The sequence below is a fragment of the Rhincodon typus genome, chromosome 1 (assembly GCF_021869965.1).
Source record: "Rhincodon typus isolate 14 chromosome 1, sRhiTyp1.1, whole genome shotgun sequence".
In the NCBI taxonomy this organism is placed as follows: domain Eukaryota; kingdom Metazoa; phylum Chordata; class Chondrichthyes; order Orectolobiformes; family Rhincodontidae; genus Rhincodon; species Rhincodon typus.
In genome coordinates this window covers 19855093-19919168 of record NC_063332.1, presented here as the reverse complement: position 1 = coordinate 19919168, position 64076 = coordinate 19855093, and the positions used below count along the sequence as shown (strand labels likewise).

General features: G+C 43.1%; 2 protein-coding genes across 4 annotated transcripts; both read left to right on the top strand.

Annotated features, from left to right (window-relative positions):
* Positions 1–11936: 11936 nt before the first annotated feature.
* Positions 11937–24771, top strand: LOC109914172 (FAST kinase domain-containing protein 5, mitochondrial). Its single transcript, XM_048599840.1, has 2 exons — positions 11937–12052; positions 21945–24771. The coding sequence occupies exon 2, from the start codon at positions 21982–21984 to the stop codon at positions 24493–24495; it is 2514 nt and encodes an 837-aa protein (XP_048455797.1). The 5' UTR covers positions 11937–12052; positions 21945–21981; the 3' UTR covers positions 24496–24771.
* Positions 11943–44284, top strand: ubox5 (U-box domain containing 5). Of its 3 annotated transcripts, XM_048599855.1 has the most exons (6): positions 11967–12052; positions 20581–20672; positions 31591–31687; positions 36974–38141; positions 40452–40685; positions 43112–44284. In XM_048599855.1, the coding sequence occupies exons 3-6, from the start codon at positions 31634–31636 to the stop codon at positions 43318–43320; spliced, it is 1665 nt and encodes a 554-aa protein (XP_048455812.1). In that variant the 5' UTR covers positions 11967–12052; positions 20581–20672; positions 31591–31633; the 3' UTR covers positions 43321–44284. The 3 variants fall into 3 exon arrangements, with proteins under 3 accessions (XP_020369330.1, XP_048455806.1, XP_048455812.1); XM_020513741.2 differs by lacking the exon at positions 20581–20672 and having other exon boundaries at positions 11943–12052; positions 40452–40595; XM_048599849.1 differs by lacking the exon at positions 20581–20672 and having other exon boundaries at positions 11943–12052.
* Positions 44285–64076: the final 19792 nt, after the last annotated feature.

Here is a 64076-nt window from a genome sequence, read left to right as displayed (position 1 = left end):
TAATGTTCCTGTTGCTGTCAGTGTTAATGTTTCTGTTGCTGCCAGTGTTAATGTTCCTGTTGCTGCCAATATTAATGTTCCTGCTGCTGCCAGTGCCAGTATTCCTCTTTCTGCCAGTGTTAATGTTCTTGTTGCTGCCAGTGTTAATGTTCCTGCTGCTGCCAGTGTTAATGTTCCTGTTGCTGCCAGTGCTAATGTTCCTGTTGCTGCCAGTGTTAATGTTCCTGTTGCTGCCAGTGTTAATGTTCCTGTTGCTACCAGTGCTAATGTTCCTGTTGCTGCCAGTGTTAATGTTCCTGTTGCTGCCAGTGCTAATGTTCCTGTTGCTGCCAGTGCTAATGTTCCTGTAACTTCGTTGATGGTCATGTTAGTGAGAGGTGTCAATACTCAATACGTGTTACTGCTTTAAGCGCTGAGCTTTCGTATGAGGATGACATAAGATTGTTAAGAAGTTGGAGAAGTTGGAAAGAAATCAATTTATTTGAAGGTTCAATAACAAGGGGGCACAATTTTAAAGTGAAAGCCAGGAGTTTAGAGGCGATTTGGTGGAAGACCTCAACGTCTAAAAAATTATTTGGATGAGCACTTGAAACGTCATAAGATTCAAGGGTCTAGTGCTCGAAAATGGTATTTGTTTAGTTTTTGTTGGTGCAGACTTGGTGGGCCAAAGGGTTTCTTCTGTACTATGATTCTATGACGCAATGTAGCGATGAAGAGTCCAAGCAGCAATGAATTAGACTAAGTTTGTGTACATCTGCATTCAAGAATTCCTTGAACATCTCTCTTAGAAAGACACATTGATGCCAATGTTGCACTCCTTCTGAGGAGGCAGTGACAATAATGAGCGTTCAACACCTTACAGCATACTGCGAGCCCAGATTATTTCACTTTTTCTTTTTTCTGTATAGGCAGCCTAGTGTTTAGTGCATTATCAGTTGAAATCAGTTCAGGAAATATTGAAGCATTTGCTAAATCTTGGTGCAAGAGAAATTTGATTGAAGGGTGGCTCAATCCGGAGGAGAGATCAATTCTCTAATAAAGTGTACCAGTAGCAGACCTCATCCTGGGCTGTGTAATGTTCCCAAGGGAGGAAACATACATATGGCATCAAAATACATTGCCTTGCAATCCACAGTATCTTTATTGATCCTGTCAGTAATCTTACTGCATCATGGTTAAAAGAAAAGATAATGAACTTTGCTGATCATTTTCGATGATGTGCTACTTGACTTCAAAGCCACGAATAAAGTGATCATTCAAGAACATAGGCAGTATCACCCCATTATGGACTTGCATTTATACAGTGCTTGTTATGACTCAGGAAATCCCTGAATGATTTATAGACAATTAAGTATTGTCGCTTTTTAAATGTGAAGTACTTTTGGATATCTCGTCACTTTATAATGTAGGGAAGTGCATCGATAATTTGCACAGAACAAGTTCCCACAAATAGCAAAGAGGATTAATGACCACTTTTTCTGCATATTTTTAATTGATAATAAGCTGGATGTTATACCTGCTCCCTTTCCCCCATTCCATCATCACAGTTAATGGTGAGAAGGCTCATTAAATAAAACTGGTGACCTTTCTATTGCCTTCAGTTCAGCCCCTGACCTTTTTCCCATATTATGATAGTGGAAAAGGATTCAGACAGACTAACTACCCTTTGTCCCATTAAGGCTGTAATGCAGATAACAAGGTGTAGAGCTGGATGAACATTTTCTGAAGAAGGGTCTAGGCCTGAAACGTCAGCTTTCCTGCTCCTCTGATGCTGCTTGGCCTGCTGTGTTCATCCAGCTCTACAACTTGTTATCTCAGATTCTCCAGCATCTGCAGTTCCTACTAAGGCTGGAATGCAATTACTTTATAGCCATTTAAGGGCCACATTCTGCGTCACTTTCACTGTGTGGGCACCATGTTGGCAGACAGGTAGGTGGGGGTAACTATCTTTTGGGAGAGTGGATCCCCTGTATCCATTAGACACACCAAGAATGTACACCCCTCATTAAGATTCCTCTTGGAGCCCCTAAATCACAGCCCTCATACCTTCACTCCCCTTGCTGAGTTTTCCCAATCAGGCCCAACTAAAATCTCAGGCCTACTTGAACTCTGGGCTCTTTCCTAGGATTGCCCACACTTACAGCACAGAGGGAGGAGATACCAGCACTTTTGGAAAGCATAAAATTGGATGTCCCCAGACCCAGATGAGATGTATCCCAGGCTGCGGTGGGAGTTAAGGGATAAATACCAGGGCCTCTGACATTAACTTTCAATTCCTCTCTCGACACAAGAAAGGTGCCAGAGGACTGGACGATTGCTAATGTGGTACCATTATTCAAGAAGGAAGCAAGTGATAAACCAGAAAACTACAGGTCAGTGAGTGTGGCATCAATGATACAGAAACTATCGGACAAAAAAATCTGAGGGACAGAATTAACATCCATTTGATGAGACAAGGATTAATTAATCAGAATAGCTTTATCGGTGGGTGAAAACGTTTGGCAAAATTGATTGAGTTGTTCAAGGAGGTGACTAGATGTCTGGATGAGGACAGTGCAGTTGATGTTGTCTAAATGGACTGAGACAAACTCTGTGAATCCCTTACATCCTCCTCAAAGGGCAGATGGCTCCTCAGTTTAATATGATAGAAATACAGGAACCTTGGTCACCAGTCCTTCCTGGTCATGGCAACAGTTTCCAGTTTTATGTTCAGGACTGTATACATTTCTGTGGTAACTTCTTTGAGGAACCATTGGTCCCTGATGTTTAAAGGGGGAGAAGTGGTGAGGCTGAGATTGAGCAGCCGCAAATGGTGAAAGTGGGAAATGTGAGTTCCCCTGAAATTTTGCAGAAATTACCTGCAGGGCTGATTTTAATGGTTTTCTCAGGCTTTTCAAGAGACACAACGGGGCTGATTGACAGGCTTCCTGCCCTACAGTGGGGAAAGCTTGTGTCACAAGGCTCTGAGAGGGAAGGAGGACTCTGAGAGGGAAGGGAAGGAGGGCTCTGAGAGGGAAGGAGGGCTCTGAGAGGGAAGGAGTGCTCTGAGAGGGAAGGGAAGGAGGGCTCTGAGAGGGAAGGAGGGCTCTGAGAGGGAAGGGAAGGAGGGCTCTGAGAGGGAAGGAGGGCTCTGAGAGGGAAGGGAAAGAGTTTGTGGTGTGGCAGGAGAAAAGATCGGTGAAAGGGCTGGGGAGAAGTGTTCGGAGTAGACAGAGATAACAGGAGATTAAGGGGGATGTTAGGAGGAGAACCCTTGTTGGATCTGAAGGAAAATCTCTTCTCCTCTTGACCCATAAGCAATGTTACAATCACACTCATTTATAAATTCAGTATTTCTCATCTCCATTTTACTGCCAGGTTCCCTGGGGCCCTAGAACCTCACTGAAATCAGCAATAAAATGCTTGTAAAAATGGAGACACTCTATAACTTTAAAACTTTCACCAACCAAGCCACTTACTGACAGGAGTTTGATCTCCCTGTCTCTATCTCATCTCCATTAACACCTGAATTGGGTGGATTAGAAATGTTTCAAATTCTCATCTGACCCAAATCCACCCAAACTAGAGTTAAAATTAACACCAAAGTTTCTTGGTGCATGTCTCTGCTACAAAAACCTGGCACCGCACTGAAATCCGAAAGTCAAATACAAAGTTAATACTGAATACTTGGGCCTAGTGATCCAGGCTGAAGGTAATACTGGATACGTCAGTTCGCAGAATAAAACCTGGCTTGATAGATCACATTATTTGTTTCATTACTTAGTTAAATGGTGGCCCATCATATTCACATAAGGCTGCAGATTTTCTTTAATAACAAAAGATTAATGCTCAAAGGAAAACAATCTATCAAGTTGTAGAACACAATTAAAAAGATCTTAACACAAACAGCAAATTCTCATCCGACCCAAATCCACCCAAATTGGAGTTAAAATTAACATCAAAGTTTCTTCGTGCATGTATCTGCTACGAAAACGTGGTACTGCACAGAAAGCCGAAAGACAAATCCTAAATTAATACAAAATACTTGGGCCTAGTGATCCAGGCTGAAGGTAATATTGGATACGTCGGATCGCAGAATGAAACCTGGCTTGACAGATTACGTTATTTGTTTCATTATTTCGTTAAATGGTGGTCCATCATATTCACATAAGGTGCTGATTTTCTTTAATAACAGAAGTTTAATGCTCAAAAGGAAACAAAAACTATCAAGATGTAGAACACAACTAAAAAGATCTTAACACATACAGCAAAATAAAGTTTTCAACCCATTTCCCAACACCATCAATTTATAGAGAATCGAGTCCTGAGAAATTACACTCTGTCTCTCAATTCCTTAGGATTTTTCTTACCTGACAGATTCTTTGCTGTGGACCATGGAGGCAATTAAATGAGTCTTTTACAAATTTGCTAACAAGAACTCTTGCTCAACTCTGTGTGCTTAGGTTATCTCAGTTCTAATAACTTTCAGATTTATAACCAAACTTTCCTGTTTCAACTTGTTTCTGCCCTAATTAGATCTCCTCCAATCTGCCTGAGAGGCTTTCAATCTCTGGGGTTTTAAACTAAAACCGATCCTTGATTATTCTGAGCTAATGGACCTTCCATGTTTACTCAACTTGTCATAAACCATCACATTTTAAGTAACTCTTGACACTAAGCATCTATCACCATTTGCTTTCTGCACAATGTCACTCACGTGGAAGGACTCTCTGACTTTGACTGTCTTAAAGGAAACCCTTCACAAAAGTAACCATGTGGGCGGCACGGTGGTTAGCACTGCTGCCTCACAGCGCCAGGGACCTGGGTTCAATTCCAGCCTCAGGTGACTGTCTGTGCGGAGTTTGCACATTCTCCCTGTGTCTGTGTGGGTTTCCTCCCATTGTCCAAAGATATGCAGGTTAGGTTGATTGGCCATGCTAAATTGCCCATGGTGTTCAGGGAGGTGTAGATTAGGGGGATGGGTCTGGGTGGGATGCTTTGAGGTTTGGTGTGGACTGGGGCATAGTTTTAAAATGAGTGGAGGTAGATATCGGGGAGACGTCAGAGGTAGGTTCTTTACTCAGAGAGTGGTAGGGGCGTGGAATGCATTGCTGGAGAGGGTAGTGGAGTCGGCCTCATTAGGGGCATTTAAGCGGCTATTAGATAGGCATATAGATGATGGTAAAAAGTAAGGATGGAGGTTAGATAGACCTTAGGATTCGGGTAAAAGTTCGGCACAACGTCGTGGGCCGAAGGCCCTGTACTGTGCTGCACTGTTCTATGTTCTATGTTCTAAAGGGCCTGTTTCCGCACTGTAGGGATTCTAATGATATGCCACTGTTTTGAAATCCAAACTCCGAAGTGATATTAATGCATGTATAAATTATACACCTTCATTACACTAGTCTGCCATGATCCTGCTGATCCTCCTTCACTCCCAATTACCGACAAACACAAAATAGGCAACACAGTTAAAATAAAGGGTAGCAAAAGTGCAGCTTTATAAAGCTTATTGCATAGCCCAGTGTGTCATATTTATGACAGTCTTAATTTTCCACGTATTTCTGCATCCAGTTTGTGTTCCTATTAGATAAGCTAGTGGTTTTGTGTGTGTGTATGTGTGTGTGTATATGTGTATGTATAACTCTACCAAAACCGAAGGAAAAATGGACTTGTAACTATGACACACCAGCACCCTCTAGTGCCACATTCTCAGTCATGGTACGCAGAATTCTTATAGAGGCAACATGTACACTGCATACAGGTACAGTCTGAGGCAGAACCAGAAAGAGGAAAAAGAGCTTTCAAAATAAGTACAAATCAACAATGTCCTTCTTTGTAGCCTTGCACTTTTTCTTTATGACTGTTGGGTTGCCCTGTTTTAGAACACTGACATTTAATAATGATTAGAAAACCGAGAAAACTGCAGATGTTGGAAATCAGAAACGCAAACAGAAACTGCTGGAAAAACCCAGCAGGTCTGATAGTATCTGTGGAGAAAGATAACAGTTAACACTTCAGATCCAGAGAACCTTCTGAGCCAGAAATGGTTCAGAACTTGTATTTCTGGACAGCCCTGAGATCATTCTGATGGGAGATGGACGTCTGAAGGGATTGCACGCCCATGGTAAAGAGGAAATGACTGAAACCCGGAAACTGGAAATTCTGAAATTGATGTACAGTATCAGAGGATTTGTGGATGTAAGTGGGAAGGGACTGTACAAGGGAAGCAAAAAAAAACAAGGCGAAGCAGGAAGAAGTGAGTACTGTAGGACAGGAGCAGGCAGAAACAATGGGTCTGCTGGTCAGTCCTGTTTGAGGATTTTGGGAAGGAGGCAGAAGCGAGCTGTGCAGGTTTGGGAGATAGCTGGGGTGGGGGGGTTGTGTGGTGCTGGTGGTGTGTGTGTGTGTGAGACGGGGGCTCACCAGATGACATGAAGCTAGTGACTGTAGTGGACACAATGGCCTGATGTTCCATAGTGGGGTCATGGACCAGGGAGGATAGGAGGAGGTACCTCAGAGCAGGAACTCAGCCTCTGCAACGTAGAGGTCAGTCCGCCAAACAACAACAGCATCACCCTTATCAACAGGCTTAATGACAAAGGCAGGGTTGGATCTAAGAGCACAAAGGGCAGTCAGTTCACAGGGAGATAGGTTGGAATGAGTGAGGGGGGCAGAGAAATTGAGGTGACCAATGTCATGTTGATGGTTCTCGTGAACAGGTTGAGTGCAGGTAAATAGCTGGAAGGAGGAGTCCGGGTGGATGAACAGTGCTGAAGGTGGGCAAAGGGGTCTGTGGGATGGGGAAAGGACTCTTGTCCAAAGAAATGGGCTTGGAGGCGAAGGTGAGGGAAGATGAGTTCTACATCATGTCATGCCTGAAATTCATTAAGGTGGGGACCCAAAGGGATAAAACTGAGTGAACAATAATGATTGTTGCAGTCTGAATCTGGTCAGAAGTGTCCACATGGCATTAGCTTCCTTCCACTTGAAAGTAGAGATATTTGGGCTGGGGATGTAATGCTTCTTAATAACTACTTACCAATGTCCATTAGAACCTGCATTCATAATAGTATTTTTCACATTGCTCCAAAGCATTTTTCAGCCATTTATGTGCTTTTGAAATGTAGCCACTGTTGTAATGGAAGAAATGCAGCAGAAACTGTGACACAGCAAGCTCCAACAAACAACGGTGTTGCAGTTACTAAATACTCTTTTTCCAGTGATACAAATTGGGAGATGTTTTACATCCACCCAAGAAACCACACAGGCTCCAGTTTAAAATCTCACCCACAAAATGGACACCTGACATTACAGCACACCTTTAATACTGCACCGGAGCATCAGGTAGGACTTTAGATTCAAGTCTCTGAAATTACTTGGAGCATAGAATCTTCTTCTCATAGGCAGAACTTTACAAGATGATTAATAGTTGATACTCCTTTACGAAGGAAAGATGGTGCAGGATGGTGGGTATAAGACTCATAGAACACTGGTATCAAATTGGGGGCAGGTTGGGGCTTTTATAAGTCACAAAAGAGCCAGGACCAGTATAGTTTTACTTGTACTTTTGGCAACTGTTTAAACTAATTAGATTAATCAATCAGATTAATTTCTCAGGGGGATGGGAACCACCGTGTAGGAGAAAGGAAAAACAAGGTGCGTAAAGGATTTTAAGAGACGTGTAGTACTAGACTAGGAAATAGCAAGGTAGTAAGAAGTGTTAGAGTTAGCAGGAATAAAGTCTAAATTATATATAGAGATTTTCTTTATTCATTCATGGGATATGAGTATCACTGATAAGGTCAGCATTTACAGCCCGTCCATATTGCATTTGAGGTGGTGTCAAGGATTTGCTTCTGCCCTGATCAGAAGATTCTGGCCATTAAAGCTTCCAAGTCTGCTTCCTGGAGGGCTCTGGTGCAGTGGTAGTGTCCCTACCTCTGAATCATAGGGTCTGGGTTCAAGTCCCACCTGCTCCATTGGCATATCATAATATCTGAACAAGTTAATTTTTTTCAAAGTTTCATTCCATAATGTTGCGAAGCATTTAAGAAAATTAGGTATGTATCTGGACTACAAAATATTGAGTGTAATTCTGGTTATTTGTAGTCTTGTTATGGATGAGAGCTTAAACTGAGCAATATCAGACCTGTCATCTATTGTGCACCTCGGCTGATATTTACTTCCATTGAAATCAATATTACTGTCACGACTGTCACAGAAGGGTCTCTGGATCTGAAACGTTAACTCCGTTTTCTCTCCACAGTCAAAACTACTGAGCTTCTCCAGAAAGTCCAGTCTTTATTACTGTCACTGTGTCACCTCTTTGAAACCATTGAAGTCCCTATTGCCACCACATTTCTAGCTGTCCTGATAATCTCTTTTCTGTAATTATCACTTGTTTGTTGCTGACACTGATCTTTATTTCATAGTTCTGCCCGGTGTCCCTATTTTCATTGCAGCTACAGCTCCAATAGCCTCATGGCTTACCTAGCTTTGGGTTCTTCTCAGAATCTGCGCCAGCTGGTAGTGCTATGATATGATTATGCTATCCATGCTGCACAATAATTTAAAAGAGACTGTACTCATGTATCCATGGTGCCTTTCATGACCTCAGGACAACTCAAAGCATTGACAGCCAATGATACACTTTTAAAGTGGAAGCACTTTGAACATACTCAATGATGCAGAATTCACAATTCACTGGTAAAGAATTCCTAAGATTGACAACCCTTTCCATGAAGATTTTTTCCTCATCTCAGTATCAAATGATCAGTTCCGTAACCTAAAACTGCATCCCCATATTCTAGATTCCAGAGTCAGGGCAAGACCTCACCTTTGTAAATTTGAGAATATAGGCCTAATATACTCAACATTTCCTCATTGGTCAGCCATGTCATCCTTAGATCTTGAGTTCAAAACTGCACACAATGCACAGGTGTGGTGTCACCTTGTGTAGTTCTGTATAGTTTTAGCAAGACTTCTCTTGGGATAAAGACCAGCATTGGATTTGCCTTCCTAATTGCTTGTTGTAACTACATGCTGACTCTCTGCAGTCACTGTACAAGTACACACAAATTCCTTTGGACATCAACATTTAGAAATTTTGTGCTTTAAAAGAATTCTGCTTTTCTAGTCTTTCGTCCAAAGTAAACAATCACACACTTCCCTACATTAAACGGTACCTGCCTCCTTGTTGTACATTCACTGAAACTGCTGACGTCTCTTCGATTCCTTCTTATCATTTACATTCTGCTGTCTTCATTCCAATAAAAACCTTCCCTTCATTTTGTCCACTCAGCTCTCTCTTTTTCTTTGAACTTGTTTAAAAACTGTAATAACTTAGTGCTGTTGAAAGATTATTGACGAGATTATCATCTCCCATCGAGGTGCGAATCAGACTACAGAATGCAGAATTTAATGCTGAAAAATATTCCTCTGCCTTTCCAACCCCACACCATTTCCGTGTGGCCATTTCTTTGGTTGAGAATACCTTAGGTGCAAAAATCCACAAGCAACTCTCTGGGGTTGGGACTCTTGTAAGGACCACATGGAAGATGTATGGTGATTGGTAGAAGGATTAGAGGGAACCTGAGGAAAAGCTTTTTCAATCAGACAGTTTTGAAATTCCATGCCTGGGTCGGTGGGCTGGGGAAGAAACCCGCAATAGAATGGGATTATACTCATTGGAATTCAGAAGAATGAGGGGACATCTTATTGAAATGTATAAGATTATGAAGGGAATAGATAAGGTGGCAGGGAGGTTGTTTCCGCTAGCAGGTGAAACTAGGACTAGTGGGCATCGCCTCAAAATAAAGTGAAGCAGATGTAGGACTGAAGTCAGGAGGATCTTCTTCACCCAAAGGGTTGTGAATCTGTGGAATTCCCTGCCCAGTGAAGCGGTTGAAGCTACCTCGCTGAATGTTTTTAAGGCAAGGCTAGATAAATTTTTGAACAGTAAAGGAATTAAGGGTTATGGTGAGTGGGCAGGTAAGTGGAGCTGAGTCTCAAAAAGATCAGCCATGATCTTATTAAATGGCGGGGCAGGCTCGAGGGGCCAGATGGCCTACTCCTGCTCCTAGTTCTTATCTAATGTTATCTTATCTTATGTTAAATTGTTTAAGAGGAACATGGATCTGCATGCAAAGCTGGTTAGATCATATGGAATACAGGAAGAACTAGCCATTTGGATACAGAACTAGCTCAAAGGTAGAAGACAGAGGGTGGTGAAGGAGGGTTGCTTTTCAGACTGAAGGCCTGTGACCAGCGATGTGCCACAAGGATCAGTGCTCGGCCCACTCCTCTTCGTCATTTATATAAATGATTTGGGTGTGAACATTGGAGGTATGGTTAGTAAGTTTGCAGATAACACCAAAATTGGCTGTGTTGTGAACAGCAAAGAAGGTTCCCTCTGAGTACAACGGGAGCTTAATCAGATGGGCCAATGGGCCGAGGAGTGGCAGATGGGAGTTTAACTGAGATAAATGTGAGGTGCTGCATTTTGGTAAGACAAATCAGGGCAGGACTTATACATTTAATGTGAAGGTCCTGGGGAGTGTTGCTGAAAAAAGAGACCTTGGAGTGCAGGTTCATAGTTCTTTGAAAGTAGAATCACAGGTAGACAGGATAGTGAAGAAGGTGCTTGGTAGGCTTGCTTTTATTGATCAGTGCATTGACTAAAGGAGGTCATGTTGCAGCTGTACAGGACATTGGTTAGGCCACTTTCGGAATACTGCATGCAATTCTGGTCTCCCTGCTATAGGAAGGATGCTGTGAAACTTGACAGGGTTCTGAAAAGATCTGCAAGGATGTTGCTAGGGTTGGAGGGTTTGAGCTATAGGGAGACGCTGAGTAGACTGGGGCTATTTTACCTGGAGTGTTGGAGGCTGAGAGGTGACCTTATAGAGGTTTATAAAATCATGAGGGGCATGGATAAGGTGAATAGCCAAGGTCTTTTCTCCAGGTGGTGGAGTCCAAAACTAGAGGACATAGGTTTAAGGTGAGAGGGGAAAGATTTAAAAGGGACCTATGGGGCAACTTTTTCAGGCAGAAGGTGGTGCATGTATACAATGAGCTGCCAGAGGAAGTGGTAGAGACTGGTACAATTACAAAATTTAAAAGGTATCTGGATGGATATATGAATAGGAAGGGTTTAGAGGAATATAGGCCAAATGCAGGCAAATAGGACTAGATTAATTTAGGATATCTGGTCCACATCGACGAGTTGCTGTACGTCTCTATTTGCTGTAATAAATAGACTGAACACTAGAGCTATGTTAAAAAGCGAAACCTACGGTTACTGTTGGAAGAACAAAAGACATGTTTCTCATCTGGTTTTCCTTTCCCATCCCTGTAATGGGTATTTGGATCTCTGTGTGTGATTTTGTACGCGCTCTCTTTGACCTTGCGGCTCTTCTATTTGCATCATACAGCGGGGCCCTTCAACGGGAACTCAAGGCAGGAGGAGCGGTCAGAGCTCCACCAGCTTGAGGAGGGGAAGGGCCGAGAGAACTGTATTAACCGAGTATGAATCCGGCCGGTGGATCCCGATCACTGGGTGACCGCAGTCGGATCCCTGCAGCAGAAAAAAGGACCGAAAATGGAGACAGGAGCTCTGCGCATGTCCGGCTTGTGGCAGCCGTGCGCATGTGTAAAGGTATTGTCGGATCGAGGCGTCTGCGCTCATGTGCAGGAAGTGCAGTCTGATTGGGCCAGTTGTGCGCATGTGCGGGAGGCGCAGTCTAATTGGATAGGTATGCGCATGTGCAGCAGCTGTCGCCTGGTCTGAGTATGGAGGGAGGCCAAGTGCAGTCGCTAACACCTGTGCTGGCCGAGGTTTCCAATTAATGATTACCCCAGAGCTGTACAGAATGCTCTCCCTGAAATATGTACCCATTTTGTTTTGCTTTCACCCATAAAGCCTTTTTTTCTACTCATGATCATCCCTGGTCCTTCCTCGTCCAGAACGCCAGGGGTATTGGCAGCAAACTGTCCTGATTAAGCCACCGCCTTGAACAAGGTGGAGCCAGCCTTTCTGTTCCTAATCACCTGGCTGGATATTAAGGGGAAGGTAAGAACTGTGTGTATGACACACAGCATATTTGAATAGTATGTGAGTGACTAGCTGGTCAGATATCCAGTTCACCCAAGAACATGCGGTTCTGCTGGGCCTGCTGTGTTCATCCAGCTCTGCACCTTGTTGTCTCGGATTCTCCAGCATCTGCAGTTCCTACTATCTCCGGTTATATGGTATGTGGGTGATATGGACCAAGACAGAATTTGTGAACAATTCCAAGTTTCTCTTGAAAAGCTGTTGATGGAAATTGACAGTCACATTCTTTGTTAGGAAGGGAGACCAAAACTGCGCACAGTACTTCAGGTGTGGTCTCACCAAGGCCCTGTGTAATTGCAATAAGCCATCCTGATTTCTGAACTCCGATCCTCTTGTAATGAAGAGCAGTACATGATTTGCCTTCCTAACTGCTTGCTGCACCTGTCTTTCTACTTTCATTGACTGATGTACAAGGACGCCCAGATCTCTCTGTACATTCACACTTCCCAATGTATCATCATTTAATAATACTCTTAGTTTCTGTTTTACACATATGAGCATACAACTTCAGATTTAGCCACTGTGCTATATCTGCCTTATGTTTGTAGATCATAGAATCCCTACAGTGTGGAAGCTGGCCATTCAGCCCATCGAATCCACACTGACCCTCCAAAGAGCATCACACCCAAAGCCACCGCTCTACCCTATTCCTGTAATCCTGCATTTCCCATGGCTGATCCACTTAGTTTGCACATTCCTGGATGCTATAGGCAATTTAGCATAGCCAGTCCACCTAACATTCACATCTTTGGTCTGTGGGAAGAAACTGGAGCACTGGGAGGAAACCCACACAGACACAGGGAGAATGTGCAAACTACACACTTGGCCGAAGGTGGAATCGAACCTGGGTCCCTGGCACCGTGAGGCAGCAGTGCTAACTGCTGTGCCACTCACCCAACTTTTCCACATCATCTTGAACATTCCTTGCATCTTCCTCACAAACTTCAATCCTCCCAGTTTAGTGTCGTCAACAAACTTGAAAATACTGCGTTTGATTCTGTCATCTAGGCCATTTATACATATTGTGAATAGCTGGGGTCTAAGCACTGATTCTTGTAGTATCCCGCTCCTTGCCACTTGAGAATAGAACCATTTATTCCCATTCTGTTTCCTGTCTGTTAATATATTAACCCCATCCCATGTGTTTTTTTTAAAAAAACAAAGAATGTAGATGCTGGAAAACAGAAACAAAATCAGAAATTGCTGGAAAAACCAAGCAGATATGACAATATCTGTGGGGAGAAAAGAGTGAATGTTTCCGGTCCAGTGACTCTTCTTCAGAACTGGACCAAAACTTCACTGGACCTGAAACATTAATTCTGCTTTCTTTCCACGTATCCATCAGATCTGCTGGATTTTTCCAAGAATTTCTGATTTTTTCCATGTGCCTTAATTTTGCTCACTAACTTGATTTGAAGGGCCTTATCCAAAGCAATATGAAAATCCAAATACACCACATCCACTGATTCCCCCTTATCTATTCTACTAGTTACATTCTCAAAAGCTGTAGTGGATTTGTTAAGAATGATTTGCCCTTCATAAATCTTGCTGACTTTGGCCAATCCCGTTAGTCTTTTTAAATGTTCTGTTTTCATTTCCTGATATAAACTCTTGCACTTTCCTCATGAACATTAAACTAACTCATCTTTAATTCTTTTTTTTTCTCTCCCTCCTTTTTTAAATAACGGAGTTAAATTTGCCACCTTCCAAACTGTAGGAACTGATCCAGAGTTTAATAGAATTTTGGCAGATCACCTCCAATGTATCCAGTATTTCCTGGGTCACTTCTTTCAGTATTTTGGGATATTGATTATCATGCCTTCAATGATTTGTCAGTCTTTAACCCCATTAATTTCCAAACACCATCTTCTCCCTAATACTGATTTCCTTCAATTTCTCCTCCTCACTGTTCCTTTGTCCCTAATATTTCTTGGAGGTTATTTGTGTCCTCTTCTGTGATGATAGAACCCAAGTACTGTATGTCTTCAATTCTTCTACCATTTCTTTGTTTCCCCATTATGATATCCTTGGCTTCTGACCGTAAGGGAGCTATATTAGTTTTTCACTTCATATTTATAGAAACTCCTCTGGTCAGTTTCCATGTTCCCTGCAGTTTTACTTTCAAACTTCATCTTTTCCCCCATCATGATTGAACCTTTCACTGAATTCTGAAATGCTCCCAATCCTTAGGCTTGCTTTTGTATTTTTGGCAATTTTATATGTCTCCACTTGGATCTAATAATAATTTCTTTTGTAAGCCGTGGTTGAGCCACCTTTCCTCTGTTATTTTTGTGCCAGACAGAAATGAATATTTGTTGTATTTCATACACACCTTCAAATATGAAAAATTGCCTATGTACCATCAACCATGTTGGTAAGGTTCCTCAATCCATCCTTGCCAGTGCACATCTGATACCATAATGGTTCCTGAATCTGTATAAAGGGACCCTAGTTTCTGATTTGATGACTTCATTTGCTATCTTAATGAAGAATTCTACCTTATGATAGCCGCTCTTCCCCAAGGGACCCTGCATAACATAATTTATCCTTACTTGTTATACAGTACCCAGTCTAGAGTGACGTGTTCTCTGGTTAGTTCCTCAATGATTTTCAGACCAATACATTCATGTATGTACTCCAGGAAATCTTCATCCACAATATCAATCCATACATAAATTAAAGTCATCCATGATTATATGATATTGATTTATCGTTTACTAAAAATGCCGCCTCACCACCTTTACCTTCAGACTGTCTTCCTAAATAATAAATACCTGTCGATTTTCATTTCCCATCCTTCGTATCCTGGAGCCATGTCTCTGTAATTGCATCTATATCATAACTGCTTGTATCTATTCGTAATGCTTATTCCTCACCTTTTTTGCGAATTCTCTATGCATTAAGGCATAAAGGCTTTAGACTTGTCTCTTTAACTCTGTTTGTCACCTTTCTAGTATCTGACTACATATCTGCTGTCTATAGAAAACTCCCAACATTGTGAGTTCACCCTTCCTATTCCTGGCTCCACCCATAATGCCTCACTGCAAGATCCCTCCGATGTATCCTCCCTCAACACAGCTATGATGTGATCCCTAATCAGCAATGCAACTCTCCCACCCCTTTTGTTTCCCTTTCAGTCCTATCTAAAACAGCAATATCCTGGAATGTTAAGCTGCCAGTCCTGCCCCTCCTTTAACCGTTTCTTTGAAATGGCAATAACATCACAATTCCATGCCGTAATCCATGCTCTTAGTTCATCTGTCTTACCTGTCACACTTCTTGCCTTGAAGTAAATGCTGACCAGACCTCTAGTCCCTCTGAGCCCCACAACTTCCTGCTCTGACTCTGCGCTATACATATCTCAGTCTCTTCTTTGTCCCGAGTCCCTGCACTTACTAGCCTGTTGTTTCGGTTCCCACACCCCTGCCACGCCAGTTTAAACCCTCCCGAACATCTCTAGCAAATCTCCCGCCCAGGATATTGGTGCTAGCATTTAGTTGAGACTAAACCATGTTTGAAGTTCAGTGGTACTTTGGCGGACAGGTTTACTCTTTGAAATTGGAAATTTGTCACACCTCTGAGAATGGTCAAATATATACTTTTTTCCTTTGACTCTCCAGTGATATTAAATGAAGATTCGAATCTGAAAGAAGGTTCAGAACTTTTAAAGTTTACCTGATGGTAGAAGGATTTTCTCCCTATTTGTATTTACAAAGCCAAATGATAAATTCCGAGGTCAACATATTTTCAGAAAAACAATGTGAATGTCAAGCAAGAACCTGCCATAATACCCTTCCCGAACAAAATCTGTCACCGTGTGTCTTGAAAATTACAATTGCCCCAGCATCCAGATGCATTGCAATGCTTTTCCAAATTGTGAAGTTTTACCAGTCATCCAGGAGGATGGTAGAAATGGTAACATCGCTGGACTAGCAATCCTGAACCCCAGCCAAATATTCTTGATGATCTGGGTTCGATTCCCACCATAGCAGATGGTGATTCTGAATCCAATAAAAATTGGAATCAAAACTTAGCCGAATGGTAACTATTTAACCACTGTTGATTGTCATAAAAAGAACAGCCCTTTAGGAAGGGAAATCTGCCATTCTTAGCCTGACTACAGAAATCCCCAGACCCATGGCAATTTTTTTTTTATTCACTCATGGGACATGGCTGGCCAGCATTTATTGCCTGTCCTTATTTGCCCTTTGGAAGGTGGTGGTGAGCTGCCTTCTTGAACTGCTGCAGTCTGTATTCTGTAGGTAGACCCCTTAGGGAGGGAATTCCAGGATTTTGACTCAACAGTGAAGGACAGAGATGTATTCCCAAGTCAGGATGCTGAGTGGCTTGGAGGAGAAATTGCAGGTGATGGTGTTCCTATGTATCTGCTGCCCTTCTCCTAGAAGGAAGTGATTGAGAACTTGGAAGGAGCAGTCTAAGGATCTGTGGTGAATTTCTACAATGCATCTTGTAGATAGTGCACACTGCTGTTACTGAGCATCGGTGGTGGAGGGAGTGGATGCTTGTGGACATAGTGTCAATCAAGTGAACTGCTTTGTCCTGGATGGTGTCAAGCTTCTCAAATGATGTTGGAGTGCACTCATCCAGGCAAGTATTCCATCACACTCCTGACTTGTGCCTTGTCAATGGTCAACAGATTTTGGGGAGTTGGGCAGTAAGTTTCTCGCTGTGGTAGTCCTAGCCTCTGTCCTGCTGTTGTAACCAATGTGTTTGTGATGAATCCAGCTGAGTTTCTGGTCAGTGGTAATCCCAGGATATTGATAGTTGGGGATTCAGTAATGGTAATGCCATTGAATGTCGAGGGGCAGTGGTTCAAGATCATTGATTGGCATTTGTGTGACGCAAGTGTTATTTACTCCTCGTCAGCCCAAGCTTGGATATTGCCCAGATCTTGTTGCATTTGATCATGGACTGCTTCAGTATCTAACAAGTTGTGAATGGAACTGAACATTGTGTAATCATCAATAAACATCCCCACTTCTGATGAATGGAAGGTCATTGATGAAGCAGCTCAAGATAGTTGGGCCTAGGATACTACCCTGAGAAGCTCCTGCAGAGATGTCAAACATCCTTTGATGACTGCAAGTGCAGGACGTGTGTCCAATTTCAGGTCCTGTCAAACTGTATGGATCGGTTGGAGCAGCAGTTGAACACAATAGGAGCGTGCAGGAGGCAGAAAGCATCACAGACAGGAATTTTAAAGACATGGTCACACCCAAGGTTCAGGCAGTTAGACGGGTGACCATTAGAAGGGCAGAGAGACAGGGCAGGAGTCTCCTGTGACTATTCCCCTTTCTAAGAAGTAAACCGTTTTGGATATTGTTAGGGGGCATAGCCACAGTAGCAGCCAGAACGGGGACACCATCGTTCTCGCTGGTACTGCAAGGGGGGTGTCAAAGCGCAGAAGAGCAGTAGTAATAGGGGACTGTATAGTCAGGGGCACAGATAAGCATTTCTGTGGCTGGAAAAGAGACTTCAGGATGGTTTTTGCTTCTCTGATATCAGGAACAAGAATTTCTCTGAGCGGGTGTGGGTCATTTTCAAAAGGGAGGGTGAGCAGCCAGAGGATGTGATAAGTGTGAACACCATAGGCAGGAGGAGTGACAAGATCCTGCAAAGGGAGTTCAGAGAGTTAAGTAGTAAATTGTAAAGCAGGACCTACAGGGTTGTAATCTTGGGATTTCTCCCTGTGTCACATGCCAGTGAGGACAGGAACAGGAACAGGAACAGGAAGATAGTACAGCTGAATGTGCCAAACAGATGGTGTAGGAGGGAGGTCTTCAGGTATGTGGATCATTGAGAGTCTTCCAGGGCAAGAGGGGCATGTACAAGAAGGGCGGGTTGTACCTAAACTGGAGGGTCACCAATATCCTGGAGGGGAGGTTTGTTAGTGTCACTCGGGAGAATTTATTACTGAGCAGATGCTGCTTGATAACACTGTTGATGACATTTTCCACCACTGTACTGATGATCAAGAGAAGACTAATGGAGCAGTGATTGGTCAATTTGGATTTGTCCTGTTTTTTTGTGTAAGGACAGACCCAGGCAATTTTCCATATTTCAGGTAGATGCCAATGTTGTAACTGTGGTGGAAGATCTTGTGGCAAGTTCTGAAGTACAAATCATCAATACTATTGCCAGAACGTTGTCAGGGCCCATAGCCTTTGCAGTGTCCAGTGCCTCCAACCATTTCTTGGTAACACATGGAATGAACTGCAGTGGCTGAAGACTCATGTCTGTGATGCTGGGGACCAGTGGAGGTGGTGGAGATGGATCATCCACTTGAGCATTTCTGGCTGAAGATTGTTGTAGTGTTGTGCTGGTCTCTCCCATCATTGAGGATAGGGATATTTGACTCTTCACTCTTGATGGTTGACTCTTAACTACCCTGTGGACAATTAAGATGGGCAATAAATGCTGGCCTAGCCTGCAACATCTACAGCACAATTGAATTTTTTTAAAAAGTCTCTATACGAGGGATAGTAGGAACCACAGATGCTGGAGAATCTGAGACAACAAGGCATAGAGCTGGATGAACACAGCAGGCCGAGCAGGAAGACTGACGTTTCGGGCCTAGACCTTTCTTCAGAAATGGGGGAGGGGAAGGGAGTTCTGAAATAAATAGGGAGAGAGGGGGAGGCGGATAGAAGATGGATTGAGGAGAAGATAGGTGGAGAGGAGACAGACAGGTCAGAGAGGCGGGGATGGAGCCAGTAAAGGTGAGTGTAGGTGGGGAGGTAGGGAGGAGATATGTCTGTCCAGGGAGGATGGACAGGTCAAGGGGGCGGGATGAGGTTAGTAGGTAGGAGATGGGGGTGGGGCTTGAGGTGGGAGGAGGGGATAGGTGGGAGGAAGGACAAGTTAGGGAGGCGGGGACGAGTTGGCTGGTTTTGGGATGCGGTAGGGGGAGGGGAGATTTTGAAGCTTGTGAAATCCACATTGATACCATTGGGCTGCAGGGTTGCCAAGCGGAATATGAGTTGCTGTTCCTGCAACCTTTGGGTGGCATCGTTGCGGCGCTGCAGGAGGCCCAGGATGGACATGTCGTCTGAGGAATGGGAGGGGGAGTTGAAATGTTTCGCGACTGGGAGGTGCAGTTGTTTAGTGCGAACCGAGCGTAGGTGTTCTGCAAAGCGGTCCCCGAGCCTCCGCTTGGTTTCCCCAATGTAGAGGAGGCCACAACGGGAACAGCGGATGCAGTATACCACATTAGTAGATGTGCAGGTGAACATCTGATATGGAAAGTCTTCTTGGGACCTGGGATGGGGGTGAGGGGGGACGTGTAGGGGAGGTGTAGCACTTCCTGCGGTTGCAGGGAAAAGTGCTGGGTGTGGTGGGGCTGGAGGGGAGTGTGGAGCAGACAAGGGAGTCACTGAGAGAGTGGTCCCTCCGGAAAGCAGATAAGGGTGGGGAGGGAAAAATGTCTTTGGTGGTGGGGTCGGATTGCAGATGGCGGAAGTGTCAGAGGATGATGTGTTGGATCCGGAGGTTGGTGGGGTGGTACGTGAGGACGAGGGGGATTCTTTTTTGGTTGTTATTGCAGGGAGGGGGTGTGAGGGATGAGTTGCGGGATTTCACAAGCTTCAAAATCTCCCCTCCCCCTACCGCATCCCAAAACCAGACCAGCTCGTCTCCGCCTCCCTAACCTGTCCTTCCTCCCACCTATCCCCTCCTCCCACCTCAAGCCCCACCCCATCTCCTACCTACTAACCTCATCCCGCTCTCTATACAAGGGTTCTGATTTACAAATGTCCACTTTATGAACACAATCCTATACAGGGTTGTGATATTAAAGATTCAGCTTATGAATATTTCCTCCTAGATAGGACAGTTTTTTTTATTTTGCCCTATGTTGTGTTCTGATTTATGTACAAATCAACTTACAAATGGACTTGAACGGAACCCATTCACAACCTGGGGACTACCTGTAATCTTCACAACTCATGAGACCTGTGATCCTCTAATTCTGAGATCTTCTGCATTTTCACTTTCAATTGCTCAGCTATTGGAGATGTTGTCTTTAGTGCCGAAACCCTATGCTTTGGAATCTTCTCCCGACATTTTTATGTCTTTCTAACCCCCTTCCCTCTTTAAGACACTCTTTGACCGTCTGAACTAAATTCTACTTTGACTACATGACATATTTTACTTTATAATGTTCCTCTAAAGCAAAATGGAACATTTCTTTATGTTGAAGGTGCTATATAAAAATAAGTAGTTGTCATTTTTCAATGCATCAACATCTAGCTGAAGCTATTAATTTCTGTCTCCCAAGCACACTCAAAGACTTTCATATTGTGCCCCACTTAATCTCATGCACATGCCTATCAGGGAGAGCTGAACGAAGTTCTTTGGATACAGTTATCAATACAGTGCTTGGTGACAGTAGCTATTATGAGAGTAGACTGAGTATCTTTAGCGTTCAAAGACACAGTAACTGCTCTAAGACCGGTTTTGTTTCTTAGGTTCCTTCTCTTAACAGGAAGCAGATACATTTCACGTACCTACTGTTCCAATATTTGAGGAAGTGAGGGATCATTAGAAGAAACAAGTTAAGGTTTGGTCCATTATTTTGCCTCCCATTTTCTGCCTGTTGGTCTCCAAATCTTGATGGTGTTGTCAGAAGTTAAGTGGATTCCAGAGATTCTCCTTCCTCACAAAGGGAGGAAGTGAAGCTAATAAGGCAGGTCATCTCTGGAAATACTCAGGTGTTACAAAGTTAAAGTGTTCAAATTAAAACAATTTTGTCTTGATCATTATAATGAAAGGTTCTTTTTAAACTGGAGATGTCGCAGCCAAATGCTCCTGAAGTTTATTAATAATTTGACAGCTATTTCTGATCCATTAGAATGGTAACTGAATAAGGCAGCCCAGCTACTCAGGATCTGAAAAAGAGTTACACTGTGAAAGTGCTTTTGTTTGAATGTCTTATAACCTAACAGTTTGTTGTTGTATCCCTGAATGCTGTACTGGATTATTCTGTCGAGAATTATTGTGGCTAAAGTTCTACATTAAGTGTAAATAGTTCAATAACACAGTGTTACTGTTAGTGGTTCTGTATCCTTTTGTACATTGTAAGTTTGTACCGTATGTCATTTAAATTAGTTTTCCTGGGCGTTGTTTAATAAGCAGATAATTAGCTTATTTTGATTCTTCCAATATAACACACTAATAGACTGCTATTTATTAGGTTCGACCTGTGCAAAAGGCTGAAGTGTCTTCAATATCTTCCCTTGTACAGACGTTTATAGTCAAATAATCATCCACAATGAGAGAGATTAAATTTATCTAGCATTGTTTGGTCGTTGACATTTATGTATAGTATCAACTTCCATACTATTTGCTTCGCCCATTCCCTGTGATGGAAGTGGGGAGGTTCCACAGTCTCACCACTCTCTAGGTAAAGAGGCTTCTTCTGAATTCATTGTTGGATTTCTTAGTGACTGTCTTAGATTGCTGTCTTCACACTTCCCCATGAGTGAATTAGTGGAAAGAATAGCAGGTCAATTAACTGATCCGGTGGTAAGGGCTAAATGAGAATTTTATCAGTTTTCACAACCCATGGGACGGAGGATGGTGTACCATACTCAGTGCAGGTGGTATCCTACTGGAACTTTACCCAAAATAAATTGTGTAGATTTTGACAGTGGATTCTGCTGTGCAGAAACAACTTCCCTTGTGTGTTTTGATTTTACCAAACTTTGTTGGATGTGAACTGTGGTTGCCAATCCATCAGTGCAAATGATAAATCCACCATTGAATGATAAATGCAGATGATCTTGAAAACTCTCAAAGCATCAAAGTTACCTATTCTTCTACCTTTTTTCAGTACTGGACAGAATCTGAGACCCACACTGTTGGTGAACATGGCTGCTGTCATCTGGCGGAAGCTGCCCAGAAGAATCTGCGACTGTCGAACATATTTAAAACCCAGTGGGTGTGGTGAAATGAGAAAACCTGAAGAAAAGGTAAAGGGAGTTAACAACAAGCAAGGTACAAGGTATGGCCAGACCACCTTCTGCTTGTCCAAGGATGCCTCTGGGTTAGCGGACTATAAAGTTAATTCTAACCCAGCAGCTTACAGCAGCACCAAAAGGAGGCCAAAGCAGAACGTTTCCAGTGAGGTGGATGATTACAGCGATGCTTTGTCCCTTTTAGCGGAAAATATTCCATCCAACGTGGGAATCAAACAAGTGTGTAACACCTATACAGTGACATGCTCTCGCCGCCTGTCCAGTGTCAGGAACACTCTGCTGGAACTGGCCAATAATAAATCTGATGAAGTGCAGTACACCGCTGGTCAGTGGCCTGCCAACTCAAAGCAGAAACTGGACACTGATATTGTAGAGATCTACGACACGAAAGAGGACCCTCGTGGCTTTCAGAAACTTAGGGATGCTTACAGGGATCTCTGTTTTGACAGCTCAGAGCAGGGGGAGCCACTGTCTGTGGAAGAGGGCCAGAAGATTCTGCGTGATGTCTCCTTCCTGAAGAGTAGCCTGACCCCGGAGAATATTGTGGACTTTTTCTGTCGGCTCAGCCGGCTGCCAGGTGAACAGCAAACAGCGGTAAAGGCGGATTCTCGGTTTGCAATGCTCTGCCGGTACAGCGTCGACAACCGGGCTGCGTTCACGTTGCCACAGCTCCTCCAGCTTTTCGAAGCCGTGGTCCGTCTTCAGGTTTCCTCACCCCACACGCTGCTGAAGAGCTACGAGTCAGAGTTCTGCCACCGTGTGTGGGACATGGGGTTCAGCCAGCTCCTGTTGGTGGCTGACCTGTGGCGCTGTCTGGGACGTGGAGCACCGCACTACATGGAGATCCTGCTGAGCTATACAGCGCTGCGGTGGAAGGAGCTGACCATGCCACAGCTTGTCCAACTCCTGTACGTGATTGGGGAGAACCGCCGGGCCCCTCCCGAGCTGATGCGGAAGCTGGAGACGCTACTCTCCGCACACTTGGAGCAGATGAACCTGGAGGAAGTGGGAGCCGTCTGCCTCGGTTTCTTCAAGTCCAAGAATGGGTTTTCTGAGCAGCTGATGAAACAGATCGGTGACAAGGTGGCCACGAGGATGGGAGACGTTAGCAATTACAGCTTGGTAAACGTGATGAAAATGTTCCGTTACACCCATGTGGATCACTTGCCTTTCCTACAGCGGCTAGGAGAAGTGGTGCCACAGAGGATTCCCAGTATCGGCACACAGGGAGTCATGCACATCGTGCTGGCATGTGCGTCCCTGCACTTCCGGGAAGAGCGCCTCCTGGAGGCCACCGCCTCCAAGCTCCCCTCCAAAGTGCACTACTGCAGGAGCAAAGACGTCGCCAAGTACCTGTGGTCTTTCTCCAGTTTGAACTACGAGCCGGAGAACGCTGAGGTCTTCTTCTCCAGCCTGACCGAGCAGATACACCGCAAAATGCACGAGTTCCAGCGCTTCCCGGAGCACTTCCTCACCAGCCTGCTGGCCCTGGCTTTTACCGGGAGGTTCCCCCACCATCTCATCAACGTTGCTCTGAGCCCACCGTTTGTCCAGCTGGCGACTGTAGAGAGTCCCTTCGAATTGAAGAAAGATCTCTTCACGCTGGATGGGACAGTGGCCATTGAGTGCCCCGATTACAGTGGGCACCGCCTCCCCCTGCACTTGCAGCAGGAGGTGACACAAATGCTGTGGGATTTCGCCAAGCAGGACATCTGCGTGAAGCCGGAGGTACTGGAAGCCGCTGGGCTGCTGCAGGTCATGCTGGGTGGCCCGCAGTTTGTCAAGAACCATCTGACACTGCCTCACACCAGGTCGGCCGACCTCGAGGTGCACTTTGACGCCTCCGGCCAGCCGCTGCCACTTAACCTGGAGGCACTGAGCGAAAAGGCGCAGAAACTCGAGTTCAAATTCAGCGGCGTTCCTGTCACAGACAAATTAATTTCCCAACTCGCAAAATGCAGAGCTGGCAGCTCAACGTTAAAAAGTCAGCCTGACCATGTGGCTGAGAGAGAACGTGTAGGGATCACTCAAAATGTGCTCAGAACTGGGGTTGAAGGTGGTGTTCATTCAGGGTTGAATCTAAAGCTGTTTCAAAGTGGAGTGCCCCTAACAGATGGTCTTTTAAACTCATTAACTAATACAAAAATTCCAATAGAGAAAGCTGCCACCCAGCCTCAGGGCACATCAGAGATTAGAAAACTCGCTATTCAGGTATCCAACCGCAATCAGTACTGCTATGGTACCCACATTCTCCTGGGGTTACACAGTATGAAGAGGAGACAGCTAGTTAAAGCTGGCTATGTGGTGGTAGAACTGCCCCACTGGGAATGGTTCCCATTACTCAAACGAACTCGGTCCGAGAAACTGTCCTACTTGCATCAGAAACTCTACAGTTCACTGGATTGAATTAGAGGGCGTGCCTTCCAGAGAGTGGACATGTCTTTTTTAAAGCTATATTTAATTGCTGAATTTAATACAATAAAAACAACTCACAGTACTGGTTTTCCACCAAACTCATTTCACTGATTTATGATGAAATATTTGTTTTTTGGGAGCTGATGCCAGAAGCTGTATTTGAATTGCACAATTGAATTTAGTCAGTCTGCTAATTGAGTTATAGATATAAATAATTAGCTGTTTGGTTCCAATAAAAAAAGCTATTAAGACTATTTTTTTAAAATAGTTTTGTTTCTGCTTACTTTTTACAGTGCTTTGTTTATTTTTCTCCTATCTCAAAGGTCCCCATATCTGCTCGGGTACACTTTTGAACCCTAACAAGTATGTTGCTGAAGTATTTGTTCTTCCACTGTGGCGATTCTAAAGAATTGAGAGTGCTATTCTATGGAGAAGGGGGAAACCACCTGTTAACATAGGAGCTTTACAAAACAGAGCAAGAGTAGACCACATTGTTCCTTGAGCCTGCTGCGCAGTTTCTGGGCTTCAACATCACTTTCCTGCCTTCCCGTTCCATGTGATTCCAAAAGGCCAAAAATCTGTCATATCTCAGTCTTAAATTTATCCCAGAAAGGAGAAACCAAACTACTGTGAGGCAGAGATTTCAAAGTTTTGTGTACTTTTTGAGTATTTCTCCTCAGCATAATTCTTGTTGCCTGTTGTTCACATTCGGTGCAGGCTTGGAGGGCCGAAGAGCCTGTTCCTGTACTGTAATTTTCGTTGTTCCATTTTCTTTGTACATGCAGATACACATGATTCTGAGAGACATCGAGTAGCAAATGAGAGCAGAAACACTGGCTACTTTCTTTCCTTTTGCCAACTAAGGAATAGTGCAGTGGATCATGCAAACATGTTGCTGCCTGACTGTACTCAGCAGGACTTCTATTTTAAAAACAATTTCCTTCTCAATCTTGGAGATTGACTCAACAAAACTATCATTGTACTGTTTTTAGTGCCAACAACAGTTGTGCCACAAAACTAATAAAAGTCAAACCGCGAGTATTGTAAATGTCCATTAAATCATCGACACCTCAATCAATGTGAAGTGTATACATCTTAAAACATGTAATGTTATGGCACCCTGTGCAGCTCAGATGGTAGTACGCATACATCTGACCTCAAAAGGTTGAAGTGTCACCTCAATCTAGACACCTGAGCACTGGAATATGATCCAACTCTCCTAGTGCAGCCCTGAGGGAGTGCTATGTTGGTCATTGTCATTCTAACAGAACATTAAACTGAAATTGGCCTCTCAGGTGGGTGTAAAATATCCCCGACACCATTTCAAAGAAGAACAGGCCAATTTTCACAGTATCTTGGCCAATATTTATCTTACAAACAAGACCATTTAAAATAAATTACCTGGTCACCTGGGTTGGAGTCAGCAGTGGGGACTGAAGCCCATAGATTTGACTTTGCCACTGTTTGGAGGAAATCTCTGCTCAACTATTAGCAGAAGTTAAACAAGCAGTGTGGCTATTCTAAAATCATTGTAATGTCGAGAGATGGCGTTGGGCTAGTCCTGAGCGCCATTACTGTGCTTGTGGTCTACGTGCCATGCTGCAAGACATCACATTAGATAGGGCTAAAGATCTGTCCCCGATATTGGTGCAACAATGGAAGGATAATGTAACCAGGCAAAGGTGGCCCCAACTACTGAACGATGGAGGCGAGGGGCATTGGAGGTGGGTAGTGTGGTCAGCCATGTTAAAGATTACCGATTGTGACAAGGCAGATAAGATGATAAGAAATAGGACCAGGAGTAGGCTGTTCAGCCCCAAAGCCTGCTGTGCATTCAATAGGATCATTGGACATGCTTCACATCCATTTTTCCTGCTCTTTCCCCATTATCCTTGATTCTCCAACTGACCAAGAATCTATATATATCTCAGCCTTAAATTTACACAAGGACTCTGCCCCTACAGCTCTCTATTGCAAGGAGTGCCAAAGACACTCAACCCTCTGAGAGAAATTCCTCCTCATTATGGAAGAATTTATTTTCGTTACACTCACGTACCATGTTGCATTTGTGACTTTGAGAGCTGACTGGAGTGATTCAGATATGAAGTTGAGAGAAAGAAGGACATGGATTTGGAAGGGTTGATGGAGGTAATCCCTGATGTAGTGAGGCTGTTACCTGTGCATAATGTGGAGCTGCTGGTGTTGGACTGGGGAGGACAAGGTCAAAAATCACATGACACCAGGTTATAGTCCAACAGGTTCACAGCTGCCTGTTTCAATTGCATGTGTTCCATCAGACCAAAAGATACAGGAGCAGAATTAGGCCATTCAGCCCATCAAGTCAGCTCCACCGTTCAATCGTGGCTGATAAATTTCTTAACACCATCCTCCTGCCTTCTTCCTGTAACCCTTGATCCCTTTACTAATCAAGAACCTACCTATCTCTGGAATGTATGGGCCTCTTCTAACTTAGTTTACCAAGGTCAAATTTTTCTTAACAGCTCTTTGCCTGGCTTCAAACAGGCTGCTGTATGAACAGTGTGTGGAAAAATCTTTTGCTTGCTTTATGTTTCTACGTTGAGCAGTTCTAGTTTTACTATCTTGTGAAGTTTTTAAGTGTTAATGTTTACTGTAAATGTCACAAAATAACTAAACTAATTGAGGTTTATTCGTAAGGCTTATGTGAAAAATATCTAATGATCGCTTCAGTTTTGTATACTGAAAATGTAACAAATGAAAAGCTCAATCTTGCTGCTGTGTCTTTTCCTCTGCGACCACGTTCCTTTAGAAATCAAAAATCTTCCAATACCAGCCTTAAATATATACAGTGACAGCACATCCAGTATACTAATAGGTTCTTGTTCAAAGACTCCATGTGGCCAATCCAACAACGCTGTGTTCCAACAGAGACTGAAAGAGTACAGTCAAAAAATGTGGAGCTGAAAAGGACAGCAGGTCAGACAGCATCCGAGGAGCAGGAATATCAACGTTCCGACCCGGAACATTGACTTTCCGGCTCCTCAGATGCTGTCTGACCTGCTGTGCTTTTCCAGCTCCACATTTTATGACTCTAGCTTCCAGCATCTGCAGTCCTTTCTGTCTCCAAGTCACTGAAGGAATAGAAGTTGTTCTAGTTCCACTATTCCATTGGTCAGGACGTAAATGAGAAACTTCAGTCATCTGCCCCTTCATCATACCATTGCGCTCCCATGCCAACATTTCTGTCACAGGCCTGCTGCAATGTTCCAAAGAGCCTCCGTGCAAACTGGAAGAATAGCATCTCATGATCCACTTGGGGACCCTGTAGCATCTAGGACTCGACATTGAGTTCAATATCTCTAGATACTGATTCCATCCTTCTACGCTTTTAACACCCCCATCCCGCCTTCCAATTTGGTACTGTTATGACATCTGTTGCTTTTAACGTGGCCAACTCATTTTCACCCACTCTCAGGCCTGTTATCACATTACGTGGTTAGTTTTCAGCACAGACTACCCATTCTCTGCTACCCTCAGCTCTCATTATCACTTAATCAGCTTCTCTTCTGTACTGGCCTGCCATCCATAATTCCCTCATTTACCTACCCCTTTCATATCTCTCTCTTTCTGGGCTCCAGCTCCATTGATCTGCTCCCCTCTTCCCCCACCCCTGCCTCCACCAAACCCATGTTCAGCATAAATTCCAGTTTTTCATAGAATCCCTGCAGTGTGGAAACAGGCCCTTCGGCCCAGCAAGTCCACACCGACCCTTGGTGCATCCCACCCAAACCTGAACCCCTATAACCCACCTAATCTACACATCCCTGAACACTACGGGCAATTTAGCATGGCCAACCCACCTAACCTGCACACCTTTGGACTGTCCTAGTGCTATCAGTTCTGATGAAGAGTCACTGGATACAAAACGTTAACTTTAGTCTCTACCCACAAATGCTGCCAGACCTGCTGAGTTTCAGCAGCAATTTCTTGTGTTTTTTTTTCAGATCTCCAATATCCACATTTCTTTGTTTTATTTATCTAAGTTAAAAATACTTTTTTCCAGTTACCAAGATCACCAAACACGTAGTCAAGTTTAAAACAACAAAATCTGTCAACTAGGTTTCTTAATAAACACAATTATTGGTGTGCTGTTGAAACTGAACTTATTCAGTTAAATGCAACAACTGGTTGATGGACGTGAACAATAATGTTCTAGTGTTAATGTTTATCCCACCGAATATATACCCTCATTTCTCACACACGCTCACTGTTCAGGGAAAAAGATGAATAGATTTCATTGCAGAGTTTGGGTTTCTGACTTTGACCGACAGGTTGTTCTTGAAGTCAAAAGCATAAAGTGTGAAATGTACTGCAGGCTGTTGCTATGATGTTCTGGTTGCCGTAGTCAAGTTACTGGTCACACATGGTTGTCTCTGAAGATTTTGTAGATACAGTTTGTTGAGGAAATAAGATTTTGAGATGTTTCTTTGATTGCCCTTTCAAAAGAACAAATTATTTTCACTCAAAAGCTATGCCTGCTAAGCAATATTAAATATTAAGTATTTTCATAACATCTGTGTGACCTCATCAAGCACATGAGAATTGTGGTGGGTGGGCAACATCTTCAGAAATATATTTCACTCATTTATCTGAAATTTAGAAGTTCAAACTTATCCCTGTTGAATTGAACCTGACCTTTAGAACTGTGTTTCAGCCCCTTACATTTTCCTCATGATTTCAGGTCTCATCACCTTTGACCTAGTAGGGTAACACCATTTGCTTTGACCAATTGAGTTTCCATTTTTCATTCAATCCAGGTTTCTCGATCTTTCTTAAAATGGAAAGCTAACGTGCCCTATCTCATTCTCTGGAGTAAAACTTATTCCCTGTAAGTTAGCCACTTGCCCACCACAACCTGTCCACATTTTATATCTGGTCACATTCCCATAAATTTGCCAATGAAATAGTCACTTGTAGCACTAAAGGAATCCATTTGGCCCTCTGAGTCTGTGCTGGCTTTCTGCAGAGCAATCCAGTCAATTTCACTCTCCTTCCCCAAGCTCTGCACATTCATTTCATTCCTACCTTATCTAAACCAGTCATAATATTTCTACTTCTATCAAATATTTTTTACTCCAAGGAGAATGACACCAGCATTTCCAACTCAACCTTGTAGCTGAAATCCTTAATTGCTGGAACTTCTGGTAGATATCCTTTGTACTGTCTCAAGGACCTTCACACTCTTCTTAGTGTGGTGACCAGAACTGGATGCAAGCATCTAGTTGGGGCCTGACCAGAGCTTCATAAAGATTAAGTATAAATTCACTGCTTTTGGACTATATCCATTCATTTGTTCAGAGATAGTGAGAACTGCCGATGCTGGAGAAACTGAGACAACAAGGTGTAGAGCTGGATGAACACAGCAGGTCAAGTAGCATCAGAGGAGCAGGAAAGCTGATGTTTTGGGTCTGGATCATTCTTCAGAAATGGGGGAGGGGAAGGGGATTCTGAAATAAATAGGGAGAGGGGGGTAGGGGGATGGAAGACGGATAAAGAAGAAGATAGGTGGAGAGGAGACAGGCAGGTCAAAGAGGCAGGGATGGAGCCAGTAAAGGTGAGTGTAGGTGGAGAGTTAGGGTGGGGATAGGTCAGTCCTGGGAGGACGGACAAGTCAAGTAGGCGAGTTGAGGCTGGTAGGTAGAAAATGGGGGTGGGGCTTGAGGTGGGAGGAGGGGATAGGTAGGAGGAAGGACAGGTTAGGGAGGCGGGGATGAGCTGGGCTGGTTTTGGGATGCAGTAGGGGGAGGGGAGATTTTGAAGCTTGTGAAGTCCATATTGATACCATTGGGCTGCAGGGTTCCCAAGTGAAATATAAGGTGCTGTTCCTGCAACCTTCGGGTGGCATCGTTGTGGCACTGCAGGAGGCCCAGGATGGACATGGCGTCCAAGGAGTGGGAGGGGGAGTTGAAAAGGTTCGCGACTGAGAGGTGCAGTCGTTTGCTGCGAACCGAGCGTAGGCGTTCCACAAAGCAGTCTCCAAGCCTTCGCTTGGTTTCCCCGATGTAGAGGAAGCCACATCGGGAACAGCGGATGCAGTATACCACATTAGCAGATGTGCAGGTGAACATCTGTTTGATGTGGAAGGTTTTCTTGGGGCCTGGGATGGGGGTGAGGGGTGAGGTGTAGGGGCAGGTGTAGCACTTCGTGCAGTTGCAGGGAAAAGTGCCGGGGGTGGTGGGGCTGGAGGGGAGTGTGGAGCGGACAAGGGAGTCACGGAGAGAGTGGTCCCTCCGGAAAGCAGATAAGGGTGGGGAGGGAAAAATGTCTTTGGTAGTGGGGTCAGATTGCAGATGGCGGAAGTGCCGGAGGATGATGTATTGAATCGGAGGTTGGTGGGGTGGTACATGAGGACGAGGGTGATTCTGTTTTGGTTATTGCGGGGAGGGGGTATGAGGGATGAGTTGCGGGAAATGCAACACATGACCAGAACTGAACACAATATTCCAAGTGGGTCTAACCAGAATTTTATACCAGGTATCACGGAAACACCAAAGTGTTATTTTATTCTGTGTAAATCTGAGCAATAGCCAATCATTGTTGCAACAAATTCACTTGACCTTGTTATTGTACAGATACCTACTTTAGGATTAACATTATGTAGAGGATAAAATTTCAATCCCTGGAAGTTTATATGGGAAGACCAAGAACTATAATATGTAGGAGCAGACATAAGCCGATCAGCCCATGGAGTCTGCTTCACCTTTCAAGCTAATTTGATAATCCTGAACTCTACTGCTGTTTTCCTCAAACTTTAATTCCCTTACTAATTAAAAATCTATGTGTCTCAGCCTTGAATATAATTAATGACCAAGTCTCAATGGCCTTCTGTGGTAAAGAATTCCATAGATTCACTACATTCTAAGAGAAGAAATTCCTCCTTATCCTTGTCTTAAATGTGTAACCCCTATTGTGATGGTCGTAGACTCTCCCACAAGGGGGAAAATATTTGTCACACCTTCTAAGATCCTGCACTTAGCTGATTCACTGCTATGGTGCACGTGATTATATGATTGCAGCTAACTTATTGACATACTTCCCCTGTTACAGAAGAAGCTTCAGTTAGAACTTGCTCTTGCTTCAACTACAAGGAATGACGTTAAACTTCTGTCTCCCGCACTTCAGCCCAAGGATTCAGTGCAATAAGGTAAAGAGTCATTTTGATCTGCAATTAGCTGAATTTGCAAAGAAATGTAGAACCTATCTTGCTAATAGCTTGTAAAACACCTCTGTTTATCTAAGGGTTGTTTTTCAAGGTAACAGGATGGGAAGTGGAATGGTGTTTGCTGAAGAACAGCTGGTTTCTCTGACTGCATTTACAAAGTAATTATTTTCTCACCCGTGACCACAGATTAAGGCACTGGCTGATACAATTTACTCCAAAATGTAATTAAGTCTCTTTTTTTGGGAGTAGAAGTGAAATATCCCATGACATTATTCAAAGTAGACCACAGATTAGACATCTATGAAAGGGAGTGGGTAAGGCAAACAACAAAGATAAAGCTAACTAAACCTGAGAGGGAGAAAGGCATAGAATATGCCAATAGGATGAAGATGACAGGGAGCTCATTGCAGAGCACAAGCAGTAGCATGGAGCAATTGGGCTAATTGACCTATTCCTGTACTCTGGATGGTATGTAACTGTATGTTACAACGGAATTATATTATCAGAAACAAAAAGACATGATGCCGGCACTGATACTCAAAAGTATAGAGCAATTACATTTACTATATTAACTATAACTGGACACCAAAGCAGTTCATATTCTCCTGTCTCATCCTCAGGAGAAGATGCATCAGCCATCCTGGTGTATGCTGCTTGAGAGAGGTTACTGAATTAACAACAGTTGTGCCAAATTAATTGGCACTACGTCTATAAACATCCACTCCCTTCACCACCGACGCTCAGTAGCAGCAGTGTGTACAAGATGCACTGCAGAATTTCACCGACGATCGTCAGATAGCACCTTCCAAACCCACAACCACTTCTAGCTAGAGGACAATGGGAGCAGATGCCAGGCAACACCACAACCTGCACGTTCCCCCTCCAAGCCCCTCACCGTCCTGACTTGGAAGTATATTGCCATACCTTCAGTGTCACTGGGTCAAAATCCTGGAATTCCCTCCTTAAAGACATTCTGGGTCATTGACTAGAGCACATCAACTGCAGCAGTTGAAGAAGGTAGCTCACCACCTTCTTAAGGGCAACTGGGGATTGGCAAGAAATGCTGGCCCAGCCAGCAATGCCTACATCTCCTAAATGAATGAATAAAAAATAAATTGTGAGCAGCTTTGTGAATGACCTCTCGGGACGTGTTATTTCTTGAGGAAAGAATAGTTAAGTTAAGCATTTATTGCTTCATTTTTAGTGGACTGCTAACGGCAGCCGATGTGAAATGAATTTTGTCTGCACCATTTTCAGTACTTACTTCTCATTTCCCAATAGCCACTTGTTGTGGAGAACCTTTAAAGCCTAAGCTGCCAGAATGCTGCTCAAATGAGGCAAAAAAAATACGTTGACACAGATTTGTTTCGTACTGCCTTTCGGTTTCCAATTATCACGTGAACTGAAAACATAAGCAAACTGATGCTATAAAAATCACTCAAATGGTTGTAGACCACTCTGGTCACAGAGCCCAGTATTAATGAGGAGAAGGAATAGCTCAGGGAGCAGTCGGGTTAAGCCAGGGATGTAGCAGCACTGTCCATCTTAATGCTTGAGCTTCCTTGAAGTAACTTGCAGACGAGCTGCATTGTCAGGCTAACTGATGGCAGCACTCTGGAGATAGATTCCAACAGTTCACGGAGGCTGCGATAAGGTTGACTGGATGTAGGGGTGGGCTAATAGCCCACGGTATGAGGGATGCGCAGAAGAGCATGCCTGTCTCGGAATCTGGCTTCTAGCTGGTTTTGCCAGACTGAGGAGCTGATACTATCCTTAGACTCCCCAAAATCAGCAGCTCCCCCTCCCCACTCCAAACACACCACCTGCTGAGGCTCCACCTGGACAGGGGGAGGGAGTGAGACTAATTGAGTTGCTCCTGCATGGAGCCAGCACCGGCAGGCATGGCCCTCTTCTGTGCCAAAACCATTCAAGGATTTGATAATTGTAGATGACTAACTGCATATTTGAAACAAGGCCTCCCACTGCTTTTTTCACAAGAGCAGGTTAATAACAGGGCATAGGGAGATGGTAGAAAAGTCAGAGGAGGTAACTAACCCCATTAATTAAACCAAATCCCCACCCTCACTCAGTTTCTCGCTGGGCTGGGTAGATAGGTAAAATCAGGGGCAGGAGTACGCTTACAGTATATAGATACAGGGGCCATTCATGCCAGAGTTTAGTTCCATTTATCACACCAAGTTTTAAAAAATATTTATTCATTACCCTTAAAGCTGTTCCGTCACTGTATGCGGGAGGGTATTGCATTGCATTCCACTACATAGTACCTGCCCACTGCATTTAAAAAAAAAGTTTCTGCCTCCATTCTTTTTAACTTTGTTCTCCAATCGCTGAATCACAGACCAGTTGGAAACGGTTTCTCCCATGATTTTTTATGACAATCTCTTGTTACTTTGGACACTTGTATCTGCTTCCTCGTCATCTTCCTTGTTCACCACGAGGTGGGGCATTTGGAACAGTGAAGCATTCTTTTCAAAGTAGAGCCCACCAGCTGGGAGCTCAGCATCGAAAAGCTATGGGGAACAGGCTCTCTATTTCAATAAGTAATGTACCAAAAGCTGGGAAGACGCACTGTGGGGTTGAAATGGAAGCTCATTAATTCGGTATTTCTGATCATGCAGTATGGTGGGGTGAATGTTTTTGGATTCACTAATTACATTGAATGTACAGCACAAAAATACAAGATTCAGGATGTGGGGCAAGATTTGATGGAGTAACTACCAGGAGGATATTTCACTTTGTGGGGACAGCTGGAACTGAGGGGCACAGTTGATTCAGTGCACTTAATATGAACATGGCCGGTCCTTTATCTCAATACCATATTCCCATTCTCTTTCCATGCCCCTTGATGCTTTTAATATCTGAAAATATGTCTCTTGAATACATTCACTGACTTGACCTCAATAGCTTTCTGTGATAGTGAATTCCATAGGTTTACTACCCTTTGAATGAAGAAATTTCCTCAACTCAGTCCGAAATGGTCTACTGTGCATCCAGAGACTGTCCTGATTGGTCTTAGACTCCCCAGTGAATAGAGAGCAGATGGTCCTCTTGGACATATGGGTCAATAATAAATGAGCATAATTTTGAAGTGAAAGGTAGGAGGTTAAGAGGCAATTTGAGGAAAAACCTTTTTACCCAAAGGGTGGTGCGAGTCTGGAATGCACTGCCTGGGAAGCTAGTTGAGGCAGGAAACCTCACAACTTTAAAAAGTACTTAGATGAACACTTGAAGTGTCACAACATTCAAGCCTTATGAGTCTGGTGTGGGAAAATGGGACTAGTGTAGGTAGTAATATAATTTTGGTAGTATAGGCTTGATGGGCCAAATGGCGTCCCTTGTACTATATGATTCAGGGAAAGGATCTTCCCTGGATCTAGTCTGTCCAACCGTGCTAGAATTTTGTGTTTCATTTACATTCCCTCTCCCTCTCATCCTTCAAAACTCTAATGAATACAGAGATAGTAGGAACTGCCGATGCTGGAGTCTGAGATAACACAGTGTGCAGCTCGAGGAACACAGCAGGCCAGGCAGCATCAGAGGAGCAGGAAAGCTGACGTTTCAGGTCGGGACCCTTCTTCAGAAATGGGGGAGGGGAAGGGGATTCTGAAATAAATAGAGAGAGGGGGAGGCAGTGATAGCAGGTAGATAGTAGAGCGGATAGGTGGGAGAGAAGATCGACAGGTCAAAGAGGCGGAGATGAAGCTGGTAAAGGTGAGTGTAGGTAGGCAGTGGTGGGATTTGTCAGTGAGGTAGGAGGAGCAGATAGGTGGAGGAGAAGACGGACAGGGCAATGAGGTGGGGATGAGAGTGGAGGCTGGTTTTGGGATGAGGTCGGGGGTGGGGAGATTTTGAAGCTAGTAAAGTCCACATTGAGACCATTGGGTTGTAGACTTCCAAGGCAGAATATGAGGAATATGCCGTCCAAGGAGTGGGAGGGGGAGTTGAAGTGGTTCGCAACTGGGAGGTGTTGTCGTTTGTCACGAATTGAGCATAGGTGCTCCACAAAGTGATCTCCGAGTCTCTGCTTGGTCTCACCGACGTAGAGGAGGCCACATCGGGAACATCGGACACAATAGATCACATTAGTGGATGTGCAGGTGAGCATCTGTTTGATGTGGAAGGTTTTTTTGGGGCCTGGGATGGAGGTGAGGGGGCAGGTGTAGCACCTCCTGCGGTTGCAGGGAAAGGTACCGGCGATGGTGGGGCTAGTGGGGAATGTGGAGCGGACAAGGGAGTCGCGGAGTGAGCGGTTCCTCCTGAAAGGAGATAAGGGTGGGGAGGGAAATATATCCTTCGTAGTGGGGTCAAATTGCAGGTGGCAGAAGTGGCAGAGAATGATGCATTGAATTCCCGAACCACTTCAACTCCCCCTCCCACTCCCAAGATGACATGTCCATCCTGGGTCTCCTCCAGTGTCAAAGCGATGCCACCCGGAAACTAGAGGAACAGCACCTCGTATTTGCCTTGGAAGTCTACGACCCAATGGTCTCAATGTGGACTTAAAAATCTCCCCACCCCCGACCTCATCCCAAGACCAGTCCCCACCCTCTCAAGCCCTCCTCATTGACCTGTCCATCTTCCCTCCCACTTATCCGCTCCTCCAACCTCACTGACCAATCCCCACAACCACCTAGCTACTCACCTTTACTAGCTTCATCTCCACCTCCTTGACCTGTCCGTCTTCTCTCCCACCTATCTGCTCCACTATCTACCTGCTATCACCACCCCCCCACCTCTCTCTATTTATTTCAGAGCCCCCTTCCCCTCCCCCATTTCTGAAGAAGGGTTCCGACCCGAAACATCAGCTTTCCTGCTCCTCTGATGCTGCCTGGCCTGCTGTGTTCCTCCAGCTCCATGCAGGCCCTGTCTGTCTGCATGAGATAGTGTTGGCATTCTTGATGTCAGCCCAGTGAACCTATGCTATAATTCCCCCTATCAGAAGTATATCTTAGGCAGCTGGGCCATCCACTTCGATAGCTCCCCCAGTGGTTTCTTTGGAAGTCAGCTGGGAAGCAAGAATGGGGACCTAATAACAAACCTCCCTCCCCCTCCTCTCCCTTTACAAGGAGAGGTTGTAGGTAATGTCCAGTTGCTACCTGGCCAGTGCCGCTGGAGTGAGCAATTGGGCCTGACCTTCCTGTTGCTTGACCCAATAGCTCTGTGATGATGAATTAACTGGAGGAGGTTTCTAATACATCAGGTGCACGGTGACAAAAGTGCTCTATCTTTTATCATCTTTTTGCCCAGGTCTGTGCTGATGGCTTTGAGGTGAGCAATCTGATATCTGCGGACCCTGTGAAAAGAAAATGTGGATTCCGTGCTGAATACTTCATCAAACCTCCTGTACACGTTACCATTTCATTCCCGTTTAACATGGAACTGTGTAAGATTGACATAGATGTGTCGGCCAACTTGCAAAACTCTTCGAGATTGGATATTTATACGTGTGCCACATCTAATAAGGATATGACATGGAATGGAGTTTCCACACCCAGCTCTCCACTGGCAGACCAGACCTTTTCTGACAATGATGTTTTTACTTTAGTGGGGAAGGCCACATTGAAAAACCAAAACAAAGTGTCCTTCAGACATAAAGCTTTTAAATCCAGGGCTCCTTTTCATGAATTTACTGAGCATTCTGCAGTTGCTGATGGTACCTTTGTGCAGGATTTGTGGAATAAGGGTCAGTTTTCACTGACGAATATAAACCACCTCAGGATCTGCATTAGTTATGTGTCCGGTGGAAGTTTGCCGTGCTTAAGGAGGGTTGACATATGGGGCCAACCGTCTCGGTCTTGCCCTCGTGAGGTCATAGAAAGTGCCTTCAAAGTTTATCAGAAATACAAAGCTGGACAATCAGTTCCATTAGTCACGCAGAAAAACGTTTCTGTCACACAATCTAATGAAACACAGAGAGACAGCCTACAACCAGATGTTAATGGATCTTCAGTGGCTCATGGGAATGTTCCAGAAGAATTTCTGGACCCCATCACTTCTGAGATCATGGTCCTCCCAACGTTGCTTCCCTGTGGGAAAGTGATTGATCAGAGTACTCTGGACAAATACAATCAGTGTGAAGCCACATGGGGCAGACTTCCAAACGATCCTTTCACAAACGTTCCCTTCAGCCGGAATTCCAAACCAATCCCTCACTCGACTCTGAAAGCAAGGCTGGATTATTTCCTGCTGCATACCACGATACCGGATCGCGCTGTCGTGGGGAGGACTCATGTTGGATTTGTTGCCTCGTCTGCAGTGAAGAGAAAATCAGATTCCCCACAGGGCGTAATCACAAATCCAACCTCAGAAGGACTAAATGTGGGCATTAGTGGGAACTCTGCTGCTGTGCTAGACTGTGGTGAAAAGCGATTCAAAACAGAAACGAAAAAAATGCAGGAGCCCGCACAAGATTTGGGTATAACTATCTTTCATTTTTTTCCTCTGTCACTTATAGAAAATAGAACAGTACAGCACAGGAACAGGCCATTCGGCCCACCATGGCTGTGCAGACCGTGATACCATTCTAAACTAATCCCATTCATTTGCAAATGGTCCATATCCCTCTGTTCCTTGCCCATTCGTGTGTCTGTCTAAATGCTTTTATCTTCTGAAGGGTTTGATTTTTGATAGTGTCAGCAATCCTCCAGCAAGTGATCATTCCTCATGGGAGTGTTGAGAAATTATAGGAAAAGTGGCATTTTGCATAGTTTGCCTTCTGCTATCCTGGTAGTCACATGATAGAAGAATAATGTAATTGTGGACCTAAGCTGGCAATCAGTCTGTATCAAACAATAAATACAAAAAGGAATTTAGGAGAAAATTATTTATTTGCTTTTCATCATTTATACAAATGATTCGGATGTGAACAGAGGAGGTATAGTTAGTAAGTTTGCAAAATTGGTGGTGTAGCGGACAGCGAAGGTTACCTCCGAATACAACGGGATCCTGATCAGATGGGCCGAGGAGTAGCAGATGGAGTTTAATTTAGATAAATGTGAGGTGCTGCATTTTGGAAAGGCAAATCAGGGCAGGACTTATACACTTCATGATAAGGTTCTGGAGAGTGTTGCTGAACAAAGAGACTTTGGAGTGCAGGTTTATAGTTCCTTGAAAGTGGAGTCAAGGGTAGACAGGATAGTGAAGAAGGCATTTGGTATACTTGCCTTTACTGGTCAGTACATTGAGTATAGAAGTTGGGAGGTCATGTTGTGACTTTACAGGACATTAGATAGGCGGAACACCGTGTGCAGTTCTGATCTCCCTTCTGTAGGAAAAATGTTGTGAAACTTGAAAGGGTTCAGAAAAGATTTAGAAGGATTTGTTGCCAGGGTTGGAGAGTTTGAGTTACAGATAGAGGCTGAATAGACTGGGGCTATTTTTCCTGGAGTGTTGGAGGCTGAGAGGTGAGCTTATAGAGGTTTATAAATTCATGAGGGGCATGGGTAGGGTAAATAGTCAAGGTCTTTTCCCTGGGGTGGGGGAGTCCAAAACTAGAGGGCATAGGTTTAAGGTGAGAAGGGAAAGATTTAAAAGGGACCTCAGGGACAACTTTTTCACACAGAGGATGGTGCGTGTGTGGAACGATCTGGCAGAGGAAGTGCCGGAGACTGGTACAATTACAACATTTAAAGGCATCTAGATGGGTACATGAATTGGAAGGGTTGAGGCAGTATGGGCCCAAATGCTGGCAAATGGGACTAGATTTATTTAAGATATCTGGTCAGCATGAACAAGTTGGACCAAAGAGTCTGTTTCTGTGCTGTATATCTCTGTGACTCTATGGAGAGTTGTGAGCATATGGAACTCAGGGGTAAGTAAACATAGATACATTCAAGAGGAAGTTACGTTACTGCAAAGGGAAAAGGAATGATAGATAGGTTAAACTGAAGTGAGATGGAGGAGGTGGTTCATGAGGAGCATTGACCCTGCCACAGACTAGTTGGACTGAATTCACCATATCTGTGCTGTCAAATGCTATGTAATTAATCTCCAACAGAGCCAGAAGGGAAATGAGAGGAACCCTAAGTGGTTGAGAGATTGGGAGCCAAATTCTTTCCAAGCTTGCTCCAATTACCGTGCATCATGTCAACATAGTCGGATAATGTATTTCTTCATTTGAGTTGGATCAAGCTGTCGCCTCCACTCAGGTACAGTTTCCAGCAGGTTCACTGGACTGAAGTCAGGAATTGTAAACCAACTTGATTTACATTTCTTTCCTCAGCATATGGATTCACTTGTAATATCCATACCACCACCCCAACTAACATTAGCTCACACAATTGGGAAATTATATCTTCACTGTGTAGACCAAATGTCTTCCTTGCTTGCCCCTCTGGTATGTGACAGTTTTCTTTTTGCCCTTTTGATTTAACTGCTGTACTATAATTTTAATGGCTGCATCTGTTTTTTGTAATCTTGCCATTGGTGCCTGGATATGTAGCACTTCAAAGTGTCACACTTCAGTTACCAGGAGAGATGGTTAAATTCAACAGTTGGAGATAGTGACTTCTGAGGAAGGGTCACCAGACCCAAAACATGAACTCTGATTTCTCTTTACAGATGCTGCCTAACCTGCTGAGCTTTTCCAGCAACTTCTGTTTTTGTTTCTGATTTACAGCATGTGCAGTTCTTTTGGTTTTTTTAATTGGAGGTAGTGATTCCTTGCCACTTGAGATGAACATTACTTGTGTATAAGTCATTTGGTTTTTGTTTGTATCTCTAATAGGTGCGGTTTCCCATGAGCAGAGATTGTCACAAAGTCTGGATAGTGCTTTGACTTCTGCCTTAAGTACTCTCCCATCCTTCACTGTTCAGCAAAGACAAGACCAGCAACAGCCAGCAGTTGGCAGCATCTCTGCCTGCACACAAGGTACTGCGTGTGGGGCAAAAGCTAGTTTGTATTGCTGGAATAGTATCAGCTCAAACTCCTGTCGGAATCACAGTGCAGGAATCACATATGGTAAGACACAGCATGTTGCAAAATCAGAGCTGTCTTCTTTTTAGAATGAGATATTAAGTCAAGACCCAGTGGCATGTTAAGGTTGCAGCAGAATTCAAGGATTAGCAAATGTCCTGGCCAAACCCCACCCCCTCAAAAAGCACCAACATAACCAGATCATTTGGGCATATACCTGTTCACAAGTTGACCTCTGCATTTGCCAGGACAGACAGTGGTGCCTGTTCCTCAAAAGTACTTCATTAATTGTAGGGCTTTCATAGTCCTGAGCACTTAATAAGGCATTATATATGGAGTCAGGTTTACTGAGCCATTTCAGAAAGTTTTTAAATAGGAAGGAAACAAAACCAGTAGTTCACCTGCCAGGAACTGACACTGAGAGGATAGGTGTGGAAGATAGCAGAATGACAAAAGGATACTGTAAAAAGTGGTGACAGCTGTGAAATTCCTACCTGTAATGTGCATTTTAATCTCAATATCAAGAACCAATTGCCTCAATTCCTTTGGATAAAATGCTACTTCGTTTTGCAGTTTGTCTCATTGAAACTTAAAGAATACTGAGAGGTTTGGATAGAGTGGACGTGGAGAACATGTTTCCACTAGTAGAAGAGACTAGGCCCAAGGGGACAGCCTCAGAGTGAAGCCACAACCCTTTAGAACTGAGAAATTCCGTGTCGCTGGTCATGGGCCCTGTGGCTCCTTGTGTGGCTGAGCCCAATCCTAGAGCCACATCACCGACCACACATTTGGCAGGTGTTTCTGGAAGTTGGAACTGGTCCTTGATCTTGAGATCATTAGCATTCCTTTCTGCAGTTCCTTTTTCACATTTCCTCTTGCTGACTGATGTTCTCAAAGAATTCTACAGGAGGTTCCTCAAAGTCAGTTTCTTCTGAACAAGGGTCTTTCATGCGTTGAGATTTTCTTTGCATTTCTTAAGGGAATCTTTCAGGGAGTCTTTGAAACACCTCCTTTCGCTTCCTCTTGTTTGAGTACTTTCCCTTCCTCTTGTTTGAGTACTTTCCCTGAGCTGGATGAAAATGATTTGCTTTGGTAGTTGGAACTCAGACATGCTAAGCACGTGTCCAGCCCAGTGGAGTTAGTTTTAGATGATCATGGCCTCAATATGGTTCTGTTAGCTGCTCCAAGGATGCTGATGTGAACAATCCATCTCAAACAGGAACAAGAACAAAGTTTCTGGAAAAGCTCAGCAGATCTGGCAGCATCTGTAAAGGAAAAAAAAACCAGAATTAACGTTTCGGGTCCGGTGACCCTTCCTCGGAACCCATCTCAAACAGCATTGATGATACTTCTCAGGAGTCTTGAGGTGGGTCTATACATAGACCAAGTCTCAGAGCCATATAGAAGAGTTGGTAGGATTACTGCCTTATGCACGAGGATTTTGGCATCAGCACAGATGGCACAGTCATCAAAGACTCTCATCTTTAGGCATTTGTCAATGGCACTCACAGATTGGACGTGATGTTGAATCTCACATTGATGTTAGCCTTACATGAGAAGCAGCTTTCCAGGTGAAGGAAATGTTCTATGTTTGGGAGGATTTCTACTTTTATCTTAATGGAAGAATGGACCTGAACTTGACCTGGGACAGGTTGGTGAAGACCATTTCTGAGGTGAAAGCACTAAATGGTTGCTTGGAGAATGCATAAAGCTGCAGTTTGAGCTGAGAATCCACCTTTGTAAAGTCTTGAAGAAATGTTGGAGCATTGCTTAACTAAAAGTTAATGAAAGGATACCCATTTACTTTCCTACATCAAAAAATAGTTTGAACGTTAAGGAGAAACCACAGTGAATTCCTGAAAGCTGTGGCAGTTTGTTCTCAGAAAATGAAGAAACCTTCAAAAGTCTGATGAGTAACCACAGAAGTTCTAGCGGTTGAGGTCTGGGAGTAGGGGTAAAAGGGTCTCAGGTAAAAAGTGATGGTCCAAAGATAATTCTGGTTTAGTATTTAAATGAGTCTGTTTGCTTAAGCTTTTTGATGTAAATTGTTAATAGTTGTCTAAGATAGTGTGTTTATTTAATAGTTTAGCTTTATGTGTTGTACAGTAACATTCATTTGTTTTAAAGCATGGAATCTTTTGGCACATTTTTTCAGTTGATCATGGCATGTTCAGATTTCTTTTAAATGTTTACTCTCTCTACCAGGATTGTAACAGTTCCTCAGGACCGTTCTAAGGAAGGGTCACCAGAACCGTAACATTAACTCTGATTTTTTTTCTTTTCAGATGCTGCCAGACCTGCTGAGCTTTTCCAGCAACTTCTGTTTTTGTTGTGACACTAGAATTTGATTCACATTGCATTTCCCTGAGACACCAGAATTGAACAGGAACAGATGCCACCTTAAATCCTGCTTGGGCATGACATAATCTTCGAAATGCTTTGAAAATAACATGTTGTTTCTTTCTCCACAGAATGGATTCCAGCCAGTTCTGATGAAGCATGCATCTCCTGCAAAAAGTCATTCTCTGCATATTCCCAGAACATGGTTGTATACAGACTGCTCTGTGGGCACCTGATCTGCAGAGTCTGTCTGTCGGAGAGACAGAAATCTTCAGCACCGTCCTGTTTGAAATGTAACCGTGCAATCTGTACTAGTGATGTGGTGCGGGTTCATCTTTAGAGTTGAGGCACTTTGAGCCGTTCTGGATGTGTTTGGCAGTCTAATGTGACTTGCATTCCACTACAGCTAGCAAAATCAAATAAAGAACATTTAAATGTAAACCTTTCTGACATTCAAAATGCACTGTTTTCAATACTGATGTTCTGTAACAGATTTCAATTGCATTCACGTCTGGGATTACACTTGAGAATTTATTAATGTTGCAGCATTGGGGGTTATGTTGGTAGCTTTGTAATACACCAGAATTTGGTTTCTAGCTGAATTAACTGATGTGAAACCCCTGTAAGAAGAATGAAAATTCAAAACAGTAAGATGGGATTAAGAGACAGTAAAGCACTCTAAAAGTCCCAAGAAAAGTGAAAGGAATTAATGAGCACAAACCTTGATGGTTTTAGTGCGTTTACATATTTGGAGCTGCCTCAGATCTCTGTCCATCTGGTCTGTCGAACCTGATGGTGATTATTCCCATCATAACCGGTGTTCCCCAGTAAGGCAACAAATCAGCCATGATGTTCCATGGTTGTTCTAGGTTCTTTGAGCTGAAGCATATTTAGGATTGGCTGCTCCTGTTTTTTCATGGAATTTAAAAGAAAAATGCTGATTGTTAAGGTCCAACAAGATAAATATGAAAAGAAGGGAGTTCGAACAGTGAATGTAGAGTTGTAGAAGTTGCCTTCCATTTACCTCATATTTTAGCAGAATTTGGAGTTTGAATTTTGTGAAATAAATAACACCTGACTGAATCTATTAATGACAATTGACTTGTTGTTGCTATCTTAACACAAAGCCTAACATTAGAAAGATCAATTGTGTTAACCAATATTTTGCATATAATTCCTTCAAGTGAGTATATTATTTTTTGATGCAACCTTTTTTTTTGACAAAACTTGTGTAGAAAAATGATTATTTTTCAGTGTTGCAAATTGTCCTGGAAAGCCATGAAATAAAAATAAATCAGCATTAATTTCCTGTTTTCAAATCACTGTGTTGGGGATAATAATGAAAAGCCTATGTGAAAAATTGATTTATTTATTTATTATTATAATGCAGAAAGCACCTGGTTTGAGAAGGTGGGATATCAGAGATCCTACTGGTTAGATGACAGTAAAATTAGGCTTTACTGTAAATTGTACATTTTCCCTGTTTTACATTGATTGTTGTCTGTGGAGTTATTTGAAATTTCGGATAAGTGCTGGGTTTCTTTTGAAAATGCTCCCTCTTACCAGAGGTTAAATTGCATGTTTAATGGCAGTTAAACCGAGTTCTTTATGTGACTTGAGCAGAATTTGAGTTTTCAAGGTTTTGAAGTCTGCAGATCAGACAAAAGGTGTGATAACTGAGGCAGAAGAGGAAGAATGTAGAATGGGACAATTTCCAACAGTGAGAATTGCAAGCAAGACAATTTTTATCCCTTTTTGAAAATTGGAAGAATAAAGCCCCAAAATTAAATGAAACAGCAACCATAGCAGCTTTGCTTAAAACGAGGAACAAAAAAGTGAGATTAGTGGTGAGGGAATGTTGGGTATTGAAAGGCATCTGGATGGGTACGTATACAGGAAGGGTTTAAAGGGACATGGGCCAAATGCTGGCAAATGGGACTAGGTTAATTTCAATCTTATCGGTCTGGGTTTGTTTCCATGCTATACATTAAGAACATAGAACAGTACAACACAGAAACAGGCCCTTCGGCCCACGATGTTATGCAGAGCGTAATGCCAAATTAAACTAATCCCTTCTGCCTGCCCTAGGTTCTTATCCCTCCATTCCTTGCACATTCATTTGCTTATCTAAAAGTCCCTTAAACACTCCTTTCATATCTGCCTCCAGCGCATACCAGACTCATACCACACTTTGTAAACAAAAAACAACTTGCCCCTCACATCTCCTTTGAGCTTTCCCCTGTCTCTGCCCCCTAATATTAGACGTTTGAACTCTGGGGAGAAAGATTCTGACCGTCAACGCTTTCTATGCATCTCTCAATTTTGTAGATTTCTATCCAGTCTCCCCTCAGCCTCAGTTGCTGCAGAGACATAGAGATATACAGCATGGAAACAGACCTTTTGGTCCAACTCATCCATGCCAACTAGATGTCCTAAATAAATCTAGTCACATTTGCCAGCATTTGGCCCATATCTCTCTCAACCCTGCTAATTCATGTACCCATGCATGTGCGTTTTAAATGTTCTTATTGTACCAGCCTCCACTACCTCCTCTGGCAGCTCATTCCATACACGTACCACCCTCTATGTGAAAAAGTCAGCCTTTAGGTCCCTTTTAAATCTTTCTCCTCTCACCTTAAATTTATGCCGTCAAGTTTTGGACTCCCCCACCCCACAGAAAAGAACTTGTCTATTTACTTTATCCAAGCCCTCATGAATTTATAAACCTCTATAAGCTCACCCCTCAGCCTCTGACGCTTCAGGAAAAATAGCCCCAGTCTATTCAGCCTCTCCCTATAACTCAAACACACCAACTCTGGCAACAAATCCTTATAAATTTTTTCTGAACCCTTTCAAGTTTCACAACATCTTTCCTACAGCAGGGAGACCAGAATTGCACACAGTATTCCAATACTGGCCTAACTAATGTCCTTTAGAGCTGTAACATGACCTCTCAAGTCCTATATTCAATGCACTGTCCAACAAAGGCAAGCATACCGAATGCCATCTTCACTATCCTATGTACCTGTGACTCCACTTGCAAGGAATTATGAACCTGCATTCCAAAGCTGCTTTGTTCAGCAACAATCCCGCGGACCTTACCATTAAGTTATAAGTCCTACCCTGATTTGCCTTTCCAAAATGCAGCACCTCATATTTACCTAAATTAAACTCCATCTGCCACTCCTCAGCCCATTGGCCCATCTGATCAAGGTCCTGTTATACTCTGAGGTAACCTTCTTGGCTCTGCACTATGCCTCTGATTTTGGTGTCATCTGTAAACTTACTAACCATACCTCCTATGTTTACATCCAAATCATTTATATAAATGACGAAAAGCAGCAGACCTAGCACTGATCCTGTGGCACATCGCTGGTCACTAGCCTCCAGTCTGAAAGGCAAACTTCTACCACCACCTACCTTTGAATCAGTTCTGTATCCAAATGGCTAATTCTCTCTGTATTTCATGTAATCTAACCTTGCTAACCAGTCTACCACGAGGAACCTCGTTGAACATCATACCGAAGTCTATTTACATCACCTCTACTGCTCTGCCCTTCTCAATCCTCTTTGTTACTTCAAAAAACTCAATCAAGTTAGCGAGACATGATTTCCCATGCACAAAGCAATGTTGACTATCCCTAATCAGTCCTTGCCTTTCCAAATACATGTAAATCCTGTCTGTCAGGATTCCCTCCAATAACTTGCCCACCACCAATGTCAGGCTCACCAGTTTATAGTTCCCTGGCTTTTCCTTACCATCTTTCTTAAATAGCGCCACCACATTAGCCAACTTCCAGTCTTCCAGCACCTCACTTGTGGGTATCGATGATACAAATATGTCAGCAAGGGACCCAGCAATCTTTTCCCTAGATTCCCCAGAGTTCTAGGATACACCTGATCAGGTCCTGGGGATTTATCCACCTTTATGCATTTTAAGATGTCCAGCACTTCCACCTCTGTAGTATCTTCCATATCCTTCTCCACAGTAAACACTGATGCAAAATGCTTGTTTAGTATCTCCCCCATCTCCTGTGATTCCATTCTTAGGTGGCCTTGCTGATCTTTAAGGAGCCCATTCTCTTCCCCCGTTATCCATTTGTCCTTAATGTATTTGTAGAACCCTTTCGGATTCTCTTTAACTCTATTTGCCAACGCTATCTCATGTCCCTTTTTTGTCCTCCTGATTTCTCTGTTAAGTGTAGTCCTACTGCTTTTGTACTCTTCTAGGGATTCACTCGATCTCTGCTGTCTATACCTGACATGCTTCCTTCTTATTCTTGACCAAAACCTCAATTTCTCCAGTCATCCAGCATTTCCTACACTTACCAGCCCCACCCTTCACACTAACAGGAACATACTGTCTCTGGATTCTCGTTATCTAATTTTTGAAGGCTTCCCATTTTCCAGCCTTCCCTTTACCTGAGAACAGCCACCCCCAATCAACTTTTGAAAGTTCTTGCCTAATACTGTCAAAATTGGCCTTCATCTAATTTAGAATTCTAACTTTTAGATCCAGTCTATCCCTTTCCATCACAATTTTAGAACTAACAATTATGGCCACTTGCCCTTAAGCGCTCCCCCACTGACACCTCAGTCACCTGCCCTGCCTTTTTTCCCAACAATAGGTCAAGTTTTGCACCTTCTCGAGTAGGTATATCCACACACTGCATTTTTTTGTACACACTTAACAAATTCCTCCCCATCCAAGCCCTTACCATTATGGCAATTCCAGTCTCTGTTTGGAAACTTAAAATCCTCTACCATAACCACCCTATTATTCTTACAGATAACTGCCGGAGATGTTCTAGACACAAAAATAGAAATTGCTGAAAAAGCTCCACAGGTCTAGCAGCATCTGTGAAGAGAAATCAGAGTTAACCTTTCAGGTCTGGTAACCCTTCCTTGCAACTGATGGTAGCTAGGAAAATGTCAGTTCGTATGCAGAAGATAAGGTGAGGGAGGGGTTAAGGAGTAAATGATAGGTGAGGATAAAGCCCAAAGAGGGAGAAGAACAGTTGGACAGTCAAAGGAATAGATACCGATGTGGCTAGGAGAGTGAATGGCTATTAATGGGGAGTAGGGTAATACTAGTTCTATGTGATAACAAGGCCTGCTGTGTGGGGGTAGGGGCAAGCACATGGGAGCGTTCAAGCCCTAAAGTTATTGAATTCAATATTGAGTCCAGAAAGCTGTAGAGTCCCCAAGCAGAAAATGAGGTGTTGTTCTTCCAGCTTGCACTGAGCTTTGCTGAAGCACTGCAGCAAGCCTGAGACAGAGATGTTGGCCAAAGAACAATGTCTTTTTAAAATGGTGTTCTGCAAAGCCATCACCCAGTCCACGCTTCGTTTCCCCAGTGTAGGGGAGACCATATTGTGGGCAGCAAATGCAGTAGACTAAATTCTGGGAAGTGCAGGTGAAGTGCTGCTTCACCTGGAAGGTGTGTTTGGGCCCTTGGATACTGAGAAGGTAAACAGCCAGGTGTTACCTTCTGCAATTGCAGCAGGAGATGCCGTGGTGCTGTGGGGGTTTGTTGAGAGTGAAGGAAGAGTGGACCAGGGTACCCCAGAGGGAACGGTCCCTGCGGAAGTCAGACAAGGGAGGGGAGTGGAATATGGGTCTGGCGGTGGCTTCTCACTGGAGATGGTGGAACTGGTGGCTCATGATCCTTTGGATGTGGATGCTGGTGGGATGGAAGGTAAGGACAAGGGGAACCCTATCGCTGTTGAGGGAGGAACGAGAGGGAGTGAGGGCCGAAGTGTTCAGACCTGGTTGAGGGCCCTGTCAACTATGGTGCTGGGGAATCCTCGATTAAGGGAGAGAGTGGACATTTTGGATGCTCCCTTGTCGAAGTTGGCATCATCAGAGTAAATGCAACGGAGACAGAGGAACTGGAGAATGGAATAGAGTCTTTACAGCAAGCAGGTTGTGAGGATATATATTCAAGGTTTTTCTAGCCTCTCCTTATAGCTCATACCCTCTCACCCAGGCAACATCCTGGTAAGCCTCTTCTGCACCCTCTCCAAAGCCTCCACATCCTTCTTCCAATGTAGCCACCAGAATCGAACACAATCCTCTAAGTATGGCCGAACCAAAATCTTATAAAGCTGCAACATGGCATCCTGACTGTTATACTCAATTTCCCAACTAATGAAGGCAAGCATGTCATACACTTTCTTTCCAACCCAATCTGCTTATGTGGCTATCTTCAGGGAGCTATGGATTTGAACCCCAGGATCCCTCTGTACATCAATGCTGTTCTGGGTCCTGCCATTAACAGTATACTTTTCCTTAACATTTGATCTCCCAAAATGCAGCACCTCACACTTACCCAGATTAAACTCCATCTGCCATTTCTCTGACCATATCTGCAACTGATCTATATCCTGCTGTATCCTTTGACAATCTTCTACACTATCCATAACTCCACTGGTCTTTGACACAAAAACAGAAGTTGCTGGAAAAGCTCAGCAGGTCTGGCAGCATCTGTGAAGAAAAAAAATCAGAGTTAACGTTTCAGTTCCTCCGAACTCACCGGACCCGAAACGTTAACTCTGTTTCTTTCCTTCACAGATGTTGCCAGACCTGCCGAGCTTTTCCAGCAATTTTGTTTTTGTTCCTGATTCACAGCATTTGCAGTCCTTTCGGTTTTTATCCACTCACCTTTGTATCGTTTACAAACTTACTAACCCATCCATCTACATTTTCATCCAAGATCCCTGCGGAACACCACTGGTCATCGACCTCCAGCCTGAAAAACACTTTCCACCACTAACCTCTGTCTTCTATGGGCATGTCAATTCTGAATCCATGTGGCCAAGTCACCGTGGATCCCATGCATCTTAATCTTCTGGATAAGCCTACTTTGAGGGACCTTGTCAAAAGCCTTACTAAATTCCAAGTAGACAATATTGACTGCTGTAATCTCATCGATCACCTCTGTCACCTCCTTGAAAAATTCAATCAAATTGGTACAACCTGCCTTGCACAAAGCCATGTTGACTGTCCCTAATTAGGCCATACTTTTCCAAATGCATGTAACACCTATCCATAATAATTTTCTCCAATAGCTTCCCAACCACCAATGTGGGACTCACTGGTCTGTAGTTTCCTGCATTATGTCTATTTCCACTTGAACAGAGGAACAACATGAGCTACTTGCTAGTCCTCCAGGACCTCTCCAGTGGCTAGCAGGGATACAAAGATCTTGGTCAAGGCCTCAGCAATCTCCTCTCTTGCCTTTCTCAACAACCTGGGATAGATACCATCAGGCCCTGGGGACTTATCCGCCTTAAGCTCTCTACGACTCTAAAATTTTTAAAAATTCAATCTTCAAACGTGAGCACAATTACAAAGTCTGTATTTGTTTCCTGGTTGCCACAAAAACGTGGTAATGGTGAGCCTTCTTCTGGAACTGCTCCAGGCACAGTGGCATGGTCCATCTATGTTCCTGTTAAATGGAGAGTTCTAGGGTGTTCAGACAGGACAGCACAACCTGTGATAAAAGTACCACAGAAAGCAGTCAAGGCCAAACAGTCGAATATGCACCTGGGGCTAAAGGGATTAAAGGATATGGAGGATAAACAAGAACAGCCTAGAGATTTGGATAATCAGAATGGAAAATGGAGCAGGTTCAAAGGGCTGAATGACCTACTCCTGCTTCTATTTCATGTTTCTGCAAGTTGGATGATGTCCATTGCATTTGCTGCCTGTGTTGTTTTAAGTTCTGAAGGTGGTAGGTCAGGAAGGTTTTGGAGAAGCAGGTAATGGCAGCACAACCTTGTAAATGCATCATCAAAGTCAGAAATGGCCTGGATTAATTCAACCTTTCCTTTTCTTTATCCAGCAGGAAAATCTTTGACCTCCTGTCCATCCTGCCTTCCCTTATTGCATCAACTTGTAACCCTCTTCCTTTGTCAAGGATTGATTTCAAATATCCTTAAAGACATATACTACCTGCAAGAAAGAATCTTACCGGTAATATTTGTTTCCTTTCTGGCTCTTGTGGGTGAGTGGCAGCGCATGAATAACAATCCTGCCATTCATCATAGAATCCCTACAGTGTGGAAACAGGCCCTTCGGCCCAACAAGTCCACACCACCCCTCCGAAGAGCATCCCACCCAGACACATTCCCCATGTCTAACCTACACATCTCTGGGCACCATAGCATGGCCAATCCACCTAGCCTGCACATCTTTGGGCTGTGGGAGGAAACCGGAGCACCCGGAGGCAACCCACGCAGACATAGGGAGAACGTGCAAACTCCACACAGAGAGTGGCCGGAGGGTGGAATTGAACCCAGGTCCCTGGTGCTGCGAGGCAGCAGTGCTAACCACTGAGCCACTGTGCCACTCTCTCAAAGTGACCTCTCTCCTGTTAATTGCCTACCTTGACATTGTTTTTCATTTTTATTTTTTAACGGGATGTGGGTGTCATTGGCAAGGCCAACATATATTACCCATCCCTAATTGGCCTTCATCTGAGCTTCCTGCTAGGATATTTCCAACAGCAGTTAAAAGTCACCCAGATTGCTGTGTATCTGGAGTCGCATGTTGACCTGACCATGTAAAGACAGCAGATTCTCTTTCCTGAAGGACATTAGTTGGGTGTTGATAGTCTAATAGTGACCATGAAAGTCGCTTTCAATTACAGATTTATTAACTGAATTTAAATTCCAACAGGTGTCAGGTGTGAACTGTACCCACAGCATTAGCCTCTGCTTCTGATTATTAGCCCAGTGACAGGACCACCACATGCTGTCTCCTCCATTAATGAGCTTAAAAGCCAATTAATGTGAAAATTGAACAATCTCTTAACTCCTGTGGAAGTTCAGGCCAAGTATAATTTTACAAGATTGATGGTGGAGTGTTATAAATTATCTAGAAATCTCACATGGTATCTTTCCCTCATCATGATGTTCTGGGGTGCATTTCACACCAATGTGAACATTAACCTTGGAGCTATTTTGTTGACTGATGTACAGGGTTGGATTCAAAACTTGTAACCATTTTGCAGCTGCAGGAAATCCTTGACCTATTCGTAGCAATTTGAATTGCCAAGTATGAAATCATCTTCTTTAGTAGGAGAAGTACTTAGGGCTGTTGAATTGTGAGCAACAAAGATTTCTTAAGAGATAGTAGGAACTGCCGATGCTGGAGAATCTGAGATAACAAGGTGTAGAGCTGGATGAACACAGCAGGCCAAGTAGCATCAGAGGAGCAGGAAAGCTGATATTTCGGGTCTAGACCCTTCTAGAATTATCAAAGATTTCTTAAATTCTTTTATGGGGTGTGGACATCACTGGCAAGGGCAATATTTGTTCCCATAGCTTTATACATCAGGTTTTCCCCCAGTTTTAAATTGCAGACTCCCTTTGCCCAGCATATGCTCCATAATTCATGGCATCGGCTTGTTTTTACAATTATTTTACAGCAAAAAAAATCAAAAATTGTAGGAATTATAATAAGGTGCAAATTACAGCAAGGTTCTTCATTGGAGATTTCAGCAGCGATCAAGACAGCTCCCATACTGCTGGGCTAATCTGTGTCAATGTGCTCTCAACCTCTTAATCCAATCCCAGCGTACTTTGTAAAGATTTCAACTTCAATTAAAGTTAATTTTCGTAATAGAAAATCCAACCTGAACTTGGTAATTTTCAGAGAAATGTACTGTCGCCTGATGTTGTCTCCTCTCCCTGTAATTTTGCACTGAACAGTCCCAGCTAATTGGAGCACTGGGGCTGGGCTTGACCGTCATTGATTTATAGGCTGGTGCCTAGTCTGGACTAGTTTGCTGAAGTTTCCAGTCTGCAGTGAAGCTGTCTTCCCCCCCATTATTTTATTGTGCTTTCTATACTGTACGAATGTATCAGGGAGTTTGCAGTGCCTTTGCAGAAAGCTCTTTACAATTCAAAAAAAACAAAAATTGTATTTCACTCTTGCCTTTCACCTTCACAGGCAGCCCAACATATTATAGCCTCTGAAATATTGATGAAGCATAGTCCCTGTTGTGAGGTAGGAAATGTAACTAACAATATGCACACAGCAAGATCCTACAAACGACAATGTGATAATGGCAAAATCATTTAGGGATGTTGGTCAGAGGAATAAATACTGGCCAGAAAGTTACTGCTCTTCTTTGAAGTAGTGCCTAGATGCCTTGGATTGTTTGTTTAATACACATCCCCTGCCAGCTCATCAACTCCTACAAGAATGAAACATGAGGCCCTAAATTATATTCACTTTGGACCATGTCCATTTAGCAACTCCATGATTTCCAGGCCACATTTAAAACATCACCATAAATTATGGACTACAGCAGAATTCGTGTGCCAACATTATGTTAAGCCTAATCAAAGAATATTGAGAACTACTACTTTAATTGCCCCATGAAAAAATATAACTCTGAAAAGTAGAAATTCAAAGCTTTAACTTCACAAAAAATTCAATTGCCCATTTCTAATTTAGCTACTTTGACATGTATATTCTGTCAGTACTATAATCATTGAAAAACACGGATCAGAAGAAATTTGCATTTAGATAACACCATACGCATCCTCAGGATGTTTAAGATCCTTCACAATTAATTAATTACTTATAATATGTAATCTGTGTTGGCAAATGCAGCATCCACTTTCCACAAAGTAAACTTTCACAAACAGCAAAGAAGATAAGTGACCATTTTTAAAATTTTGGTTGATGGATTATGGATATCACTGGTGGTCATTTGGAGGTCATTTTGTTTTGCATATCCCTAATTGCCTTGAAAAGTTTCTGCTTTGTACAGCTGTATTCTGTGGCAGCATAGGTACACCTAAATGTAACAATACTGTTAGAAGGCGAAGGGAAACAATTAATATGTTTTTAGTGATGAGCTTAAGGTGCCTGGTCAGGAGACTCCCTAAATCTTTCTTTCTAAATAGTGCCATAAGATTTTTTTGTCTTCACCCAAAAAGCCAGGGGGAGTATTGATTTTAATGCCTGATTTGAAAGATTATACTTCCAACAATGTTGCACTCAATCACTGCACTGACCTGTCAGTGATACTAATTGAGCAGATCAACTAGGGATGGGCAATAAATGTTGGCTGAGCCAGCCATACTTTGAAAATAAGATCATAAGACATAGGAGCAGACTTAGGTCATTCAGCACATTGACTCCACTCCACCATTCAATCATGGCTGATATTTCCTCAACCCCATTCTCCTGCCTTCTCCCTGTAACTCTTAATGCCCCTTACCAATCAACAACCCATCTATCTCTGTCTTGTAGACAGTCAATGATTTGGCCTCCACAGCCCTCTGTGGCAATTAGGTCCACAGATTCACCACCCTCTGGCTGAAGAACTTTTTCATCTCAGTTCTAAAGGGTCATCCCTTCACTCTGAGGCTGTGCCCTTAGGCCCTAATCTCTCCTACCAGTGGAAACATCTTCTCCATGCCCACTCTATCCAGGCCTCTCAGTGTTCTGTAAGTTTCAATGGTATCCCCCCCTCATCCTTCTAAATTCCATGATGTACAGATGCACAGTTCTCAACTGCTCCTCATATGACAAGCCCTGGATCATTGTTTTAAACCTCCTCTGGACCCCTCCAAGGCCAGCACATCCTTCCTGAGATAATGAGCTGAAAACTGCTCACATTATTCCAAATGCGATCTGACCAGAGCCTTATACACCCTCAGCAGTACATCTCTGTTCTTGTATTCTAGGCTTCTCAGAATGCTGACATTGCATTTGCCTTCTTAATTGCCAATTGAACCTGCATATTTAGCTTAAGAGAATCCTGAACTAGGACGCCTAAGTCTCTTTGTGCTTCAGGAACTTTCCGCATTTAGATAATAGCCTGCGCCCCCTAATCTTCCTATCAAAGTACCTCTTAGTTTCCTACATTGTATTTCATCTGCCACTGCTTTGCTCACTCTCTTAGCCTGTCCAAGTCCTTCTGCAGCCTCCCCACTTTCTCATTCTATCTGTTCCTCCATCTATCTTTGTGTCATCTGCAAACTTAGCAACAATGCCCTCAGTCCTTTGTCCAGACCATTAAAGTATAGCACAAATAGTTGTGGTCCTGACATAGACCCCTGTAGAACTCCACTAGTCACCAGCTGCCGTCCTGAAAAAAGACCTCTTTATCCCCATCTCTGCCTTCTGCCAGTCAGTCAGTCCTCTATCCATGCCTATACCTTGCCCCTGACGCCATGGGGTCTTGTTTTATTTAGCAGCCTCCTATTAAAGGCCTTCTAGAAATCCAAATGAATCACACCCACTGGCTCTCTTTTGTCTAACTTGCTCATTACCTCCTCAAAGAATTCTAACAGATTTGTCAGGCATGACCTCTCTCGACAAAGTTCAGCTGACTCAGCCATATTGTACCACAAGCTCCCAAGTATTCTGCAATCTCATACTTAATAATGGATTCTAAAATCTTATCAACGACCAAGTTCAGGTTAACAGCCCTATAATTTTCCATCTTCTGCCTCCCTCTCTTTAACAGGGATGTTAGATTAGCCATTTTCCAGTTCTCTGGGACCATTCCCGACTCCAGTGATTCCTGACAGATCACCTCCAATGCCTCCACAATTTCCTTAGCTATCTCCTTCAGAGCTTTGGGGTGCAATGCATCCTCTTTTGGGTGAAGAAGTTCAGTGACTCATTTACCCAACTGACCAAAGACAATTCTTTCAGAAATGGGCCCTTGTTTAATTATCCATAGTTGTATGGTTTCAATAATACACACACAGGTCGTTAATGAAGTTATTTGCAGATTCTCTAGGGCACTGATACCTGCTACTGAAATCTGAAGCATGATCATGCCCATATCTGCACTGTTCTTTAGTGCAGTGCATTCTATAGAGAGTGTTGACAACTTAAAGCACAATACAGTATTTGACCAGAGGAGACAGAACTCTCCGTTTACAAATTTTAAGTAAAATTTTAAAAAATTGTGTATGACAAAATCAATGTGAAGTCCAAAACAATCTAATACTCCAGTATCATTTTAAAGGCGTGGTTCCAAAATTCCACACCAACAAAGTCAGAACTGTCCAGCTTTACACCATCAATGTATATATGTAGTACAAGCTTCACAAAGGCATGCTAGAATGTAAAGAACATGCTCAGTATTAAACCAAATCATTTCCAAGCTCTAATGCCTTGGAAAAGAACCTTGCAAAGTAGGTCAATACTGCAAAGATTTATTTTGTTCGAGGAACAACTACCTATGGATGACAGCTTCAGTCTTTCATCAGAAAAGTAACATCATGCCATGAGTGATGGAGAAGAGATCACCTAACCTCCCCCATACATTCTTTCGGTTGCAGCAATGTAAGAGCCTTTGGCAAGTACTGCTGATCAAATGGAAACCAACAGAGAAAAAGAAAGCTCACCAACTTCATCTCAAGTGTTTCTTGTCAAACCTTGTCATAGATGTCACACACCTACCAGAATTGATGAATCAAGTCAAATACTTGGGTTGGGGTGGGAGATATGAGAAAAGAAATGTACATTAAGTATCGTAAAAATCAATTGTTGGTAATTCATTTGAAAATGTGTATGTGCCAGGAAAGCTTGGGGAGGGCTATTGTGTAAGGCCTTGCGATGATGTCACTGAGCTGCACCTCTTTGGACATAAGTAGCACATCACGACCAGAGGTAGATATTAACAGTAAGAAAGAGACAAGAAGAGAGAAACGCACCAGGAACCAAGTGGATTAAACCAATTAGCAATAGGTTATAGAGCTCACAGAACAGACTTTCAGTAATATAATAATAAAATTACAGCCTGTTATGTCTCTGATTACCCTCTGTTATATTATCTTAATATGCAATAAACACTATTCTAAAGAAGCTCTGGCCTTATCTTTTCCTTAATCAGTTTGTCCCGGATTCAAATTCTTAGATGGGGCTGAAAACCAAACTGACCACTTTCAGTTTCTTTTTTTGTAGACTGTAGCAACAATTTTACAATTCCTTTCCAAGTCTATTGGCATGAACTTTTTATAATTCTGAGAGCCTAAATTTTCTTAGTTCCAACAGCTTGAAGGCTTCTATACAAATTCTCCCAACTTCGAAACTCCACAGACTTATTCTGATGTGACTGGTTCCCCTGAACTGAACTTAACTGAAATAACTTCTACTGAGAAAAAACCTTTTCCTTTTTAAACTAAACTCTCATTTGTTCTGAACTGAAGTCAAAACAAAACTTTAGTTGCTTTTCACTCTGACTGCCATAAACTCAAAAGCACAAACATCTTCCCCATTAATGATGCAAGGGGTTCTACAAAGCACTTAGCTTTCATTACATATTTTCTCAGCATTGGAATATTTAAATCATTGCTGCAGAATGACTTCCAATTTACTAAAAAAACCCTTCACATAACTGTCCAAAATCACTCTGCTTCTATTTTAAAATCCAAACTCCAAAACTTATAGTTATATATTATAAACATTTCATTGCAGAATGTACTGAGACTGTAATCAAACCATTTCCTCATTAAAGATCACCATTGCTCTATTCCATTTCTGCCTGCCTGTCTTTGACTCCAATTTACTTTGGCCAGATGTCTCCTCCATTTACTGACATTATCCCTTCGCCAGGTAAATATTTTTATTCTAAATTCTAGAGTCCAGCATTTTGTAACATGTGTAAGCTATGTCATATGAGAGAATTTTGGGCTAAAATATTTATTTTGAGAGGACTTGAATATAAAAGCAGGGATGCACTACTGAGGCTTTATAAGGCTCTGGTCAGGCCACATTTGGAGTATTGTGTGCAGTTTTGGGCCCCATATCTCAGGAAGGATGTACTGGCCCTGGAGCAGGTTCAGAGGAGGTTCACGAGAATGGTCCCAGGAATGGAAAGCTTAACATATGAGGAACATTTGAGGACTCTGGGACTATAATCATTGGAGTTTAGAAGGATGAGGGGGTATCTAATTGAAACTTTCAGAATACTGAATGGCCTGGACAAAGTGGATGTTGGGAAGATGCCTCCATTAGTAGAAGAGACTAGGACCCGAGGGCACAGCCTTAGAGTAAAGTGAAGACCTTTTAGAACAGAGAAAAGGAGAAACTTCTTCAGCCAGAGAGTGGTGAATCTATAGAATTCACTGCCACAGAAGGCTGTGGAGGCCAGGTCATTGAGTATATTTAAGACTGAGATAGATAGGTTCTTGATTATCAAGGGGATCAAGGTTTATGGGGAGAAAGCAAGAGAATGAGGTTGAGGAACTTATCAGCCATGATTGAATGGCGGAGCATACTCAATGGGCCGAATGGCCTAATTTCTGCTCCTATGTCTTATGGTCTTCTGGTTTTAAAATATGCAAGAAATTGACTTGTCTAGGGCAACGTAAAGTGCGACACAACGGTCCACAGCAGTGGGTTGATTTTGCAACTAAGAAGCAACATCTAGGATGTTACCAAAGTTCTAGCCACTGCATGTATGCATGTCAGTGAAGTCCAGGAAGTATCTGCAACATTACAGCTCATGGACCCCAGTCAAACAGTATGTGTGATCAATTTTGCAAATCACATGGACACTGCCAGAAAAGCTGAAGATTTTAACCTCCATCCAAGGTAAATGCGAAGATTGACACTGGTGTACGTGTACATATCTCTCTTTGTGCATCTTACATTCGACTTAGGAAACCGGCACGCTGTGGTGCAGTCCATACACAATAGGCTAACTGCTTACAATGGGTCTGAATTGCATTCCTTGCATTATCTTAAAGGTCAATACAACTCCTTGGGATTGATAGCAGACACTTTTTATATCTTTGATACAGCAGGACCTTCTATTATTGGTCTATCCGTATGCACAGGTCTACATATCAACATGATCCATGAGGGAAAAAATTCATCAATTTACAAAAGCAAAGATTCCAGATTGTAGCATTAAATATATCCATCAACCTCAACAATCAAGGGTATCTTCCCTTCCACACAAGATTCTTTCTGATCCATGAAGCAGAATTGCAACAAATACTTTCTATGTTCGAGGATGTGATTACACTCTGATGCCTGAGAAATCCACAAAATTCCCTTTCATGTGACAAATCAAATGAAATAGTTCTTGATATATTGAACACCATATTCAGTATGTTTGGTGTTCCTTAACAAATTATGTCCGCTCACTATGCACTAGTGCACCCTCCTACAATGTGCAGGAGATGGGGTGTTTAACAGACTGTAAGAGATCACATCTTTTTCATTTTTCAATGACTATTAAAAGAGAAGTTTGATTGCTCTAACTGAAAGAAGCAGGAAAGTGTTGGAACTTGAAAATCAATCATTGCATGTTGTTGAACTGTGCAATAAATGTTGTTTTTTGGAAGCAGAAAGAGAGAGAATTTGAGACAGAACACGCCAAGAATCTTTTGAATTAAGGCAACACTTGTCTGATTAAGCACCAAAAGCATCAGAGTGTGGAATGCATCCAGAGCCTGCAGATAGACAGTATCTCTTCCTTTCTCTCTATGTTTCTTACTCTCTCTCTCTCTCTCATGGGGTAAAAGGTAGAAAAACAAGGTAGCATAGAAGAAAGAATTCATTGCAAAAAGGATCAAATTTGACATGATCATGGAATCGAAAGGCAGCCATCACCAAACATACAGCAGTATCCCATCATTGTAAAAATCAAAAGGAAAGAGAAAAGAACATCAAAAGTGAAAGAAAGAAATTTTCCATTTTGGTCTGAACTTCTAACCTTCATTATTTTCTTTACACTACCATCCATAGTGTCTGTGTTAAACCAGTTTTCTTTTGTGGGCCTTAATAATGATTCTGTGTGCATTGGAGCTTTGAACGAGTATAGTTTAAATTGCATAAATTAGAAATTCTTTCTTTTCATTGTTTGTGTTGAAGTTGAGTGTTGCAATAAATAGTTATTCTTTGTGTCACTGAAAGACAGTGGTGTGAATTGCTTATGTCTTAGGTAGCATTGGTAATTTTGGTATTCTCGTTGCGATTTTGTGCATTTATACATTTTGTGACAACTTGTAGAATAGCGGAGCACAACTATCAGCTCATTTTTCCCGTTAAGTCATTATAATATCACTGTGCCTTCCCCCCACCGCCACTACCTCCAGTCTACGAGTCTCATGGAATGCATTGTTCATACAGTAAAATCTGTATAGCTATGCACTTACAGAAACTAATGCTGCTTAAGAATTAGTTGTTGTTCAAAGCTGTTATCCAGTTGATCTTCAATTAGTTTTCCAAATATCTACCAAAAAGATTTTGGCACCTTTTAAATATGGCTACCACAACTAGTATGGTGCAAAATAAAACCAGGAATTTGTGGAGAAACTCAGCAGGTCTGGCAGCATTTGTGGGAAGAGAAACAGAAGTAATGTCTCAAGTCCAATTTCAGTCTTCTTTAGAACTTATCTCGTGACTTGTTATTTGGTAGTATTTCTAAGTTGGGGCAAGATCAAATTTCTAGGCCCAGGTATCATTGGAGATTGTAGGTGATCCCTGTAGATATCACAGACCCACTATATAGGACATAATGAAATGTCATCGGCCTGAAATATTGATGCTCTTTCTCTTTCTGCTCTTGCTCCCACTGGCACACAGCCTGTCTAAATTTCAGGATGCACTGCAGCATTTTGCCAATGGTCCTTCAGCAACACCTCCAGAACTATGACCTGTGGCATCCTGAAGAGCAAGGGCAGCAGCAACATAAGAACATCACCACCTCCAGGTTCTCCTCTAATTCACCTCTAAATCACACATGGTCGTGACTTGTATCTCCTGGAACTCCCACCCAGATGGGCAGCAGTAGTTCATTATGGTGGCTCACCACCACATTCTCAGGGGCAATTAAAGATGGGCAATAAACACTGGTGCTGTCAGTAACATTCACATCCCAAGCTTGAATGAGTCTTGTCTTGAGTTACCGAGTTTATTTTATAACCATTTGAAAATGAGGAATTTACTTTCAGCAAATATTTGAGTAGAAAAGCAAAGAATTATTAATATTTTTCCCCTGGGTGATATGTCATCAAAGTGTTTGTTAGCTGCACACTAGCCGCTGTCCAGCATGAAGTTGGGTGGATTAGTTGCATAAAACTTGCTTAACATAAATGAATGCATTTATATTCACCGTCAACTGTTGAGTTTAGAATTTCTGTTATTCCAATCTTAGGTAATGCATTAACTCCCCTGACAGGAGCCTTTTTACTAAATTCTGTACTTCTAAACAGTACCTCTGATGCATTGAGAACATTTTCTAACAACTCCGTGTAATTTCTCAGAGTGATTCGCAGGACTGTGGGCAAGCGAGTGATTAACAATTCATTGCTTCATTTGAACATGTTGATAAGCTTTCCCTAGCGTTGGCTAATTTGTATTTAATGAATATCACATTTCAACCATTGATAAACATTTAAACTGATTACTGGATAAATAGGGAGCATGTTGCTTCAGTGCAATTTAAAATTCATGTACAGTAGAGTGTTTGAAGTCATTGATTTTCTTTTGAGGTAATTAATTCTAAAATCATGCGGATGCAAAGTATGGGCTGATCTTTTCCAAGAAACTCCCTGAACTGCATTTAATTTGCTGAGACTTACTAACTTGTTCAGTGGTATCAACATTCAGTGAGTGAAGTGACAAGATTACAAACCTTCAATCCTCATTAAATTTATCGCTTGAAATTAATGCTTGGCAAGATGACTGAACAAATGAATGCAATAACATTTAAAACAAGATTTAACCAAGTTGCTGGTGTCGAATTGAGCTAACACTTCAAGTCCTGGAGACTGGTAAAAGTCAGTTCAAGTGGAATGTAGCTTCATCCTCTGAATTCCAATGTACTTGAGATTACTTTCTTGTAATTGGTAAACATTGACACCACCATTCCTTTGTTCTTCCACAGCTCTAGTCTCCCAATATTAAGAACATATGAGACTTTGTCTTTAGTGGGTGACCTCCCACATCCCCCAGTTGAACTCCACCTTCCATAGCCAGTGGGGTAGTTGCACAATTTGCTAAGTCTTTAAGATTAGTGCCATCTTTAAATTTGGCTAGACAAGCCACTATAGCTGGGGGTGTCACCGAGCAGGTTATTGCTGAGCAGGCGCTGCTTGATAGCACTGTTGATGACACCTTTCATCACTGTCCTGATGATCGAGACTAGACTGATTGGGTGGTAATTGGCCAGGTTGGATTTGCCCTGCTTTTTATGTACAGGATAGACCTGGGCAATTTTCCAGTGTCAGCTGTAACTGTACTAAAAGAGCTTGGCGAGGGGAGCAGTAAGTTCTGGAGCACAAGCCATCAGTACAGTTGCTGGAATGTTGTCAGGGCCCATAGCCTTTGTAGTATCCAGTACCTCCAACTATTCCTTGATATCGCATGGAGTGAACTGAATTGGCCAAACACTGGCAACTGTGATGCTGGGGACCACTGGAGAAGTCCAAGACGAGCCTTCTCTTAAATACATTTAACCAAATCTTAAAAGAACTGCTTGGATATACTCTGTGATCCAAGACAGACAGAAATGTTACTTGCTTGAATATGGTCCAGATTTTGTTGCATTTGGATGTGGAGTGAGGAGTTGCGAATGGTGCTGAACGTTGAGCAATTACCAGTGAACATCCCTACAATCTGACCTTATAATGAGGAGAAAGTTACAGGTGAAGCATTTGAAGATGGTTCAGCCTCAGACACAACTCTAAGGAACTCCTGGAGGGGTGTCCTTGGGTTCAAATGACTGACTTGCAAAAATCACAACTGTATTGTTTTGTGCCGAGTATGACTCCAATGAGCTGAGATTTTTTTTTCCTGATTCCCATTAACACCAGTTTTGCTCAGGCTCCTTAATGCAATACTTCAGCGTGACAATGGCCTGGTGAAGGTCGCAGGAGTGTACCGGCAGGCAGGAAGGTGGTTTGAAGTGTGTCTACTTCAATGCCAGGAGCATCCGGAATAAGGTGGGTGAACTTGCAGCATGGGTTGGTACCTGGGACTTCGATGTTGTGGCTATTTCGGAGACATGGATAGAGCAGGGACAGGAATGGTTGTTGCAGGTTCCGGGGTTTAGATGTTTCATTAAGATCAGGGAAGGTGGTAAAAGAGGGGGAGGTGTGGCATTGTTAGTCAAGGACAGTATTACGGTGGCAGAAAGGACGTTTGATGACAACTCGTCTACTGAGGTAGTATGGGCTGAGGTTAGAACCAGGAAAGGAGAGGTCACCCTGTTGGGAGTTTTCTATAGGCCTCCGAAAAGTTCCAGAGATGTAGAGGAAAAGATTGCAAAGATGATTCTGGATAGGAGCGAAAGTAACAGGATAGTTGTTATGGGGGACTTTAACTTTCCAAATATTGACTGGAAACGCTATAGTTCGAGTACTTCAGATGAGTCAGTTTTTGTCCAATGTGTGCAGGAGGGTTTCCTGACACAGTATGTAGATAGGCCAACAAGAGGCGAGGCCACATTGGATTTGGTACTGGGTAATGAACCAGGCCATGTGTTAGATTTGGAGGTAGGAGAGCACTTTGGTGATAGTGACCACAATTCGGTTACGTTTACTTTAGCGATGGAAAGGGATCGGTATATAAAGCAGGGCAAGAGTTATAGCTGGGGGAAAGGCAATTATGAGGCGATGAGGCAAGATTTAGGATGCATAGGATGGAGAAGGAAACTGCAGGGGCTGGGCACAATTGAAATGTGGAGCTTGTTCAAGGAACAGCTACTGCGTGTCCTTGAGAAGTATGTACCTGTCAGGCAGGGAGGAAGTGGTCGAGCGAGGGAACCGTGGTTTACTAAAGAAATTGAATTTCTTGTCAAGAGGAAGAAGGAGGCTTATGTAGAGATGAGGCGTGAAGGCTCAGTGAGGGCGCTTGAGAGTTACAAGTGAGCCAGGAAGGACCTAAAGAGAGAGCTAAGAAGAGCCAGGAGGGGACATGAGAAGTCTTTAGCAGGTAGGATCAAAGAAAACCCTAAAGCTTTCTATAGGTATGTCAGGAATAAAAGAATGACTAGAGTAAGATTAGGGCCAGTCAAGGACAGTAGTGGGAAGTTGTGCGTGGAGTCCGAAGAGATAGGAGAGGTGCTAAATGAATATTTTTCGTCAGTATTCACACAGGAAA

What these genes read in the sequence shown, in the direction of transcription:
- LOC109914172 (XM_048599840.1), top strand. Translation starts at nt 21,982, where the DNA reads ATGGCTGCTGTCATCTGGCGGAAGCTGCCCAGAAGAATCTGCGACTGT.
- ubox5 (XM_048599849.1), top strand. Translation starts at nt 31,634, where the DNA reads ATGACGTTAAACTTCTGTCTCCCGCACTTCAGCCCAAGGATTCAGTGC. An exon ending in CAAGGATTCAGTGCAATAAG is followed by an intron (nt 31,688 to 36,973) that starts GTAAAGAGTCAT and finishes CTTTTTGCCCAG; the next exon opens with GTCTGTGCTGATGGCTTTGA. An exon ending in CAGTGCAGGAATCACATATG is followed by an intron (nt 40,686 to 43,111) that starts GTAAGACACAGC and finishes CTTTCTCCACAG; the next exon opens with AATGGATTCCAGCCAGTTCT.